Source organism: Perca fluviatilis, chromosome 11 (genome assembly GCF_010015445.1).
Source record: "Perca fluviatilis chromosome 11, GENO_Pfluv_1.0, whole genome shotgun sequence".
In the NCBI taxonomy this organism is placed as follows: Eukaryota; Metazoa; Chordata; class Actinopteri; order Perciformes; family Percidae; genus Perca; species Perca fluviatilis.
This window is the reverse complement of record NC_053122.1, coordinates 4398694-4470782: the sequence shown is the minus strand read 5'-3', so window position 1 is coordinate 4470782 and position 72089 is coordinate 4398694. Positions and strand designations below refer to the sequence as shown.

The 72089-nt window shown below is 40.7% G+C and overlaps 2 protein-coding genes, 1 long non-coding RNA gene and 1 pseudogene across 5 annotated transcripts in view; 1 reads left to right on the top strand and 3 right to left on the bottom strand.

Annotated features, from left to right (window-relative positions):
• Positions 1-11899, bottom strand: part of tmem71 (transmembrane protein 71) — a 15491-nt gene extending 3592 nt beyond the window's left edge. The window contains exons 1-7 of one of the 3 annotated variants that reach the window (XM_039814903.1): positions 11703-11899; positions 7838-7948; positions 6850-6924; positions 4900-4945; positions 3769-3978; positions 2049-2302; positions 1343-1534 (exon numbers count right to left, since the gene is read on the bottom strand). In XM_039814903.1, the coding sequence (XP_039670837.1) occupies positions 1343-1534; positions 2049-2302; positions 3769-3978; positions 4900-4945; positions 6850-6880 (733 nt within the window). In that variant the 5' untranslated portion in view covers positions 6881-6924; positions 7838-7948; positions 11703-11899. Of the gene's footprint in view, positions 1-1342; positions 1535-2048; positions 2303-3768; positions 3979-4899; positions 4946-6849; positions 6925-7837; positions 7949-9648; positions 9935-11702 lie in introns of those variants that run through there. The other 2 variants (XM_039814902.1, XM_039814904.1) reach the window with 2 other exon arrangements.
• A 9276-nt stretch (positions 11900-21175) lies between these two features.
• LOC120568275 lies at positions 21176-40040 on the bottom strand (annotated as a pseudogene).
• A 515-nt stretch (positions 40041-40555) lies between these two features.
• LOC120568277 lies at positions 40556-40956 on the top strand. The gene is made up of 2 exons (XR_005640694.1): positions 40556-40667; positions 40747-40956. It is a non-coding gene; the product is annotated as an uncharacterized LOC120568277 (long non-coding RNA).
• An 11241-nt stretch (positions 40957-52197) lies between these two features.
• LOC120568271 (tripartite motif-containing protein 16-like) lies at positions 52198-54162 on the bottom strand. Its single transcript, XM_039815666.1, has one exon. It carries the CDS (start codon positions 54057-54059, stop codon positions 52392-52394), a length of 1668 nt encoding a protein of 555 aa, XP_039671600.1. The 5' UTR covers positions 54060-54162; the 3' UTR covers positions 52198-52391.
• Positions 54163-72089: the final 17927 nt, after the last annotated feature.

The following is a 72089-nucleotide window of genomic DNA, read 5'->3' as shown; positions in this document are numbered from 1 at the left end:
CAGAAACACGTCAGAGGAAACGGACATTATAACCATTCAATCAAAACAAACAGTACTTCTTGGTGACACATCTCCATACCATTCCACTGCTCTCTACACTACTTCTCACTGCTCTCATACCACTACTACTGTTTCCACCACTACTACTGTCTCTCCACTACTACTGTCTCTACATACTCACTACTGTTGTCTCTCTACATACTACTCACTGTCTCTCTACTAGTTGTCTCTCTACACTACTGTCTCTCCTTCTACTGTTGTCTCTCATACCACTGTCTCTCTGCACTGTCTCTACATACTACTCTACTGTTGTCTCTACATACTACTGTCTCTACATATTACTCTCACTGTCTCTCACTACTACTGTTCTCTACTATTCTACTGTCTCTCTACTGCTGTCTCTCTACTGTCTCTCTCTACTGTTGTCTCTACTGTTGTCTCTCTACACTTCTCTCTACTGTTGTCTCTACACTGTCTCTCTCTACTGTTGTCTCACCACTGTCTCTCATATTATCTCACATACTACTGCTGTCTCTCTACTACTGTCTCTCTACATACTACTCTCTACTGTCTCTACATTACTCTCTACTGTCTCTCTACATACTACTCTCTACTGTTGCCTCTACATACTACTCACTGCTGTCTCTCTACATATTACTCTCTGCTGCTGTCTCTCTACATACTCTCTACTGTTGTCTCTCTACATACTACTCTCTACTGCTGTCTCTCTACATACTACTCTCTACTGTTGTCTCTCTACATACTACTCTCTACTGCTGTCTCTCTACATATTACTCTCTACATACTACTCTCTACTGTTGTCTCTATACATACTACTCTCTACATACTACTCTCTACTGCTGTCTCTCTACATATTACTCTCTACATACTACTCTCTACTGCTGTCTCTCTACATACTACTCTCTACTGCTGTCTCTCTACATACTACTCTCTACTGCTGTCTCTACATACTACTCTCTACTGCTGTCTCTCTACATACTACTCTCTACTGCTGTCTCTCTACATACTACTGTTGTCTCTCTACATACTACTCTCTACTGTTGTCTCTCTACATACTACTCTCTGCTGTCTCTCTATACTGACTCTCTACTGCTGTCTCTCTACATACTACTCTCTACTGTTGTCTCTCTACATACTACTCTCTACTGTTGTCTCTCTACATACTACTCTCTACTGCTGTCTCTCTACATACTACTCTCTACTGCTGTCTCTACATACTACTCTCTACTGTTGTCTCTCTACATACTACTCTCTACTGCTGTCTCTCTACATACTACTCTCTACTGCTGTCTCTCTACATACTACTCTCTACTGTTGTCACCTGCGGGCTCAGGCGAGGTCTGGCAGCAGCTGTTGGTGTAGAAGGGTGAGGGAGGCGGGACTTCAGAGAGGCCGCCCAGCGATTGGGTGAACCGCTCCGTCGACTGACAGATCTCAGAACAAATCTCCTCCTGGATGAGCAGCGTCGGGGGCGGGGCCTCTTTGTCGGGAGGGGGCGGGATCTCAGTGTGGTCTGAAAGAGAGAAACGTACATTTATATTTATGTACATTTATATTTATGTGTTTTTATATTTATGTGTTTTAACATGGAGTGTCGGCTGTGTTACACCTGCTGTGTGTGTACATCCTCTTACATACACAACCCTATAGGTCGATTTAAAACTCCCAGCTGTTTGATCATGTGACTGTTCTATTTAACGTAACAGACTATGTGTGTCTGTGTGTGAGTGTGTGACTATGTGTGTGTGTGTGTGTGTGTGTATCTGTGTGTGTGTGTGTGTGTGTGTGTGTATCTGTGTGTGTGTGTGTGTGTGTATGTGTGTATCTGTGTGTGTGTGTGTGTGTATCTGTGTTGTGTGTGTGTGTGTGTGTGTGTGTGTGTGTGTGTGTGTGTGTGTGTGTGTATCTGTGTGTGTGTGTGTGTGTGTGTGTGTGTGTGTGTATCTGTCTGTGTGTGTGTGTGTGTGTGTGTGTGTGTGTGTGTGTGTGTGTGTGTGTGTGTGTGTGTGTGTGTGTCCGTTACCCACCGTAAGTGAAGCCGCGGCTGTCGTCCAGCTCGGTGCTGTTGAACCAGGAAGACTCGTCCAGCGGGGCGGGGCTTTCCTGGCCCGTCCCGGTCCAATCCTGGTCCTGGTCCTGGTCCTGATCCCGGTTCTGTCCCGTCCTGAACACGCCTCCGAAGACCTTCTGGTCCAGCCAGGACTGGCAGCTCTCCGTCACGTCGCTCAGCAGGCGAGCCAGGGCGCCGCCAGGCCGCTGTCGCCGGCGCCGTCGGAAAACCCTGAGAGAAGAAGAACAAACAGGAAGTGATGAGTAATAAGATTATAATCTTTATTTCTCTTAACGAGGCTACGATTTTTTCAAGGTTTTTTGTCACTATTTCTGACATTTCTTTTTGATTTTTTTCCAGTGTTTTTTTTTGGGATGTTTTGTCGATTTCTTCCTGTTTTTTGTCACTATTTCTGACATTTTTTGTTGATTATTTGGATGTTTTGGTCGATTATTTTCTCACGCTTTTGAAGCTTTTTACAACATTTATTTTCAAATACAATAAAATTCAATGAAAGTAGTGAACTGATCATTTATATTACTTGTGAAGAGCGTTGTAGGGAACCATCCACGTTATTTCTTTGACAGTTAGGTTGAAAGAAAACCCAAATTTCAGAAATGGAACACACACACAAACACACACACACACACACACACACACACACACACAAGGTAGGATAGTCACACACACCGCCGCGCGACGCACACACACACAGTCACACACATACACACACACAGAGCCACAAACACAGAGACACACACACACACAGAGACACGCGCACACACACACACACACACACACACAGATGCACACAGACACACACACACACACACACACACACACACACACACACACACACACACACAAAGGAATACCTGGAATTGATGGTGGAGTTTGTGAACAACTACACACGTTACACACTGGACCTTTGATGTTGAATTCAGTGTTTTTCTCGTTTAACAGAAGATGAAAGTAATCTCCAGTGTGTGATCCTGCGGGATCGTCCGTTTTTATAACAGGACAAAGAAACTTCTTCTGATGTTGATGATGAAGCTTTCAATAACACGCGGGTCTCCTAGCAACCGTGACAGATGACATCACACCCTGGATCCCGAAACACGGCAGGCATCACACGGGAAGAATTTACAGCTTTAAACCTGCTCGACATCTGAAGATGACCTCATCGCTGTAAAGAGAGGGGTGTGTGTGTGTGAGACTATGTGTGTGTGTATGTATATATTTGTTGTGACTATTTATGTGTGTGTGTGTGTGCTATGTATATGTGTGTGTCTGTGTGTGCGTGTGACTATGTATGTGTTTGTGTGTGTGTGTGTGTGACTATTTATGTGTGTGTGTGTGTGTGTGTGACTATGTTTGACTCTATGTGTGTGGGACTCTCTGTGTGTGTATCTCTATGTGTGTGTGTGTCTCTGTGTGTGTATCTCTATGTGTGTGTGTGTCTCTGTGTGTGTATCTCTATGTGTGTGTGTGTCTCTGTGTGTGTGTTTCTAACAGTTGCCGAAGTTTACAGCACCATAAACTGAATAATTCCGATGATTCAAACTTTATTTAGTTTGGTGGTTCCCAAACTTTTTTCTGCAGCGCCGAGATAAAACGATAAAACAAACAGTCACACACACACAGAAGTGTGAAGTGTATGATGTGTGCATTGTGAGTCAGTTTGAAGCTGCTCTGACCTGACGAGGTTCTCCTTGTAGGACACGCTGGTTGTGCAGGGCGTGAGCGACACGTTGCCGTGGTCGTCCCAGGAGAAGCTGTCCTCGGTGACGTCGTAGTAACCGTTGGTAAGGAGACGCGGCGAGCGACGGCACGAGGCCGGGTCGCCGCCGTCGGCCGACGAGTAACAGACGTACGAGGAGTCGGGAGAGAGGAGAGACAGGTCCAGGCTGGGGGAGACACAGACAGGCATTAAAGCGCCCATATTCTGCTCATTTTCAGGTTCATAACTGTATTTTAAGGTTGTACCAGAATAGGTTTACATGGTTTAATTTTCTAAAAACACCATATTGTTGTTGTACTGCACAGCTCTCTCTCACTGCTGCAGATCCTCTTTTCACCCTGTGTTCAGGTCTCTGTTTTAGCTACAGAGTGAGACCTCTTTTCTTCTTCTTCTTCTTCTGTACTATCTTTGATTGCACTCGCACATGCTCAGTAGCTCAGATGTAGAGCATGTCAGCTAGCTCCATAGACAGTAAAAGAAAGGCTGTTTCTCCAACTTCAGTCAGTTACAAGGCAGGATCAGCTGGGAGACTTCTTCTAAACCAGGGAGCACATGGAAGTAGTTCTTTTGGTAGATTATGGTGATCTTGTGTGTGTTGTAGCAGCGCTTTGCTATCGAGAACGAGGTAGCATGCTAGCGTTAGCATTACGAGCTAACGGTTGCGGTTAGCCAGCTCGTTTCGGCTAGTGCCGTAGAAAGCCGTGCAGGTTTTGACCAGCTCACCAGGAGACTGAAGGTAGGACACATTCAGGAACCAGATCTCACTCAGAACACCATGGATGGATTTATTTCAAAGTTTGTATGTGTGTGGAAGCACCAGAGACACAAAATATTACCCCAAATCACCAGAAAAAAGTGTTTTTTTCATAATATGGGCACTTTAAGGAGGTCCAAACTTGAAACTTGAAAGTGTTAAATTTGAGAATGGAATTTGGATTTAGGGTTCCCCCACCTGCCAGATCTACCAGATATAATCAACAGGGTCTGTGGCAGCAGATAACATGCAGGAAAGTTAACAAAATATAATAATAATAATAATAATAATAATAATAATAATAATAATAATAATAATAATAGACATTCTTACCTCTGACAGGAGTCATTGGCCCGCAACCTTCGTTTTATTGGAGAACCTGAACAACAGATCATATAAGAAATCATCTTATTATTATTAGTCAGTGTCTGGTGTTAGGGTGAGGGAGGGTAGACAGATTAGTGAACAATATTTGAGAGAAATAAGCCTTTTGTGTACATAGAAAAAAGTCTTAGATCTTTGAGTTCAGCTCATGAATAATGGGGGCAATAACTAAAGTGTTGTGGTCATAATTTTGTTCAGTAGAATAGAATTTTTCTCAATGACATTGTGTTTGTGATCATTAGGAGCCCAAAATCTTGATAACATTTTGATTAATTGCACAGCCCTAACATAAGTTAAACTAATAAACAGATAACTCCACACACACACACACACACACACACACACACACACACACACACACACACACACACACACACACACACACACACACACACACACACACACACACACACACACACACACACACACACACACACACACACACACACACACACAGCGTTTTTCTATCTTTGTGGGGACCCATCATTGACATAATGCATTCCCTAGCCCCTTACCCTAACCTTAACCATCACCACTAAATGCCTAACCTTAACCCTTACCCTAACCTTAACCATCACAACTAAATGCCTAACCTTAACCCTTACCCTAACCTTAACCATCACAACTAAATGCCTAACCTTAACCCTTACCCTCACCTTAACCATCACAACTAAATGCCTAACCTTAACCCTTACCCTAACCCTAACCATAACCTAATTCTAACCCTAATCCTAAAACCAAGTCTTAACGCTCAAACAGCCCTTTAAACTTGTTGGGACCCCACAAGTATACTGGACTCCCGGTTTTTGGACCCCACGAATGTAGTTAAACAGGAACACACACACACACACACACACACTTATGAAACATGTCTGTTCTGTGCTTCTAAATAGAGACGACTTGGCTTTTATCAGCCTGAGGAGCCAGAGAGCATTCCTGAGCTCGGCCGGGGAAACCACTTGAGTAACCGTACGCTTCTGAGCCGCCGAGCTGACGTGACGCTGATTAAAAACTCTGCAGGAATGTGACAGACAGGACGCCGCACGTTTGATCAAATCCATCAAATGTTTGCAGGTCCAGAGCGTGCACAGCGACAAAGATAAACACGACTCACTACTTTGAGTGGACAGAAAAGTGTCTATTGATTTCAAAATACTTCTTTTGGTTTATAAAGCACTAAACGGTTTGGGGGAAAAAATACATTTCTGATCTGCTGCTACATTAGGAGCAGTGGTGTAGTCTACGTGATACGCAGGTATACACAGTATACCCACTAAGAAAGCTCCAGGATTTCCATATACCCACTTAAAGATGCTCATGTAACATACTTTCCATTATATTTTTGACATATTTAGAATTGTCATGTGTTTTTTTATCTTTGCATAGGCTACATAAAGGTATTTATACAGTAAATTGATTTATAAAAGTGTATCAGAATGCCCATATATATATATATATATACACACAGTATACCCACTGCAATACATTAGACTACACCACTGATTATGAACCACCCAGACCTCTCAGGTCTTCTGGGTTCAGGTCTGCTTTCTGTCCCCAGAGTCAGAACTAAACAGGGAGAAGCAGCGTTCAGTTTTTATGCTCTACATATCTGGAACAAACTCCCAGAAAACTGCAGGTTCGCTGCAACTCTCAGTTCTTTTAAATCAAGGGCGAAGACTCTTCTTTTTGATGCTGCCTTTCTTTAAATAATAGTTAATTTCTTATACTGAACTGTAATCATTATTCTCGTATTTTATATTTTGAACTACTCTTTAATGTTTTAATGTAAAGCACTTTGAATTGCCCTGTGCTATACGAATAAAGCTGCCTTGCCTTGCTCTGCCTTAACAGAAAAAGTGCCGATGCAGATGTGATGTGTGTGTAGGATGTACGTACTTGTAACGGCCCCGGAGAAGAACAGAGCCATGTTTGTGTGAAGCCGAGCTAAGTCTTCCTCCGATCTGTGAAAGACATCAGAAAGCCGACACCAGCAGTGAGAAACACACAGTCAACACATCCGGCGAGCACACACCAACCAACAATGTGTCAATGGGACAAAACTGTGGCCCATTGGTTCCTACAAAACTGTGGCCCATTGGGTTTTTTTTGAATGTTTTTTAGATTTCTTTATTTAAGAAGGGACAGCGCACATGAATCAACATGAGTACAGAGTCAAACATATAAATGTGCCAGATTTAGCCATGCAGGCTAATTTTCATCTGCAGTCCCTAAAGCAGGTTGATGGCTTAAAACAATAGATACGCTACAACTATACAACAAATACACATAAACAAGAAAGACATAAGCATAGACAAGTAGAATAACACGACCACAATTCCAGATCATGACCACTGGCAGGTTGATGGCGTGAGAAAAACATTACACAAGTATCATACACAGTAGCAATTGTATATGTACTGTATGATTAACCTTTGTGTTGGTATATATGTGCAGGACCCCCTTGAAAATGAGATGCTACATCTCAAGGGGTTATCCTGAAATAAATTCAATTCAGTTCAGTAGACAAAGGTGAAAGTGCATAGACACACATTAGGACCCATCAACAACACATAAGCACACACAGAGACACTGCTGTAGCGATAAGACTGTTAGGGTTAGGGTTAGGGTTCATGTGTTCATGTGTCATGATCAGTGTCATGTCACTCTTATGTAGTTACCTTCAAGTAAAGTGTTACCAAATGTTTTACTTTTTTTTTCATAAAAAATGCCTCAAACCGATGAATCCATTATCACAACAGTTGGAGATGAATTTAATAGTTGACAACTAATCAACCCTGTGTGTCTGAAATCAAGCTGAATTGATTGAAATCGGTTAATCTTTGCAGCTCTAGTCAGGATATTTCTAAAGTTTCTTAAGCCGTACCTTCAAACTCGTCCCTGCTCAGATGTCTTCGTGGCCTCTTCAGTTTTATTTCGGTTGGTTTCGTGTTGTGGTTCTCTCACATCCTGCAGCAGCAGCAGCAGCAGCAGCAGTCTGGGAAAATATGCAGAAGAAAGAAAGGAGAGCAAAACAGAGGGGCTGTGACTCTGAGCTCATGTTTCCTGTTAACTCTGTGTCTGCTGGGAGGAACTTGAACTCCGGCAGACTCTCTGAAGCCTCGGTGGGACTGATTGTAGAAGTAAAGTCACGTGTTGTTTTCCTGTGACTTCATGTGCACGAGAAACCAGATGACAGACTGCACCTCGAGGTGAGAGATGTGAGCTATGCAGCTATATTTGCGCTTTACTCAAGTTTTCCTGGTATCACAAAGCTGGATCACTTCTAACTTCTAACTTTTTTTTCCTTCAATTAATTTATTGAAAGCATTTGACATTGACATTAACATGTTTTAATTATGTAAAGACATGTTCAAGGAGTTCAGCTAGAGCCTGTATCAGGGCCATATTTAGTTCACTGTGTAATATGTCACTATTTTTGGTAGCCTACTGTACTTAAATGGCCAGTATGTACTTTATTTTCTTCATTTATAGAAGCCTCTATGTTTACAGGCTTGTGGTGATGCACGATTTGCTATAGGTGCCAAAAACAATCTATGTTTGGTACTGCCAATTTGTTTTGTTTTGTCATGGTTCATGTGTGCAATAAACACTTCAGAGAATCGTAATATCAATTCTAAGCTAAAAAAATCGTGATTCATATTTTTCCCTGAATCGTGCAGGCCTAATTCCCAAGGTGAAAAATAGGGATTAGAGCTGCACAATTAATAGCAATTTTATCGAAATCGCAACATGGACTAGAGCAGAATCCAAATCGCAGGGAGGCGCAATATTTGTTAAAGGCAAAATATGTGTCAAACCGTTCTGAAGGAAGTAGTGTGGTGCTGCAGAGACGTCCCGGCCTACAGATCCTGTCCTACAGACTACAGAAAACAATCTTTATGGGGCGACCTCTAGCTCACCCAGTAAGAGCGTGTGCCCTATGTAGGCTGAGTCCTTTGCAGCGGTCCAGGTTCGAATCCGACCTGCGGCCCTTTGCTGCGTGTCATCCCCTCTCTCTCTCGCTCTCTCTCCCTCCTTTCCTGTCTATCCACTGTCACGATCGAATAAAGGGAAAAGCCCCCATAAAAAGATCTTGAAAATGAAAATAAAAACAAAATATATTTTTGTTTGGTACAGATTCTCACAAAAATCACACTATAATCATTTTCATTTTAATATTTTTCAATGAAAATGAGAATAATGAGACAAAAATGATCATTCCCTCCAATAACGTGAATCAAATCGCAATATCAGTCAAAATAATCGCAATTAGATATTTTCTTCATATCGTGCAGCCCTAATAGGGATCGACCGGTACTGTTTTTTTGGGCCGATGAAAAAATGAATACAAACTTTGAACATAATGCCCAGTAACAGAGAAGCAGAGGGACAGACACAGAGCTGGAGCCGAGTCAAAGTAGAACACTTTTTAATTCATTAACTTTATCGGTTATCAGGCAAATAAAACGCAGATACAGATGATCTGCAAACTGCCAAAAAATGGCCCGAAAATGGGCCAGGGATGATAATCGGTCTATCCCTAGAAAAAAAGCAGATTATGCCAAAAACAAGAATATTTTGAACTAAATATAGTTTATAGTATTCATAAGTAAGTACAGTCAGCCTCATCAACAACCCCCACAGACACTGATGAAAAAAAGATGCTGTAAGTCATTATGAGAAACGCCCAAATACCTCAAAATAATGCCCATAACGTAAGATTGCAGCTTGTTTTGTCTTGCTCAATACTGGACCGATGTCAAAGAGTGTTGCTCCCATCAGTCACTAGTTAGACACAAACACATAGGAAACTAGGGTCCAGGTAGAAAAATACTGAAGTTATCTTCCAGTTTACCCAAGTTCCCAAAATTGCAGAAGCAAATAAGTATATTTTCTAAATCTGTTCAAAGGCTCAAATTCTGTCACATAAATAATTATTTTTCTGAAAATATTTGCACTCTTTTCTAAGCGTGTTCTCCTGCTGCAAGTCGGTGAAAGACCTGACACCGTTCTGTTGTTTTGTTGAATAAAAGATAAGTGGGTCAGCGGCTGTTAGGAGGCAGCAAACAGAGACTGTTTGTTACAGTGAATGGAGGGGGGGGCTTCCTCTCTTATAACTGTAGAAAAGCTCCTCGCAGTTTCAAACACCACTAACGGTCTGAAGCAGGGGTCTTCAACGTTTTTTAAGACGGATCAGGGACCTCCTACTATTGTATAAAATGAAGTTGCATATTATTCTGGTCCTACAATACCTTTTAGGGCAGCCTAAAGCATTTATAGATATTTTTTTTGCATAAAATACTAAGATATTCAAATAGCCTGATAATTGTTGCCATGATTTTATAAATCATGTTTTAATGTTAACCCTTAAATGGGAAACAAATGTGGAAAAAGTCAATCGTTTGGGATGAGTTGTATCTGTGGATATTTGCTAATAATATGTTGGAATCATGTTAAGACTTTTTAATTTTTGAAAAAACTTTCAAAAATTTACAATAATTTGAAGGCCCCCCCCTGGAGTGACTCTGAGGACCCCCTGGGGGTCCCGGACCCCATGTTGAAGATCCCTGGTCTGAAGCCCTGCTGGACAGAACCAACCACAGCCTGATGATTGAGCTATTAGTACATCGAAAAATGGGATGTTGGCCCTGGAGAAGTCATGGGCTCATTCAAATCTTAAGGGTTCAGTTAGTGTCCACTAGAAGTGCTGTTTTTTTTTTTGTATCCCCCCCCTCATATGTGTCACATTGGACCCTTCCCACTCCTCGTTTCCCAGCATCCCTTGCAGCAGCAGCAGCAGTCTGTTGGAGCTGCTGATGTTGGAGGAAAATGCGTAGCAGGAAACAGAAAGATGGATCAAACCATTTCACCATCAGCAGCTCACACACACACACACACACACACACACACACACACACACACACACACACACACACACACACACACACACACACACAGTCCTGGAGTGTCTCTACTGTACTTTTTTTTAATAATATTTGTATACGAGATTACAGTTAAATCACACATAATTTCATTTCAACACTTGTCATTTTAAAGCCTTTTTATTCATTTTTCCTCCCTGTAATGTTGCTTTAGTGCCACTTATGGTATGTGTGATGCTCTATTTTGTCACTTTTCTGTCAATATTACCTTGTATTTTTAAATAATATAGATTTATAATATCCCTACTATGTGTTTAAGCTGCTCTGAAGTGGATGCATTAAATATTCTACCCTTTTTAAAAGGTATTAAGTATAGGTATAAAGTAATATTTGCAAAGATTTGAATGCCTCATAGTGTGTTTATTGTCCTATTATTCCACTAAAACACTCCATCTTCTCTATATTCTTCATATCGTGTTTACATTGCGTCTATATCGCTTCAAGCTATTTTTAGTGACAACACTCCTCGAATATTTCCATGATAAAGTCTGTTGGCATCGTCCTGCAAGTATTACATTATTATCAGAGATTATAATATGTATTGCACCTCAGGAAATAATAATACTGAAGCCTGCATTTGTCATAATGCACAGTAAGGAAGGGAAATATTTAATTTTTAATTAAATAACTGCAAATAACTGAAAGAAAACGTTGTTTTAAAGATTTAAGTTACTTAAAAACGTCAAACAAATTAAAAAAACACTTTTTAGGCCTTTGTTTTCGTATTTTTGTTATGTTGATCTCAGCAGAATCTTGTGTAGAAATGCAGACAAAGAGAAGAAATAACGGGACTGGACCTGAACTCACCAGCGGGTTGTTTTTCCTCCAGGTTTCTCTGCCGGAAGTGAAGAAAAGAACAGCTCTTCTTCCCGCTGAGAGATTCAACTCTTCGCTTCTTCTCGTTTCTTTCTGGACTTTAGTTTTTAAAATCTTTAATTTGTGGTTCAAAGTGACGCTCCAAGCTCCGCAGCTGTCACTGAGCCTCGCCCAGCCCACACACAGGAAACACCCCCTGCAGCTGTCACATGAAAACACCAGACAGTACAGGTTCCGGTCAGGACCTTCAAAGTAAAAGCAGGAAGTTTTTTTTTTATTATTATTATTATTATTATTATTATTATTATTATTATTATTATTATTATTATTATTATTATTATTATTATTATTATTATTTTATTGTTCATTTATTCAGAACATAGATATACAAACAAACAAGGCACAATCACAAATCCATCTAAAAAAAACCGAGCTATTGCCTCGGGTCGAGCATATAAAACAAAACCTAGGAGCTTATAACTTACAAGACAACATAAGGAATGATATAAAAGAAAATTAATAAAAAATAAATAAAGAGAAGGGGCTATCTCAAATTAAATTAAGATTTTCAAATAAATAGATCAAGTCAAGGGCTTTTTTATCTTTAACTCGTTTCAATGACTTCAAAAGATTGAACTCATTCTTCCAATGGATCAGGGAGGGTTTGGTCTTAAAGTATCTACATTTATGTATAAAATGTTTTCCTAGCAGCACCAAGTTATTGAGAACAAAATCTACCTTCTTATCTTCAACAGAAAAACACCAAACTTTATATTCTTTACTGTCAGAGGTGGTATCTCCATTTCCTTGGTCTGGAAGCAGCTCTGCAGATCTCTCCAGAAGGATTGCACAGACTCGCACAGAAAAAATACATGATCTAAATTCTCAAATTCTTTTTCACAAAAAACACAGTAATTAGTATCAAAATTGAACCTCAGTCTTAAAAATTGGTTTGTTGGGTAGATTTCAGACCTCTTTTACCTTCGGGAGAAGAGGAAATGCGATATAACTTTTTCTTATTTTCTTAACCTCTCCATCCCCAAATTCTTTCAACATATATTGTCTTTTTACTGGATTGGGATAATATTCCTTCAATAGAATATTTCTAATAACTTTGGTGGTACATTTATAATCACAGAAATCAATTCCTTGGATACAGAGCTGCCTCAGACCAGGAGAAACCTTGGAGTACCTATCTTCTCTCACCATTGATTTCAGCGACATTGACATTGCATTGAAGTTGATATTTCTCACAAAACTCCTCGTGCTGTAGCAAGAGTCCATTACTGTCCATAAAAGGAGCAATTGCCCAGATTCCCTTGGATTTCCATTCCTCCATGTACACAGATTTTCTTAAAAGCAGGAAGGTGAGCAGTAGCATTTAAACGAGCATTTTTAACCCTTGTGTTTTCTTCCATTCGACCATGTACTTGCGTGGTTTAGATATTGTGGGTATTTTATGTTTCGCTGTTGTTGTTGTTTGTCTTGTCTTTATGTGTGTCTGCTGGCTGTACAAATAATTGCCCCTCGGGGATAATAAAGTTACCTTGACCTTGTCCTTGACCTTGTCCTGAAAATCAACACTTTTTTTTCTGACGTTTTCGTCTCTGATATTGTCACTTTTGTCTCTTTTTTCAATGTTTTTGACTCTTTTTTTTTTTTTTTACATTTAGCGCTTCTTTTCACCACCATGTATAAACACCACTAACACCAACTTATTACCAGTTTTACATTTAATACATTTTTGCAATTCATGGTCAATAAACATAATTTATAGGAAATTATACCTTATTCTTGATTTAAAGAAGCAGAAATTATGACTTATTTAGACTTATATTAAAGGAAGGATAATTACAGAAGGCTCTTTGCTCTTTATTTATTTATTTTATTTTAATCTTTATTTTTAATTTAATACATACTGTGTACATATACTTATACTTATATTGTTTATACCTATACTTATATTGTTTAATATTACATTTAGAGAATGTGTGATGTGCACCAACAACACCAAAACAAATTCCTTGTATGTGTTAAAAAACGTACTTGGCAATAAAAATCCTTCTGATTCTGATTCTGTATAAGATAACATTCAGTCTGGTTTTGAAACATTTTTTTTTCCAAATGCAATTTTTTTCTTTTTTATAAAACACCCAAAAGTCAATGAAAGTAGAGATCCTATCTTTAGTTGTACTTGCGAAGTGCGATGTGTGGAATCATCCATGTTATTTTTGGGTTATTAGATAGTTATTAGATAGTTAAAAGGAAACCCATATTTCTGATATAGACATTTAGAAAAACGGGTCAAGACAACACAAGGGTTAAGAGATCAAGGCAAGGCAGCTGTATTTGTAGAGCACATTTCAGCAACAAGGCAATTCTAAGAGCTTAACATAAAACATTAAAGAGCAGTTAAAACATTTGCTACAGAGAAAACATAAATGCAGCTAAACTAGAATAAAGTTACATCTACACTACTACATTTTCCTTTTTGAAGCAGCATGTTGAGACAAAAACGATCTCCATCCACACACGGACAAAATTAGTGAAACTGATAAAAAATATTAAATATATGACTCTAAAATACAAATAAAAGTCAAGGAAGATAAAATATATGTAGCCTAAAGGTATTATTATCCATCAGCAACTCTTTCATCTGGAAACTAGACACAAATCTAATGCTTTGTTGTGTTTTAACGGTTAATAAATCACCTTTTCTGCGAGTGAATCCCATGTTTATTTTGAAGGAGGAATAATACTTCCTGTAAATGCTAGACTTGCTTGGTGCAGCCAGAGCCCATCTACAGAGAGCCTGTTCACTCCCTATTCTGCCCCATTGTACCCAATTTGGTTGCAGTTCCACCAGAGTTCCACTGGGGGTGATCGCGAGTGCAGAATGAATGGGAGTCTATGGAGCTAGACGGCTAAATGTGTCTCTTTCGCCCGATTGTCGTTGAGAAATCTCAGATTTGATTGGAGTTTTTGCAAGTTCAACATGGGTTATAGGTCGAAAGTTGAATGAACGAGTACTTATGTCCTTTTGATTTCTTACAGGGTGAGTCGTTGTAGCCCATAACACGCTAGCATTCTGCTAATGGATGCTGATTGGTCAGTGAAGGACTAATTACGACCGGAGATCCCGCTTTACGGCATCCGAAGCAGAGCCTGAATGTCAGAGTGAATATTTCGGCGTGGTCTTTTTGACTTTCTAGCACGTGTATTAACAGGGAGAGTCTAACCTATCAGCTGTGTTGTATTAACAGAGACTAACCTATCAGCTGTGTTTTCGATGCCTCGAGAGAACAAAGGAAGCGACTCAGAGCTCACCGTAAAGCAGTATCTCTGACCGTATATGTGTATCACGTCATTCAGTCATTGACATTTTAAAAGGCTTTTTAGAACAAAAAAGCCACTTTAAAAAAAATCTAACATCCAGCAGTGTGTATTTTCTTAGCCTCCCCTTTCGAATGCAACATTCAAATTACTAGACCAAAAATGATATCCTGAGAAAAGTGGGTTTTGAGGGGTATAGCTCCATAGACCTCCATTCATTCTGCACTGGCCTGTGAGCGCCCCCTATATGGATCTCTGGTGGAACTGCAACCAGTTCAGAACCCGGAAGTAACGAGAGAATTAAACTTCTTCCCTTATTAGAAATTCTTTGGTCTGACAAAGATGGCGGAGGTTATCAGCGCCGTAGCATGAAAATTTTGATGTGATTAAAATGTTTCTACACGAACATTGGTACTTCTATCAACACGAATTGTGTTTTATATGACACATGAACTTAGTCAGGTCACATACACCACTAAATAGATCACTGTCACCGGAAGAGAAGCACGTCTACCTGTGGACATCTGTTTTGGAGTGTCGGAGGAAAGTGGAAAGAGTACAACGTACCAGCAGTATGTTACTAAGTTAAGAGCAGATCTTTACAAAGCTTATCAACTCGCTACTGAAGCTGCTGATAAGAGTCACCAGAGGAACAAAAGAGCCCATGACAAACTGGTGAAAGACCAAGTCTTGGAAGAAGGAGATCGAGTTCTGCTGAGGAACTTTGGCGTCAATGGAAAGCACAAGCTGAAGGACAAATGGAGGTCAATGCCATACATTGTTGTTGGGAAAATGCCCAATCTTCCAGTCTACCAAATAAAACCAGAAAGGGGAACCGGAGCTGTGAAAACTGTTCACCGCAATCATCTGTTACCTATTGGATATCTAGTGAGACTGCCTACCGAAAGTGATGAACCCCAGCTGCCCCACAGGCCTATAACAAGGACACAGCAGGGGCAAGTCCAAAGCCCAACACAGATTGTGGACAATGGGGATACTACATCCTCTTCAGAGTCTGATGATGAGGATGTGAACCCAACGCGACCACTCGCCATGAGCTGGGGAGACTTTTTGTCACAGCCAGAGTTTGCTTCAATACAACCGACTCAGACTCAAGTCCTTGATGAGGTCCCAGTTGCTCGACCAGTCGAAAACTTGGCAGAAGTTGATCTAAGTCTAGATATCGTCAACATTACAGACGCTGATCTACCTTCCATCCTTGATCCCGAAGGAGATAAAGAGTTAGGAGAGGGAGCAGATGTAACTGAGGATGAAGGAAATTACCCTATAGATCAGTGGTTCTCAAACTTTTTCGGTCATTCCCCACTTTGGACAAGGGGGAATTTTCAAGCCCCACCTGCCCCCATCGCCCCAACACAATGCTAATGAAATACGCAACAAGCTTAAAATGTTCCAATTTATTGAAGTAACAAGTTGTATCGAAATGCAACTATCTACATCAAATAACAGCAAGTTCAAAAATAAAGAAAATAAAAGTGCAGCTGTGTCAAAATTTGTATCAAGTTTCAAAGAAAAGAAATAAAAGTGCCACTTTGCAATCTGTTAAAAAAGGAACAGAAATCCATTTGGCAAGACAGGTCTATTCTCCCTGTATTAGTGGCTGCAATGAGCCTGTTTTGCATTGCACAATTTCGGGGGTGATCGGTCTAATAAGCTATAAGGACGGTTTGCTCTCACACGCGCTGCATTTATAGTCACACACACACACACACACACACACACACACACACACACACACACACACACACGTGCAGTCACTCTCTAGTCTAGTGGAGGCGGGTATGGCTGCAGCCTGGAGCGTCCTAAGCTGTCCCGTATCATGCCTAGGCTTATCCAACGGTAAATTCAGAGGGTCAAAAATACGAAATCGAATTATTTTCCAGATTGAGTCACGGGTAAATCCATGGGCGTCAGTTTGGTTTGAAATGTGCTAGGGACAGAGACGCATTTAGAAGTACATTTCCAGAAGTGCTGGGTACAATGATGCATTCATTATTTTTTTTTTCTCTTTTGCGCAGGTCATGTTTGAAAGACGCTGTCCTGTAGCTTACTAATGAATAAAAACGTGGTTTAATGTACGTAAACAATGATCAGTGATTACCAAATTTCTCTCTCATATTGCTCCTCATAACCACTGAAAACTTTCAGAAAATCGAACCCAAAGTCCAATTATTATGGACGTTATCTGACATCTAAGGCGTTTCTGCTTCACATTTTCAGCAGGGCAGTGGAGCGGCTGTGGGTTGACTCCCAACGGTTCTCATGGGCTTTATAACGTGGTTTAATGTACCAAAACAACATCAATCAGCACATTTCTGGTTAGATTTTTTTGACAGTTTTCAGTGGTTATGTAGCCTGAATGCCAGCCGAACTTAGCCCGGCCCACAAAATTCGAGGTCGGGAAGTTCGGTCTGGACTCGCTCCGTTGAGAAGCAATTATTGCCCGAACAGGATCTGTTCGGACCAATCAGATTTTCGGACAGATGATCAACAGTAACAGAATCAACCACGTCACCAAAGAACGCTTGGGTTGGATTTGTTTACATCAGGTGGCTGCCGCTGGAGAACTGAGATGTGTAGATTCCTCCATCGCGTCTGTTAGGCTACAGACGATATCGACAGCGCATTCATTTTAAAATCCTCATCGGAGAGACAACCGAGGTGCATAGTGGGATAAAAGAGACTGAAGAGAGAGAAGCGTATATGGTGGAGAGATAGAGAGAGACTGAAGAGAGAGAGAGCGTTATATGGTGGGAGATAGAGAGACTGAAGAGAGAGAGAAGCGTTATATGGTGGAGAGAGATAGAGAGACTGAAGAGAGAGAGAGCGTTATATGGTGGAGAGAATAAGAGAGACTGAAGAGAGAGAGCGTTATATGGTGGAGAGAATAGAGAGAGAGAGAGACTGAGAGAAGCGTTATATGGTGGAGAGATAGATAGAGACTGGAGAGAGAGAGCGTTATATGGTGGAGAGACATAGAGAGAGACTGGAGAGAGAGCGTTATATGGTGGAGAGACATAGAGAGTAAGAGAGAGAGAGCGTTATATGTGGAGAGACATAGAGAGACTGAGAGAGAGCGTTTGATGGAGAAGAGAGAGACTGGAGAGAGAGAGAGCGTTATATGGTTGAGAGAGATAGAGAGAGGCTAGGAGAGAGAGGCGTTATATGTTGGAGAGAGATAGAGAGAGACTGGAAGAGAGAAAGAGTTATATGGTGGAGAGAGATAGAGAGAGCTAATGAGCGGAGAGAGAAGGGCTGGAGAAGTTTATGGTGGAGAGACATAGAGAGAGACTGGAGAGAGAGAGCGTTATATGGTGGAGAGACATAGAGAGAGACTGGAGAGAGGGAGCGTTATATGGTGGAGAGAGATAGAGAGAGACTGGAGAGAGAGAGCGTTATATGGTGGAGAGAGATAGAGAGAGACTGGAGAGAGAGGCGTTATATGGTGGAGAGAGATAGAGAGAGACTGGAGAGAGAGAGGGGATATGGTGGAGAGACATAGAGAGAGACTGGAGAGAGAGAGCGTTATATGGTGGAGAGAGATAGAGAGAGACTGGAGAGAGGGAGCGTTATATGGTGGAGAGAGATAGAGAGAGACTGGAGAGAGGGAGCGTTATATGGTGGAGAGAGATAGAGAGAGACTGGAGAGAGGGAGAGCGCCCAGCGGTGCTAGAACAAAGCCGTGAATCAGAGAAATAAAAGGTGTTTTCGCCGATTCATCTGTAGAAACGTAACTGTAGCAAGCATGTCACTATCACTAACGTTATCCACATTTATATTTACACGCAACAAATGATATATCCAGCTTCTAAAAGTCGGAAGTTAGAACGAATGCATTGTGCAAAAAAAAAAAAAGGAAAATTTCCTCCCGTTTGGCGCGCCCCACCTGTCACGTCTCTTTTCCCCACCAGTGGGGCGCGCCCCACACTTTGAGAACCGCTGCTATAGATGAACGTTCAAAGAGGGTGAAGAAACCAGTGGTTCGTCTGAGTTATGATGAGCTTGGGAAACCCTCTGACCAACCTTTGACTGTTCTAAGCCATGGTGTGCTTGTGGGAAGCGGCACTTATAGAGATTCAAGATGTTATCCATGCCAAACAGTCTGGTGTCATGCTATGGCCTTATGTCCTGATTGTCATAGTTTAAACCCTGCTAGTCGGTGTAAACAGATTCAAGTTATCTAAAATGTAATTTGATGAGGACATCAAATCTTTTAGAAGGGGGAGGGTGTAGCCCTGGTCTAAATCTGAGGGATTCAAACCGGTTACTTTATGTATAAACTACGTTTAAGAAACAAAAATGTTATTAATGCAATTTAACTGAAAGTATTTTAGTTTTAAAAGAGAAATAAAAAGGTGTTAACTGAGAGCCTAAACACTTTAGTTTTGAATTATACATTACTTAGTAAGACTTTAAAAATTAGAAGTTAATATACACGTTCTAAATGGTTTTGAAACTTAACAGTGGTGTAAACTGAATAATATTTACATGTATTGTGCCTTTATTTTGAAGTGTTTTATTGATTAGTCAGTTTAGTTGTCAGTCAGTGTCATGTGTGGTGAATGGTTGAAAGTGAGGAAGTGAATGTGTGAGGGAGGGGTTCTTGGTTTTTTGTTGGGGGAAGAACAACCGGAGAACAAAGCGGAGAGGGGAGGAAGTAGCTGACGGAGAGAGAACGGCAAAAGTTGAGAGGAGTAAAAAGAAAAGACGGAGAGACATTGAGAATTATTGAGAGACACTAAGAGACACAAAAGTGGCGAGGACGGAGAGCTGGACACTACGGCACTACACTTGTTTGGCAGTCGTTTGTGCAGCAAACAAAGTGAACAAAGTGTTCATGGCTAACGCTGGAGCTAACGGCGGGGAGTGCTGATTCAGAGGACGACTGTGTGTTTCTGCTGAGGAGGACTCTGCTGCCGCTGGTGGATCGTTTTTTTTTCATTCTCGTTTTGGAACTGTGTTTCTTGGACTGGCCGCTGACTGTAAGTTGGATTTCTGTGTGCTTGTTCCACCGAAGATAACGTTCTGACTGACGCTACGCAAGCGAGCTACTATCAGGGCTCCCACGTTTTTCTTTTTCCTCTCCCTCTGTGTGGGCGTGTGTGTGTGTGCGTGTGCGCACGCAAGTGTGGTACCATTTTAATTAGTAGGGTTTGAGTAAGTTAGCCAGACCTTAACACTGCTGTAAGGGTGTGATTTGTGTTATATATGTATATTTTGTGTTTATTTAATATAACTGCTGACTATTATTTGTATGTTTAAGTTGTCTTCCAGTAATATATAATACAGTTTTTGTTTGTTAAAGAGTTGTCTGGGGTCAGTTATTTTAATATAGTACAAAAGACTGCATGGGTAACAGTAGTGTAGTGTATATACTAGCAACCCGAAATGGGTAAACCTTCATGGTAGCTACCTTCAGAAAACGAACCCAAACACCTCATCATTCCAGTCTAAAGTCAACTATTGCAGCTTAGGCATTATAGGGGGGTTGGGGTGTTACATATGAACAAAGTAAACTGGGTGCAATGAAAATATATTTAAACCTTTATCTGAACCTCCTTATATTTGAATTTGTATTTTACACAAACAATTGATTATGATTTAGTTTCTTTATGATTCAGTAGGACAGAACAACATGAACATGTATACACATTAATACAATAACTGATTAACTTTATTCAGTTTGTTTTTCAAATGTCACAGAAAATAAATTGAAGAGCAGATAAAAGAAACTTAAAAACATAACAAGAAGCTAATATTCCTGTTTAAAAACCTGTATTAAAACGATGTAAATATATCTAAACATTTTTATGAAGAAGTATTAGTTAAATGATCACAATAGAAAATAAAACTGAACATCACATTTTCAGTGTTCAGGTTTTTCAGAGTTAAAAGAGCTGCAGACTTTTACATTGGTGGTGATGGTGACAGGAAGTCAATGGTTCCAGCACACAATGTGGTCACACTTAAACATTTATCACCACATGTTAATCTGTGTGTTCATTTTTGGTAAACAGCACATGCAGATATATCAGGAATACATTTTCAGGAATAAGTTTTTACAAAAGAAACACCAGATTTTATCTTAGACAAATTTAAATTGAGATTTCTTTAGTCAAAGTCATTTTAATCTCAGGCTTAGTAACAAGACACATACTATGTCAATGTACTTTGGAAGAGTATTTGGCTTAATTTCTGGCTGAACAAGATCACATTTTACAACACATAAAAATCAACAATGAAATAACACATGCCTTTCCTTCAGTAGCTGTCTGATTAGAGCTGAAGCAATGTGATAGTAATTGGAAAGTGTAAAGATAGCACGATACACAGTATAAGCTTTTCACGTCATTTAACACCCCGTTCTCATTGCAAACTCGTCATATATGGACTCTTTCAGGAACTGTTGTCACTTTTATGCTTCAAACTATGCTGCTTCACTACAGCTGCAATTTTAAACAGAAAGAAGAAATTAAACCTTTTTGTGATTTAAAAAAAGTTAAACAATTACTTTGTGAGCACAAGAAAAAAACTCATCCCATGAGCATGGGTACTTTATATTGTCGTATCATGGTTTGTCTTGGATATAGCCATTAAAAAGTTTTGGTCCCGATGGGCTTTGATCAGTATCACTCACAATCCTGTCTTGTCCTCTATTTTCATATACATGTCAGAATGGGTCTTGTCTTGGTTTTGATGGGATGTGTTTAGGTCTTGGTTGGCACACATCCTGATTTTACCCTAGATTTTATATTATTGACGATGGAGGAGTTTCTCTCCTCTGGCTACTTTAGCCATTAACTCTGCTTTAGGTCTCATGTTTATCAAGGACTCAACTCTTTGCTTCCAGCCTGGCTTGGCCTCAGATTTCTCTCCCTCAATAAGCATGTCAATGTAGTCTGTAGTGGAGAGAGGATCTGGCTTCAGTGCTATCGCTTTAAGTCGGTTTAAACACTGAGAAGACCTCTCCATCAGTTTCATTACCGCAGCCTGCACTTTATCATAGTCAGCCTTCAGCTCATCAAGCAATTCCTCAACATGTATTTTAGCCCTTGTGGCATTCTGGTACTTTTCTTTCAGCTCTTGCACTGTTCGTTTTTCTCGAACATCCTCATAGTCCCATCTGTACTTCTGATTATAATGTACACTCCAATGACATTTATTTGGACACTCAGTACAGTGTCCATTACTTCCCATTACAGGACAGCCTGCTTTATCTGCATCATTTGGTATTCCACAGGGATAGTGACAGGTGACATGGCACTGCTGACAGTTGGTGCTGTAAATTCCAGTTCCAGAAATATCTATTTGAACAGGCTTTCTGACGTTGACATAAAACTCAAAGTTCTCATTTCTGCTGATTTCTCCCTCATGCTCTTTTAGTTTTCCAGTTGTCTCTTTTATCTCCTCAAGCTTGGCTAACCCAACTTTAACCTGCTTCTGCACATTTTCAACTGAATTCTCGAGCTGCTTTCTTTCTCTGAGGACCTCTTTCGTCATTTTTAAGCTTTTGGTTTCTATGATATTTAAAGCAGCAAAGAACCTCTTCATGCTTTTTGTTCCCATGCTCCAAAACATCTTATCAAAGCCTCCATCTTCATCTTCCTCATCCCCACTCATACTGTCTGCTGCAGATGATTTGTTGTCTGCAAACAACGCTGAATTATTGAATTTGAAGTGAACTGGCAGCCCACCTTTTGTTTTAGGACATGGGACACCTGAAGCATTGATTGCCTCTAGAACTGGTGGTTGCTGGCCGTCAGCGAATGTCACCAGAACCCAGATGTTTTCTGCCACATCTTTGCCAAAGATTGAGAGCACAGAATCAAACACATATTTCTGTGATGGTGTGAGTCGTGCTAAAGCAGCCTGAGCTACAAAACACACAGCGTCAATTTCAGTGACACCAAAATCAGCAGAGAAGAGATTACGTAGCTGTTCTGTGATCATCCGGTCTCGTTTTATGCCTCTTGTATCTCCAAAGCCTGGAGTGTCAACAATGGTCAGGGAGCAATCTATTTCAAAGCCTTCCTGGTGGTAGATTTTGTACACAGTGACTTCAGAAGTCTGACTTTCAGATTGTGATTTCAACTGAACCTCATCAACTAACTGAAACCGATATGAATCCTCCCATTTGACACCTAGAATGTAATTGATCATCCCATTGATGAGAGTTGACTTCCCAGCACCAGTTGCTCCGAGAACCATTATGGTGCGATTAGGTTTAAGATTTGACTCTTTACCCAAACTGAATTGCTTGCACCCATCAACATTGATTTGTTCGTCACTCAGGGGAACTTTATAAACAGGGAGAGGCCCTGTCTGGGGTTTTAGCAATGTGCTGTTTTCTTTATAAGCATCAGCAAGCCGTTTGTGGCTTTTTTGGACTTTGGCGACATGCGTTATTTTAGTTGTGCAGACATTAACAGGGATGCTTTCTTTGCTTCTTCCAGCTTCACCACAATCACATCTGACCCTGACAACATATTCTGTCTCTGACTGAAGCTCTGATATTATCGCCTTTTCAGCTCCTGCCATCATTTCGTTCCATTGGAGATCTTCCTCTTTCATCCTGTTGTCTGTTTTGGTGTACTCCACAATGTAGCTCAAACTGTGGACATCTTGTCCAAGCTCAGCAGGTTTCTCCCAGCTAACTGATATCCCTCTTGAGTTTGGTTCAACTTCAGGTTTTCCAGGAGGGCTGCAAGGTAACGTTTTAGTGGAACCAGTGACTTCATTGGCTGGTCCAACACCTACTGAGGTCACTGCTCTGCATCTGAACATATACTCTGTGTTAGGACTCAGATCGCTCACTGAGACTTCTTCAGCTTTTGATGCTGTCTTCTGTTTCCATTCATCCTCTCCACTGACACAGTACTCAACAGAGTAGGAGGTGATGTCCTCTGCTCCAAATCTGGGTGGAGAAACCTTCAGTGTCACACTGTTGTGGTTTATATCACTTACTGTCACTGTTTCAGGCTTTGAAGGTGGCTCAAAGTTCTCACTGACAGAAAAGCCTTCTTCATAAAGGTAGATGCTTGAACCTTTCTGTGTCTCATTTGTTGAACCCACTGTCAGGAACTTAATCTTCTTGTTCTCCTTGTTGGCCTCGGCAAAGTCTCTGAAGAGATTTGCTTTATGCCTCATTTCTTGTGCTACTTCTCTTGAGGCGTACCATTGTTCCTTCTCTACATCATGACTATGTGCATTTTGAAGGTCTTCCGGTGTTGGTTTTAAGTAGTTTGATAAAGCTGAGAGGTACGGTTCAGCACTTCCTAGTGAGGTGAAGACAAAACACACAGCATGTTTAGCACTGAGACTTTCTTTGTACACGTCTGTTTGAGATGAGACGATCTTGGTGTTTTTCATCATGTTGGTGAAAGTCATTAAGGTGTAGATTTCTCTCTCTTTACAATCCATCCACTCATTCAGGTTTTTGCTGTTGAAAGGAGAAGAATGTCTCTTCTTCAGGATCTCTGCGAGCCCAGCCTCCTCTTCTCCTCCTCCTCGGATTGACCGAAGTTTCTTTGCCAAGGTTTGTTGGAATTCCAGCTTGAACTCAGAGCACATTTCTTTAAAACCTTTAATCTTTTGCCAATCTGTGGGAACTGCTGTGCAGTGGTGGTTCTCAGTGCATCATTGCACCTCATTTCTAGCTCACCGAAGTCCTCCAGGACTCTCTGTGATTCTTGAACTAATCTTGTACTTATCTGACGGACGAGTTTAGCAGCTTTAGAATCTAAATTTGTCAGTGGCAACAACCAGACCTTCATTGGTACGGCATTTTCTCCGTTGGCTCCCAACAGTTTTGGGAGGCTTTGGTAGACTTCTACAGCATCCTGAAAGGATGTAGGAGATTTCTGAAGTGAAAAGTCTCCAAAGAATCTGCAGGAGAATTTGTCAACATTTTCTCTGTCCTTGTCTTCCATTTTCAGCGAACCTTCACCCTCTATCGCCAAGCAGGGAATCTTCTTGATCATCACCTTCAAGTTGCCCTGAATGTCTTGATGATCTTCCTTTTCGGACACCTCACGATCAAAGACAAAGAAGGCTTGTGCCCCATAAAGAATAGCTGTGACTACATGAGTTGCTAATCCTTGATCAAAGACATACGGATGCTTCACATTGCCTCTTCCAAGATGATCCATTGACAGTTCCTTGACCTTTGTGGTAGCTTTGTATTTCAGAGTTACTCTGGCCTGATTTTTGGAAGTCTTACTGTTATTCAGGTATTTGGCCGATCCTCCAACCTCTACCAGTCCCCCCAAAAACTTGCCTTCAGCGATGCTTCAACATTTAGTGCTGAAGATTTATCTGCAATTGATTCAGATGCAACTATCTCAAAATCATTGTAGTTTTGCGGTCTTTCTCCAATATTACTCATCAGGTTATCACGGTCCCACAGCGTCATTCCTGCAAAACAAAAAATCAAGTTAAGCTTTCAGAAACCGGCCAGACAGAAGAATGGGTTGTTATGTCCTAAAAGACAGACTGATCTGCTAAACTGATCAAAAGATCTGAGATGAAAACATGGTTAAATATGACTTTAAATACTTAAAGCTGTGGTAGGCAATTTATTTTTGGCATTGTTGGGTAAAAATACGACCATCATTTCTCATTTTCTCAGCATATTGTAACTCAAGTTGTCTAGACTAGAACTAGACTTCCAACCACTGTATTTGGCTCGGTTTTTAGGCTTTACAACGTCTAGTGAGAGACAGACAGAGAGGGAAGAATGAGAGCTGCAGGAAGAGGTCTCACTCTACTTCAAATTCTTTCTTTTTTTTGCAGTCTAACCACTGCAGCTTTAATGTGTGGTTGTGATGCATTGCATTAAGTATCTTTACCGGGGACGAGTGAGTCTTGGCGGCAGTCGTACAGCATCCCGAGGGCGAAAGGCCGGCCGAGTGCCGCCACCTCAATCGTCCTGTTGGCTTCAGAGTCCATCGCTCAGTTTGAACTGGACAAAATGGACAACAAGTTGTTAATTCACTTCTCTTATAATATCCAACCACTCTCAAATCTTCACAGCAAACAGACACAAACTTGCTGCTAATTCAAAAAAGTTTAGTTTAAATGTACTGTACAGGTACAATGTCAGTAAACAGCAGAGCATGTGAGCGGAGTAGAGCGGGAGCGAGCGGGGAGCGCGAGCGGGCGGGTCTTAGACAGAGCGCTGAGCGGCATTTTTAAAAGGACGGAGCGTCGCTCCAATTTCGCTCTGCTCACGCCACGAGTCTGAAGCATGCTCAGTCAAGCCTGACCCAGAATCCATCTGTCTTGCACTGTCATCAACAGACTATTTACATTCAAAACTCGGCTCAATAATGGAGTTCAAAAAGTACAACAAATCATACAGGTGTACTATTAAAAAAACTAACTAACAGTGATAATGTGGTACAAGAAAACAAATTGAGACGAGCGCGAAGCAAACTGCGTTGAGCGCTGAGCGATAATGAGCGGAGCGGCCTGATGGAGCTTGGAGCGGGGGAGCGGAGGGGTGAACAGTCCTGTGAGCGATGAGCTGAGATTCTCACCGCTCCACTCCGCTCATATGCTCTGGTAAACAGACTTATTTATATCAAGAAATAAAAACAAATAGGAAGGGAAAACACAAAATAAATGCACATCCCCCTCTTTAAATCTCCATTGTGCCAAATGTTCTTCCACAAAGATGATTCGTTTGCATCATAACACCTGGAGCTCATAATACTGAGACCTCTTCACATGGTAAACATGGTGGAGCATTTAGCAGCTAAAGAGACATATTTCACTTAGACGTTGGTGGAGACCACAAACTGCTAAAAGACATTCATCAGGTGGACACAAACACAAAGACTCCTGATGAATAATTATGAGCAGGTTTGGATTTTATAGATCAAACACATTAACAACCTCCTGACAAATAATATATATTATTATTATTATTATTATTAATACTATCTGTTCACATAACTAGCAGCAACAAGTGTTTGTAATTAATCCTGTTAATTAAGTTATTCCTGTTTAATTCAGAAAGCTCACCTGTTTTAAATGTTTGGTTTCAGAACATTTTGTGCAGGAAGAAGTTGTTTCTGTAGTTGAAGAGGGAGGTCACAACAATGGACTCTGATTCACATTATCCGTAGAGTTATATCAGCAGCAGGAAAGGGATTCTACTGATTGACAAAGAGAAAAGGCTTTTAGTTTCAGTACTAACTGATGTGTTTGGCACATAACATCATTGCACTGTAAAAAAGTACAGACCCATTTAGTTATGTCCACTTATTTCTTATTTTTAACTGAACACGCTTATACAAGTTTTGGATTTTGAACTCAACTTTATGAGTTTTTGAAAGTTAAACTTGCATTTATTCATTGGGTCCACTATTTAAATTTTTTATCAGATATGTATGTGTTGATTGAACTTGGGTATGTAAGTTATCAGTTGAAAAAAAAGTGTGTGTGTTGCAACAAAAAATGGTTGCCTTTCGATTTTAAAATAACCTGTCTTCACAGCATAGTTAAAGCATGGACAGAATAAATTGATTATACACCGCAGATAAGTGATGTAGCCTATGCAAATTTCTACTAAAATATAACAAGTGTTGTGGCAAACAACAAAGCACTAGTGGGAGGAGGGAGTACCTGTCAAAGGCTTGTGAATTGTGAATTTGGCATTTCACTCTTCTCATATTGAAATGTACTTGAAAAGTACTTTTCAAAAGTCAAACAGCTCCGCCCACATTTAGCCCAACCCCAATCTACATACTGCAGTCAGGTGCAATTGGTTCATTGGCTGGTCAATTCCCATGATGCAAGGCGGTAAATAGAGTTGTGTTAAAATTTGCTGAAAAGTTTGCAATTTGTTCGGAATTGTTTGTTTGAATTCCGTTTATTAAACGTGTGCTTGAATGTAGTGTTTTGTTGCCTGGTAATTGTCATTGTTGTGCTGGTTTACATTTGTAACCATGAGTTAAGTGACTGTTATGTTTGATAAGAAGAGCTGGAGTATTGCAGCATTAGACTTTGAGCAGTAATAGGCTTCCTTCAGCTATTAATCTGCAGTGTGTCACTTCATTAGCACAAGTGATGCAAGATCAGAGGCTTTAGAGGGACCCCTATTTTGCATGGGGCCCTGGGGCGGCTGCACCCAAGCACCCACACTATCTCCACTATAAATGTGGTTATGTTATTGTAACTTTAAACCGTGAGTTGTAATAAAGCAGAAAAGTATGTCTGTTATACTAGGCAAGGAAGGTTTCTTGCATTATTAAAGAAAGTAATTTATTTGTTTTAACTTAAAGTATGAAGTTAAACTAAGTAATTAAAAGTTAAATCAACTAAAATAACAACTTTAACAAAACTAGAACACTGTAGTTACATCACCCTCATTAACTTTAATTTCTAAGTTGAAACAAAAGCAGTCTTCAAGTTGAGTGAACTTCGATTTTCAAGGCTGAAGGTGAACTTTCATTTCCAAGTTAAACTACCATGAAATTTATTACAGTGTGTGATCTTTTAGTAAAAACATTAGTCTGCTTAAGTTGAAAGTATAAGTTCAATTGCTGCCTTAAAAACATGAGTACACCTAACTTGAAAAGACAATTGGTATGAATACAGTTAGTTGAAATTAAATGTAAAATTGTATGTTTGTTTAACAAAAGGAAGCAAGTTTCCTTGAATATACAATGTAAGATAGATGGTTGTTTTAACTCACAGTATCAAGTTCTAACAATAAATTATTATTAATTAAACATCTTCTCTAACTTACCTTCGTGAGTTGAAATAGCATACAATTGTATTTTTGCTTGACAAGAGGAAGCAAGTTTCCTTGAGTGGACAATGTAGTATTGATAGTTGTTTTAAATCACAGTATCAAGTTCAAACAATAAATGATCATTAATTAAACATATTCTATAATCTAACTTTGTGGGTTGAAATAACACTATTCTTAATGTTGGCTTTACTCACATTTTTAAGGCAGCAATTGAACTTAAATCTTTAAGTAGAACCACCCTGATAATTTTTACAGTGTGTGGCTGAGGATACTGCTAACATTAGCCTAAACTCTAACAGCAATATTAGAATATTTTAAGTTATTTACTTGACAATCATTTATTACATGAATAAACAGTAATTGTGGATGGTTTATTTTTGCTGAGAACCTGGACTTTAACTTTTGAGTTGTAAAATATTCCCCAATTTAAAAGTTTCCAAACCTGCGCCTGATTTGGCAAGTGTTTTAACCATAGACCATAGATAGTATAAGGTTGTGACTTGTTACAGTTGCTGAGCTATGATTGGATAATGTTTGCAGGAGGGGTTTAGCAAACATCAAGTGTGAAGTGAAGCAGAGAACAGTGGTGCCAGATGGTGACAGTTTCCACCGGTTTAATTCAGTTGCATACCCTTGTGTTGTCCTTCGGGTCCCAGTGACCCAAAGGACAACACAAGGGTTAAGAAAAGCATTCATATACTGTACATGAGAAGGTTGTATATTTAAAGTGCAGCATTGTCAAGTTCTCAGGGGACTTTACTTTACTTCTGCCCAAACTTGAAAAAGGCCTTGACCATCAACAGGGTTGGAATCAACTCAAACGGCTTCTTCTTTAATCTTTCTTCTTTGCTTTATTTAGTTAGTTTTCCATGTTCAGTTAGGATTTGTTGTTAGTTAGATTTCATTACAGTTAGCCAAATAATCAGAAGTTATACATTCGGTCAGGTTGAAAACCTTTACAAGAGAAAACAAAACACAAAATACAGAAATTACTTAAAACTGCCTACCATCAAATATACAAACGAATATAAAGTTCTGCTTAACCTTCCATAAATTTCAATAAGAAACATTACTTAAAAAAACAGTCATTACACATTACACTGTTACATGACCTAACATGAGTGCAAGGCAGTTAGAAATTAACTACATTACCTTTAGCACTTTTACCATCAACATTTGCATTTAACATTAAACTATTGACAAATATCAACATCAAACTATTATCTCACCAGTAGCATCCCTGGAAATGCCCAGCAAGTAAAGTCCTTCCCCTTTTCACCATCTATTTTCAACAGCAGCTGTGCTTCACAGCCTCTCACTATATATGCTTGAAGATTAGTGATGGGTGGTTCGCGAATGAGTCGGCTCTAAGAGCCAGCTCTTGTAGGTGAACGATGGGAGCTGGCTCGCATATCCGAAGAGCAGACTCTATTTTTAAAAATATAGCCTATAGAAATTAAATCATTATGTTATAATGAAATAATGAGTGAATTTTATTTTATTTTAAATAATTGACTAATTCAAAGAACAAAAAGATAATTATATAGGCACACATTAGTTTCGACTGTCTGATCAGCCTCACATTCTGTTCCTGTCAATCATACACAAGGTGTCAACCAATTATACGACATGAGGGAGGGGCCGAGCCATCACACACACACACACACACACACACACACACACACACACACACACACACACACACACACACACACACACACACACAGTCAAACTCTGAGGAGAGGACAGAGGAGAGGAAAAACAGCTCTGAAAACAAAACAAAAGCAGGAAAATGATTCGGTAGCACAGCAGCATTTGGAATCATATAATGATGTAGACAATGTTAAAGCACAGTGTAGAATTTGCCAAAACAAAATCTCATATAAAGCCGGTTCTACGCACAACCTACACCGGCATATGCAAACTGTGCACCCAACTGTGAAGCTAGCGGAGCTTCGAGAAACTAGCGATCCCGCTAGTGATGGTGGTGGAGCGACTGGAGCCAGCACCTCACGTGGAGATGTATCCACTCAGTCAAGTAGGCCTAATCCTAATTTTTTTAAAGAGCAGTTTGTGAGCCAAAAGACGTCAGTGAGCTGAGTCAAACGAGCCGGCTCACGAAAAAGAGCCGGAATGCCCATCACTATTGAAGATGACTCTGCACTTCCTGATTTCTGGCATGAGGACTGGAAAGTCTCAACTTCCTATTTCAAAATAAAGGAAGTCACAACCTTCTACAGTCTATGGTCACAACACTTGCCAATGACAGGCGAAGGTTTAATAACTTTCAAATGGGGGAACATTTTAGGACTCAAATTTAAAATTGCCAAATAACCAACTTTAAATATTCTAAAACTAAATAATATGAATAAATATCTGCTATTATAACTGGAAATATCCTCCAGCCATGGAGAGATTATGAGACAACAGGCCCCTGGACAAACTTGTAAAACATCCCCTACTCCTTTCATTTTGTCTTTGTGGTCATTTTGCTCTTCTTTTCACCATTGTGGTGCTTCAGAGGGCCAGAACTGACAACACTGCTTGCAGCCTATACTGCCATCTTGTGTATGAAGAGGGTAACTGTGATCATGTGCAGTGGCTGCATTATCAGAATTATTTGGGCCATTTGTCACTCATATCTGCAGCCTTCGAACAAGGTGTGGAGCTGCATGTTTTCTTCCATCTTCTTGTGCTCTTAGGTCATTCAGGGTAATAACCTTTAATAATTAACTAGATAAGGAATACTGTCTGCAGGAACATAGATATGAGGGGTGTGGAGGTTATAAATCTGATACAGGCACTGATTCTTTCTGGCCCTGTTTTTCATGCTCCCCCTTAGTCACATGATTAGAAGACATTTTATGCAGATTATAGATTTATAATTTCTTCTTGTATTCTTGAACCTTCTTGTCAACTATACGATTTTAAGTTAGGTTCCTTAAAATGCTGTGATGATATTAAAGGGTAACTGACATTTTTTTCAACCTGGTTCAACCTTTTTGTGTCTAAGTGACTGATGGGAACAACAATCTTTGACATTGGTCCAGTATTAAGCGAGATCGCTGCAGTCTGCATCGGCGAAACAAGCTATAATGTAAGTTAATAGGGAAAAAGCTTTACTATTTATCTTCACAAAAGTGCCCGTTTTGCCGCTGACAGACTCAGATTATTATTCTGTGTGTCTGACAACATTATGGAAAGGATCCCTTCAGAGATAGACCTTTAAAACTTCTTTGAGACCTTTCTGTTTAACCAGAAACCGCTCTGAAGTCGCTAGCGCTAAACCCACCAGACTCCATTTAAAAAAACAATACTTTTAGAGTGTATAGAGCCAACATATTTTCACATGTAAATCAGTAAACTATGTGTTTATTTCAACCAAAACTAGAGTTGTGATGGTTGGAAAAGTGGAAAGACGACCAAAAATTACTTTTCATAGTTTTATTGTTTCTTTCGACTTTGAATTAAGTGTATTTTCGATGCTAAGTTTATTTACATGGAGTCTGGTGGGTTTAGTATTAATTTTTTATTACCTACTATTATAACATCCAACAACTAAAGAACATTTGCTCCTCACCATAAGCCAAACCTTTTGGGCCATAAGGGCAAATATGATTTAAAAGGTCCCATGACATGGTGCTCTTTTGATGCTTTTATATAGACCTTAGTGGTCCCCTAATACTGTATCTGAAGTCTCTTTTATATAGACCTTAGTGGTCCCCTAATACTGTATCTGAAGTCTCTTTTATATAGACCTTAAGGGTCCCCTAATACTGTATCTGAAGTCTTTTATATAGGCCTTAGTGGTCCCCTAATACTGTATCTGAAGTCTTTTATATAGGCCTTAGTGGTCCCCTAATACTGTATCTGAAGTCTCTTATATAGGCCTTAGTGGTCCCCTAATACTGTATCTGAAGTCTTTTATATAGGCCTTAGTGGTCCCCTAATACTGTATCTGAAGTCTCTTATATAGGCCTTAGTGGTCCCCTAATACTGTATCTGAAGTCTCTTTTATATAGACCTTAGTGGTCCCCTAATACTGTATCTAAAGTCTCTTTTATATAGGCCTTAGTGGTCCCCTAATACTGTATCTGAAGTCTCTTTTATATAGACCTTAGTGGTCCCCTAATACTGTATCTGAAGTCTCTTTTATATAGGCCTTAGTGGTCCCCTAATACTGTATCTGAAGTCTCTTTTATATAGACCTTAGTGGTCTCCTAATACTGTATCTGAAGTCTCTTTTATGTAGACCTTAGTGGTCCCCTAATCCTGTATCTGAAGTCTCTTTCCCGAAATTCAGCCTTGGTGCAGAATTACAGCCACTAGAGCCAGTCCCACAATGAGCTTTCCTTAGGATGTGCCATTCCTGTGTCTGTAGCTATTGAGGAGGAGAGAGGGGGGGGCAAGGTGGAGGGTGGGTGTGTGGCCTTGACCAACTGCCACATTGCTCGTTTGAAAGCCATGATGTCTCTCTCTCGTGGGTGGGCCAAATTCTCTGGGCGGGCAAAGCAGAGAAAGGGGAGGTAACCTTGCTCCTTATGACCTCATAAGGAGAAGATTCCTGATTGGCCCATCTGAGCTTTCATTTTCTCAAAGCCAGAGCAGGATACCCAGGGCTCGGTTTACACCTATCACCATTTCTAGCCACTGGGGGACCATAGGCAGGCTGGGGGAACGCATATTAATGTTAAAATACCTCATAAAGTGAAATTTTCATGCCACGGGACCTTTTAAGTAAATAGAAAACAAAAGGGAAACACTGACTGTACACTAATGAGTCCAATGGGCCTCATTCACCAATATCTTCCTAAGTTTTCTCTTAAATATGTTCTTAAGAAAGTTTCTAAGAAAAGTCTACATCGGATTCATGACGTGTTCTTAAACAGCAGCATTGTTCGCACCTGTGTTCTTAGGATTGATGAATCCCACGTCTTCCTAACTCAAAGCACGTGCCCGTTGTTTCTAATTAGCATAAGAAAACGCCCCGCAAATTCCCATATAAGGACATGACACTTCCTGTGCACCTCCTGGGAGACAGGTTTTCGGAGATTGTCGGATGATGAGATGGAGGAAGTACTGAATCTCAGTACTTAAATAAAAGTACAAATAACCAGAGACATATTTACTTTAGTAAAAGTAGAAGGTGTCCACTACCACAAACAAGGCCTGGCTTTTAAAAGAAGTTCCTATCCTAACCAGCATAAAACGGAAATATGTTGTTAGAATCGGAATGCGGTTGGTTTTATTCACGGATGTATTTCATTTTCTTTAACCATGCAAGTCAGCAAATAAAGTGTGTGAAGCAGCGCAAATGGGGATGTGAAGAGGTCCAGCCAAATAAATAAGATATGAACACGTCTTACGCAGCCTGGCGGAGGAGTAAACGACGCTGTGGGGAGAAATAGATATAGCAACTTTGATTTAAAAACGGGAATAATAAAAAACAAATGTTTTCCTTTTCACTTTTACCGGAGGCTGTATTACCGAGGGTCAGCGGCGCTGCGCCCGGGCTCTGCAGCACCAGAGCCGGCTTGGATCAGCGGTGCCCCATATATACAGTATCTATGGCAACCAAACTTCACTGATGGTCAGGAAGACGTTTTGGCAGGGGGGAAACTGATCAGAAAATGTAACGGAATATTGTAGAAATGTAGTGGAGTAGAAAGTATAGATAATTGCTGCAAAATGTAACAAAGTAAAAGTCAAAAGTAGGCTATGCACTATTGAGTCTACTTAAGTAAAGTACAGATACGTGAAAAGTGTACTTAAGTACAGTTACGAAGAATTTGTACTTTGTTACATTCTACCACTGCATTTCGGCTCTATAAATAGCGATCAATCACCAAATAACGCAGGATTTAATCAGTTTAATTGCTGATGTAAATTGCAGTGTTAGTGTTTTTTTTTTGCATAATATGATTTCTTTTTCAACAAATGATCAGAAATACATGACAGTACAATACTATCATTGTAAATGACTGTAGAAATAAATAAAATGCAGTAACCAATCATTTGGAGCAAAATGTCATCACTCAAATGTGCGTAAGAGTGCTTTTCAGTGTTCGTAGATTTTGTTCTTAGCTATGAACAAATTCAAAATCTTCGTAAAAAGTGCGTAAGAAGGGTTTAAGAACACATTTCTTCGTAAGAACGGTTGGTGAATGAGGCCCAATATTCCTGTGAGGGTCAGTGGTGCTGCAGATTAAATTACAAATGTCAGAATGCTCACAATAAAAATGTTGCAGCTAATGTTCAGCAGCTTTCACCATTATAATTTAGCATGTTAGCATTTGCAATCACAAACACACAAAGTACAGCTAGGACTGTTGGGAATATCATTAGTTTTACGGTCATTTGACCTGATGATGGTGCTAGGGTTGGGTACCGAACCCGTTACTTTTACCGGTACCGACCGAATCACGTCGGCACTACCGAGTATTGGTTCACGTAAAATCAAACTGTGCCAAATTTCGGTACCTGAGAGTAAGCTCAAAGTTATCTGTCTTCTCTGCATGTTGACAGAGAGCAGAGGTCCGACACACACTCACATGCAGAGGTGCGGACGGAGTAAACTCGAGTAAACTAGTGGGCTCTGCAGTTTTGTTGAAGTCACAGTGAGTCGCGGCGATGCTGATAAAGTGGTTTCAAGTGTGGTTACAGTTTTTCAAAACTTCACACACTTTCACCGTGATAGGATATTGATGGCGAGCCGAAAGCGGTCGCGGTGCTGTTGACGTTACACTTCCTCTGACACGAGCAGACACCAGTGTTGGGAGTAACGCGTTACAAAAGTAACGCAATTACAGTAATGTATTCCTTTTTGCTGTAACGCAGTAATATAACGCATTACTAATTAAATTTCGGTAATATTATTACCCGTTACAATCTCAGTAACGCGAGTTACAACGCATTTTAACGCAACATTTTTTAAGAATTTCCCAACACCGCGAAGCATTTGTTCACAGGAAAAAAAAGCTGTGAGTATTATTTCATAACATCTATGTCCCAACAGGTGACGGTACGTCAGCGCTGACAGCACTGTGTCCGAGCCGCTGACATATTTAAACATGTCGGGAATTAATGTTTAGGCTTGCTTACACGTAAATCATTGCAGTTTATCAGCCGTGCAGATAACTCTGTAGTGGAATGGCTTGGCGACCAAAAACGCTTGTCTTTTACTGTGACCATTTACTGTTCAATAGCCTATGTTTCTGTCATGAACGGTAATAATTCTCCGTTACAGTTACAGTTTTACAAACAAGAAAGTGAGCAACTTAGCTTGACGGACATGTTGCATCCATAGACAGTATTTGTTGCAACAACATTGTCACTACCCAAAATGAGTAGAGTGCAGCTTTGAGTTGCGCATGCTCAGATTTAAACTGTTTACGGCATAACGTGTCTTACTGAAATTTGTGAAATCTGTAAAATAATAAACTTTTCTCTTTACATACAATAACAGAAGATGGAAATCATTTCTAAAACGTTTTAGCTATCTATGATTGTTTGGTTGCTAACGTTAGCTCAAAACGCCATTAAAGTGACAGCCGATGTTGTGTTTGATTGCTAACTTGTAGCTAGCAGTCATTTCAAAAACGTTTTAGCTCTCTATGATTGTTAGATTGCTAACGTTAGCTCAAAACGCCATTCAAGTGACAGCCGATGTTGTGTTTGATTGCTAACTTGTAGCTAGCAGTCATTTCAAAAACGTTTTAGCTATTTATGATTGTTTGACTGCTAACGTTAGCTAAAAACGCCATTAGCATCTAGTAGGCTAGCTACTTGATTGCTAACGTTAGCTAAAAACGCCGTTAGCATCTAGTAGGCTACTTGATTGCTAACGTTAGCTCAAACCGCCGTTAGCATCTTGTAGGCTACTTGTCGCAAAGTGACGCATGCGCAACTCACATCTGCACTCGTCGCAAAGTGACGCATGCGCAACTCAAAGCTGCACTCTACTCATTTTGGGTAGTGAAACATGCATAACAGTTACATCTCAGTAAGCTAGCAAGAGTACACAAGGTACACAACCGACAACTTCCGTGTAGGCTACTTCAAAATAAAAGCACTTCCTGTGACGGTTCGCAGTAAAACTAAATTACTGTTAAACAAATAAGGTTGTGTACCTTTTCACATATCAGCTGTATATCAAGTACTGTAAATAATGTAACTAGTGAGTTTTAATCACACTATAATTGACAATTTCCTTTAGACTGTTTTAAACTAAACAACATGAATTTCCTATTCAAGTGCTTTAAACAAACATTTTCATTTATATCCATAAAAACGGCCATGATTAAAATAAAACAAGCTAAAATATAATAATACAAATACAAGAATAAAAATTACATTGAGTAAGAAATTTATAATTATTCAATTTAATAGGTTGTAGGGACGGGTTTGGGAGGAGAGAGGGAGGGGTTTTATTTTTGTTTTTGTTTAAATAACAATGTTCTAAGTAGGCTAAATAGGTTTGGAATTATATATAAAAAAAAATATATATATATATATATGTAAGGGCTGTCAAAATTAACGCGTTAATTTTTGCGTTAATTTTTTAATATTTAAATCGTTAAAAAAAATTAACGAAATTAACGCAGCTGTGTTTGTTTACTTCATGTGGCGGCTGAGAAACATAATACATCTACATAACAGCAGGCGGCGCTACTCTGTATTGTTGCTGTCACTACCCAAAGTGAGTAGAGTGCAGATTTGAGTAGCGCATGCTCAGATTTAAACAGTTTACGGCATAACGTGTCTTAGTGAAATTTGTGAAATCTGTAAAATAATAAACTTTTCTCTTTACATACAGTAACACAAGATGGAAATCATTTCAAAAACGTTTTAGCTATCTATGATTGTTTGATTGTTAACGTTAGCTAAAAACGCCATTAGCATCTAGTAGGTTACTTGATTGCTAACGTTAGCTCAAAACGCCGTTCGCATCTAGTAGGTTACTTGATTGCTAACGTTAGCTCAAAACGCCGTTAGCATCTTGTAGGCTACTTGATTGCTAACGTTAGCTCAAACCGCCGTTAGCATCTTGTAGGCTACTTGATTGCTAACGTTAACTCAAAACGCCGTTCGCATCTAGTAGGTTACTTGATTGCTAACGTATTCAAAAACGCCGCTTCGCATCTAGTAGATACTTGATTGCTAACGAGAAATCGGTATGCATCTTTTAGGCTATAGCATATTGCTAACGTAGGTTACTTGATTGCTAACGTTAGCTCAAAACGCCGTTAGCATCTTGTAGGCTACTTGATTGCTAACGTTAGCTCAAACCGCCGTTAGCATCTTGTAGGCTACTTGATTGCTAACGTTAACTCAAAACGCCGTTCGCATCTAGTAGGTTACTTGATTGCTAACGTTAGCTCAAACCGCCGTTAGCATCTTGTAGGCTACTTGTCGCAAAGTGACGCATGCGCAACTCACATCTGCACTCTACTCACTTTGGGTAGTGTCAGTTGCCCAAGTAATGAAAACCGGCAGCTGATTGGACGAACGCGTCACATGGGTTTGTTTTCTCCGGAAATTCAAAGCCAGACTGTCATGGCGGCCGTTGAGAATACGATCTCATATTGGACTAAAATAGTTCACCAAAACATGTTTCTGAAAACATTTTAAGCGAGAAATAGGCCGTGCAGTTGCTGAATCTGTCTTCATGTCAGATCGACAAAGGTCAGTTTAGACGATTTTCCTCAGATTTTGAGAGACTAGTCACCTCATTCCGCTCGCCATTTCCGGGTGAGTCCCGACTGCCCTGCCGCCGACTGAACATAGGCTTGTTGGAGATGAACTGCGCCTCGCCTGTAAAGTAGACGAGAGCAGGCGACAGCAGCCGGGGGCGGGGACAAAAATCTGCTCTCAAGTTGGACAGTTTCTAGCCGTTTCCAGCAGCCTTCAGCAGGACTAAGCCAAATTGTTGCTGCTGTTGTTCTGAAAGATATTAAACATTCTGAACTTAGCAGAACCTTTCCTTGTTTGTTTTTTCTTCATATTTGCAAAGTTAAGTGATTTAGCATTTAAATATCCATTATTATAAGCTTCAGTCTCAATTTAAAAAGCGATTAATCGCGATTAATTACAGCAAATTGTGCAATTAATTAGTTAATTTTTTTAATCGATTGACAGCCCTAATATATATATATATATATATATATATATATATATATATATAAATATTTATTTTGTAATTACAGAGGGAAAGTACTGAAAAAAGTACCGTTGGGTACCGGAACCAAATTCCAGGTACCGGTATCGGTAGTGGTATTGGTTCAGATGCGAAAGGTACCCAACCCTAGATGGTGCTAGATTAAAGGATAACCAAAGTTAATACAATTCATTCTGAAGTGAACATTTGAGGTGAACATGCATGTCTGAATTAGTTGGAGCATAGTTATACACACATAACATGTAGGTGCAAGGCTATTGTAAATAAACTTCAATGACACAGGCTCCAAACCACAAATTAACTAAATATACATTGAAAAGTTTACTTATGGTACTGCTTTTTCTTTAAACACAAGGGTCAGATTTTTCAGCAATCCATGCAATATGTGTATTGATAGATCAGTCTGTACCAAAGTGGTACACTAACATTGCTAACCTTAGAGGGCAATGTCTGCTAATATGGGTAAAGGCTTATTTTACTCCCAATACACTTTGCAAACTTCTATCAATAGTCAAATGCTTAAAAAAAAGCAAAAAGTAAAAGGTGGACTTCAAAACTTGTTGTAAATCTGCTACATTCCATTCTATAAAAACTCTGAAACAAAGCCTCTCTCATCTGTTTTAATAGGTATCATAAATTGTTAGACTGTTTTCCTTCCTGCAGATGTATTTGCATAAACCTACCTTGAACAATTTCTCCTTTTCTATGGAGCCTCTTTTTATCTATCTACTTCAGAATCAGATTATTATTATTGATCCCCCAGGGAAATTGTTATGACATAGTATCTATTACTGCATTGCTTTTACATCATATAAAAACATATCCACAGTCATTGGTTAAGCAACTAGAAACTGCAGGACTCTTACTCCACAGCAGAACTGGGGCATACAAGAGCACATTAACAAAACAGAATGAATGTACTTACAGTGAAGATGGGTGTGATCCTCTGAGGCACAGTTGTAGTTTCAGATATTATATTTTCTCTGAAAGAGAAACGCCCCTAGATCTTTAGTCATCAATAGGAGGCGGCAGAGAGGAGAATCAGGCTGATTTCCCAGAAATGGCATGACCTGCAGAGTGGAGAGGGAGGAGAAAAGTCAGTCCAAGTATATAATCTTGTAACAAGGAAGCATTAATAGATTAATATTGATGTATAACAGTCATGTTGATGACAGTTCTATGACAGTGAATGAGTAGAAAATCATGGAATTTTTCTGTCACTTTCAGGTTTACACAGTGGGTTTCTGGGAAATGGTCTTACTTGTTGTCAAGTCGGTTTATGTCCCTGTTCATCTCAGACCTCTGGTAATAAGATTAACTCATTTAAATATTGTAGTGGGAAATGTCTGAAAAGGCCCTAAGGCTGGACTAATCTGACTTCTGTTATTTCATTCCTGCGCCTTCTTTTATTGGACTTATGTCACAAGGATCAATCACAGACGATGAGTGCAGTAAGCCAAGTTTTGTTAGGCCTGCTGCTGCTGTGGCTGCTGCTGCTGGTAGCTCTCGGTCTCTGCTCTCCCCCTCCCCTCTGTCCTTAATTGCAGGAGTGAAGTCTGGTGTGTGGGAGTCAGGGTTCCAGCTGCAGCTCATCTACACTAATCACCTCTGCTACAAATATCTGGTCAACCTACCACTCCTCGTTGGATCATAGTCAAGACAACACGTTAGTCTTGCTGCTGACTCTACCTGGGTTTTTCCTCTTGTGTTTTTGCTTGCCCTGATTTGTTCTCTTTCTGTCACAGTTCTTGGAACCTGACTCCTGCTGCCACTTCACTCCTGCCATCCACCATTCCTGCTCTCTACACTGGATCTCAGGACTATTGGACATGGACACTTGGACATTACGGTACCACTCCCGCTCTGTACCCTGGATCTGGAATCCATTGGACTTTGCTTTTTCCTGGTTCCATTCCTGAACTTGAACATTTGCAAATAAACCTGTTAAACTTTCATTTGACTCTGCGTTGTCTGCATTTGGGTTCAACTTTAGTTTCACACATAACAAGCTTGAGTCCAGCCAGTGGTGGCTTGTTAATAAAGGGTGCTAAGGTGTAGTCCCCATCGAATTCCAGAAATGTAAATGTATAAACACAAAAATGAAAAATAAAATAGTTTACTCATACGATGTGCGTATGTAAGGGCCTCAATCTTAACTATTTTGCAGTTTCATGGGCAGGGACGCTGGACAAATTTATGTCTATGTAAGTCCTTAAACTTTCGGCAAGCATGTGACCTGAAGCTGGTCTCTAATTGGTTTCTTAAAGATTCTCCTCCGGGCGCAGCTGGCTGCGTCCCTGGCGAATCAGAATTGGGTACATGTTATTTTATCCAATCTGATTGGTTCTCGACATCTGTCATTCAACTCTACAGGCGATACCGTCACTCTGCCAAAACCTTACAAGCTGCCATCACACTAATCGCTTTCATTCAGGGTATATGTCAGAAAGCATGGCAATATCTAAAAAACTTCTCATTTAAAGCTTGCTTGTCAGGTGACTGTCACGAAGGTTGTGTAGAGGAATAGAAACCAGTCTCTCCAGGCAAGCACAAAGAATACGGTCTGATCTATCTTTATTCTCCATGCCAAGTATGAGCTCTTATCCTCTTGCAGAAGTTATAGGGTACCCCGATGTAAAGTAAATATTTCTAAACTATACGCCTAATTTGGACCTACCTCAATTAAAACTTTAATGTTGCTTGAGGCTGCAGCAGTTGTACAATAGTTTCATGATATGCATATAGGGTTGTGTGTAGGTTGCTCTTGTCACTGTTTGTGAAAGATGAGCAATAGATTGTGGCTGTGTGATGTGCTTCAGTCTGACTACATATCACTTTGTTCATGTGTTTTTTTTTATTGTAAGTATAAAGTGGTCTCCATGATGTGTAAAAATTAAAACCTTGTCGTAGGACTACAGAAAACACATCGTTGGAAAGGTCTCAATCTGGAGAGTAACATATGTCAGTCTGAAGAAAATACATCACTCCTGCTTTGAAATATTGACCTCTGAACCTTGAACCCAGCACATTATTGAAGGCTTGTCATTTAGCAACAGAAGGTGCTACACACATAAGACCAGCTGTTCATATGATGAATAGATTAAATTATGTGACCATATCACAAACTGCCGTGAGACTGGGTTGTATCTTCTCTCTCACACACACACACACACACACACACACACACACACACACACACACACACACACACACACACACACACACACACACACACACACACACACACACACACACACACACACCGGGGTTGGGGCCTGTGTGGTGCAACTTCCTCTTCCGTATGTTGTATGTTGTTCCTGTTATTCTGCTTGTCTGTCTGGTGCGCAATGTACTGCCATACAAGGCTTAGCTAAACCATCTATGCATCAAATACATTTCTGCTTGTCTCTTTCACATCACAGAATACATCATCAGCTGCTGTAGTTCTACTATCAGTCCACTATATGGAGCCAGGAGAGAGAGACAGAGAGAGAGAGAGAGAGAGAGAGAGAGAGAGAGAGAGAGACGCACGCGCACACACACAAAATGGACCCGCTTTTAGAAATGAGTTCAAACACTTCCATTATGTTAGACTTTCTCTGAAACAAAACGGAATTTAAACGGTGCTAGATGATGTTTAAAGAGTTTAATTTATAAAGTCATTTTTTTAATACCCCACACACACTCGCGGTACAAACGGAGAAACGAAGCGCTTCTCTCCTGAAGTGTTTCTGCTGCTAAACGCCGCTGGAAATGTCCGACGTGTTTATTATAAGAAATAATTACCTATAAGACAGAAATAAAAGGATCTCTAAGACAGTAACACGGATAAATAACTCGTTACACTGCCAGATACTCAGACAACATTGTGAAGACGCCAGTTTTAATGAATCATAAATCCCGTTGTGTTAGTTGTTGTGTTGGTTTCTCTGCAGCTCTCTGCTCTTAAACTAAACTAACCACAGCTTGAGTTCACGAGTCAAACGTTACAGACAGACGAGTTTAATTACCTTCAGCTGGAGTTCCACACGGAGAGAAGAAAACTGACATAGCCTACTCTGGAAAGTGAAAGTAAACTTTAAACAGGAAACGAGACGAAACACCCAGAGAGGTGCAACATTACCAAATCTAGTAAATAATAAATGGAACTTCTGACAGTTAACATGAAATAACATGTTTAATAGAGTTGTTTTTAAATCTAAAGTAGCTATGTTTTGATTATAACAGAGGACGGCGTGTTGAGAGTACTGTTCTAGAGGAATCTCTAAAAGACGTGATCGTTTGATTTCTGAGGAGGAAGGAGAGGCTGGGGTCGAATTGAAAGTTAAGCAAAAGGTTTAATAAAACAACACGATGAAAACGACAGTCAAAGCACAATCAAACATAAAACACTGCCAGCCGCAGACTGCAAACACGCTTCCTCTGTCGGGTCACAGTTAGCAGCCATGCGACATGACAAAACCATACACTGTAAACAGCGGTCTTCAAAATGCTTCCCCTTGCGGGGTCACAGATTGATGCCCCGAATCTTTCTCAGATCACACATTTTCCCTACACCTGGGTGTTTCCTCAAATGAAATCTTCCCCTATTGGTCAGATGTCTCTCAGGTTTAGGACACACCTCTGATTTCCAGTTTGCTCCAGGTCACAGACAAAGGTCATTTATCATGGTAGTGCTGATTATATTCAAGTTTACAGAGATAAACATTTTCTTTGTTCTAAACAAGTCTGGCCCAACAGGGGGTGGCTCCCCAAAAACAGATACAATAGATCTCCATGTGTGGAGACAAGGAGCTTTCTCCTGTATGCTAAATGACTGATATGACCTGATTAATTCTTTAGAAGCTTGGGTTTGGGGTGGGGTAGTCAAATGCTGATTAGGTGTGGTGTGATGCAATCGGTTGATTCAGTGCTTCCTCCAGCTACAGTGTTCATTCAACTAAAAGTACATTTTTATCAGACATCACCAATGGTTTAACTTTTTACAACCTAACAGTACACACAGCCTCAGGGTGTTTAAGATGAGATAAAGATCTTTGTCATCATTAAAAACGATGAGACCGTTACCTGGTTGTTTTACATTCATTCAGACAGCTCAATGCACTAGTTGGAACAATATACAATACTTAATATGATCTAGGCCTAATATAATACTAAATCACAATAACAGTAACGTTATCTCCAAATAATATTTCCGTCCGTTATTATTCAGTGGAAAGTTTAAATGTTCACTATACCAACGGATCATCCCGCGCCTTTATACTATAACACATTTATGGGGGTATCTGTCATTTTTACAAATATAGGCTACTAAAGTAAATAATACATTGTGTTAAAAAAGTGTTTATTGATTAAGTATTACAAAATAAATACATGAAATATTATTCAAAAAGTGTGGTGAGTGTGTAAAATAAAAACATAGAAATGAAACTAATAAAAGCTGTAAACATGTTTTAATGTGTGAATATGTTTGGTGGCGCTCTGCTCGTAGTTCCTGCTGATGTCCAGCAGAGGGCGACATGACGTCACCACCTGAGGGCTAGTTCACAAAACCAGGATATAGCCTTCATTCCTTTTCATATTGCCTTTTGTATTGTATTTTATGTATTTTTTTGTTTTCTACCTAATTTTTTTCTAATTATGTATTAAATTCCCATTTTAAATTATATATATATATAATAAAATAACAAAATAAAATAACAATAAAATTAAATATATATATATTTATATATATATAAATATATATATGTATATATATATTTATATATATATAAATATATATAAATATATATATATATATATATATATATAAAATAACAAAATAAAATAACAATAAAATTAAATATATATATATATTTTAATTTTATTGTTATTTTATTTTTTTACTTTATCAAGTAAGGTTGTGATGTTCCCTGGATGGAAATTAATATCTTTGTGTATGATGCCGAATTGTTCAGACACTGTATTGTTTGTAAAATTTTGCAAATAAACAAAAAAAAAAAAACAAGATAAGGGATTAAGCCGGGATTTCCCAGTTATCCTGGACGAATTTAGCCTTGACTCGGTTTCACGAAATCAGAGGCACATAAATCACCATGGAGATTTATTCTATGCAGCTAGCCTGCTCCTGACCAGGCTAACAGCCAGGATTTATTTAATCCTGGAGCCTTTTATGATCACCCAGCAGAGGTTTTACCCTGTTGTTATCAGCCTGGATTAAAATACAACAGGTGCATATTGCTGTTCATTTAAGTACTGTTATTATTTAAAGTTGTGACCATTATTTATTTATTTATAATTATTCATGTGACAGTCATTGTTACTGTTATATTGCTGTATGAAGACTGATGTTCATATTGTTGTTAGAAGTTTGATGAATATATTATATCAGTTGTTGAGATAATTAGAAAAGGCTGATAACATTTCAAATGTGTTTTAAATGAAGTCTGTTACTAAGGGCAATACATACAGTGCTGTACATTTCTATAGTTGACCAATGCACCTTAAATTATTTTATTTGATTAATTTTTTTTTATTCTTTAACAACTATAATTTGGGAGGATTGTACAATTTTAAGAACATATCCTAATTGTACAATCCTCCCAAATTAAAGTCTTAGTTCACTGAACCATTCATGTAACAACAGGGAGAGGACACCTCAATGGTTTTTGACCTTATATTTTGCTCGGGAGAAATAACTGATGAATATACTCTGTTCCATTCATGTTTACAGTGTGCATGGAATTTATCCCTTAATTATCTTTATAGTTTCTAGATTTTAGAGTCCAATTTCTTCAGTGTCTTTATTTTCTATGTCCATATATACCAGGGAGCAAGGCATATAATATGTAGAGAAGGAAATTTGGCCTCTATAAAAAGAAAAAGTGTGACAGATAATAGTGGACCGACTGAATGATAGTATAAAAATATACATTTATGAACTACTGCTCTTAACTGAAAGCATTCAATGAGTCACTGTCATTTGCAAAAACAAACAGTTGTACACTTTGCATTAAAAGCGAGCAGTGGAAGTTAATATGACTTAGGAAATTTATATGTAAGATCATGAGAGAGAGAAGGAGAAACTTCCTGAGTAACATTATCTTCTGCTTACTTTTAAGGCAAAGAATCAGAATTCAGAGCAGAGGTCAGTTAATGTATATGTTTAGGCTACTTACGCATTCAGTCGGTCCGTGATCGTCTGCCTCGCTTTCTCTCGCTGTTTCGTTACAGCGGCCGTGTTTCTTTTTTTACAAATAATGTGTATCACGTCATCATACTTCCACAAGAAGCTGCTGCTCACTCTGTATAAAGTATGTACAACGCGTGTTCTCCATTTTGGCATCAGTAAATCTGTGATCGACCTTGCGGTCTTTGAGGAAAGCCGTGGACGCGCATCTATCTGAATGACTTCAGCCTGGCTCGACCTAGTCGCTCCTCCTCAGCCTGGCTCGACCTAGTCGCTCCTCCTCAGCCTGGCTCGACCTAGTCGCTCCTCCTCAGCCTGGCTCGACCTAGTCGCTCCTCCTCAGCCTGGCTCGACCTAGTCGCTCCTCCTCAGCCTGGCTCGACCTAGTCGCTCCTCCTCAGCCTGGCTCGACCTAGTCGCTCCTCCTCAGCCTGGCTCGACCTAGTCGCTCCTCCTCAGCCTGGCTCGACCTAGTCGCTCCTCCTCAGCCTGGCTCGGCCTTCGTGAAACGCACCAAGCCAGGCTGCACAGATTAGACCAGGTCAAGCCTCGCTTTATCAGTTATCCTGGATTTATGAATTCTGCTTTTCTGAAACACCCCCCAGCTCAGAGCTGTTTCTGAATGTAGTTCAGTGAAACTTTGACACAAATCTCACCTCTCAATTTTATTTAATCAACCTGATTTTAATTTTGACCGAATTTTACATCCATAAGTCCAAATTCCAAAATAAAACACCTAACTTTATAGAGCTGTCCATTCATATTAAACACTATATATCTACTATATCCTGTTGCAGTAATAATAAGGCTGTTAGAACACACACACACTATTTGTACTTTTCAGATGCTTTATGTAAATGCACAAAAGTAGAATGAAGAAATCCAGGATAAATGAAAAAGCGCAGCTTGACTTAGTGTGATCCGCTCATCGCGGCTTAATCGGTTTGCCGAGCCAGGATAAGTAGGTGAAGCTACGTCAAGCTAGGTGTAGATAGCTGGGATAAGTGCACGTTCACGGATTTCTTAAATAGACCACGGTATCGATCACAGATTTGCTGATGCAGAAATGGAGAAGACCATGTTCACCCGTTGAGCAGCAGCTTCTAATGGAAAATTACGAGGAGTTGAAGCATATAATATGCAAAAAGGGAAATACAGCTGTTGTTATCAGACAGAGAGAAAAAGCCCGACAGACAATAGCTGATGGACTGAATGCGTATGGATTTAAAAAGATCTACTTACTAGTCACTCCACATTTTTACAAAGTTGTACACTCTGTTTTAATTGCTTTTAATATGCTTGTTTTATGTGTTGGTTTTATTGTTGTATCTGTTTTTATGTGTACAGTGTCTTTGAGTAGCCTGGAAAGCACTATATCAATAACATGTTTTATTATTTAGACTACTTTGCCTTAAAAGTGAGCAGAGGGAATTAATGTTCCTCGGGAAATTTACCCTATGGACTAGGCTTAATTTCAAACCCTTATTCATAATGCGAGAATATGTTTTACAAGCACATGCACCAATCTCTATAAACTATGTCTAATTCTAAATATCTTTCTACAAATAATGTTCATACAGAACAATCATGACTGGACAAAAACTAGAAAAATAAGTAGCCTAAGTGGCAGCACCAAAATAAAAAGATTAAGAAGCTTTGTGGCATTCCAACACATTCCCACTCCCATCTCGTAAAATATGGACATTTGGTCAGGTGCCATTGTCGTCGTTATTGACGCTAACGTCTGACCAGAATTTTTCTGTGTAGGAACATTTCCAAAATAAATGGGAAATATCTTCATCTGACCTTTTACAGAAAGAACATTCAGATTAAATATCTGGTTTATACCGCTTAAGCACACACTTTGCTGGGTAGAATCTGTGAATTAATTTAAACGTAACTTCTCTCACTTTATTAGTAAAGATTCCAGAGGGAATTGCATCAAAGACAATTGCATATTCCTTGACCGAAACAGGAATTTGAAATTTCCGCAAAAAATCTGAATAACTGTACAGTCTGCCATTCAGGTCAAAGAGTTGGCCAACAAGTAAAATATTATTCCTGTACCAGTTTTAAAAAAAAATAAAGATTTGTTTTTGAAGAGAAAGTCCTTATTATGCCAAATGTAATACGGATGAGGTGAGAAGTTATGTTTAAATAAGAGAGACCAAGCCAAAAGCATGTGTTTATGAAAACTGGACAGTTTGATTGGGAGTTTTCTATTATAATTGCATAATAACAGAAAATTCAGGCCACCAATTGTAGAGAAAATATAGTTGAGAATAAAATTCCATAGTGATGTTGGATTATTAAAGAATTGTCTGAGCCAGTTGATTTTGAAGGTGTTGCTTAAGGTTGTGAAGTCCAAAAAATTTAAGCCCCCACATTGATTTGTGTTCATTATTACAGACTTTTTTGACTACAAATAACATATTATTGACATTGAACACAAAGTTGCATCATAAAGAAGCAACGCTAGTTCCTTTTTTTTTCTCCTGTTGGAGTTATGCCAGCTTTAGTGACGCAGTTACATATTTGTTGGTTTAGTTAGAAAATAAAAGAGCGGAGTCTTGTTTGCCTCCACATCAGTCCTGTCAGTGGACCGACACTAACTGCTGCAGACAGCTTCTGATCTTAAACACAACACACCTTAACACTTTCTCAGGAAATAAGAAGTGAAGTAGAAACATTATATTTAACATTACAGAGCCAGAAACTAACCCTGAAGAGACTAAAGACTAACGTGTTGCTAAAGTATCAAACAGCAACTTACTAGGCTCGTTGGAGATGAACTGCGCCTCGCCTGTAAAGTAGACGAGAGCAGGCAGCAGCAGCCGGGGCCGGTGACAAAAATCTATTCTCAAGTCAGACAGTTTCTAGCAGATTTCAGCCTATATATATACTGTCTATGATTCCAGCAGCCTTTAGGCTGAACAGGAAGTCACACAAACACTGTGGTCCAATTCCGATTTAATAAAATGTTATCAGACCCATATATCAGCTCCTACACAGTCTCCAGTTGGTTTTATTATGACAGAGTAGCTCTCAAATGCTCTACATGCGATCTGTTGCTGATTTTAATGAACAACACTGTAGATGATCCATAATTTGAACAGATTTAGTCTCTCTGACTTCTAAACATCACTATAAACCACATAACTTGTGTTCTGTACAGAATAAACTTTTAAATCAGAAAAATAGCAGTTAAAATCCCTCCAATTCAAAATCAATAAAAAGTTTATATAAAACGTCATCATGTTGAGTCGATTCTGAACCAATCAGCTGTTGGATCAGCTGAGAGGCCGGCGTTTCCCAGCATGCCCCTGGGTCCGCCTGGGTCTTGCAGTCAGTGGAAAGCAACTGTGGCGACTGGCTCTAAAAACTGCGGCCGCCTTGATGTCGTTAGATTATCGTTGCCCACGTGTGCATGACATCAGATCAAGTCGGACACAAATCTAACCGGCATGCATTGGGCGCCGATCACCGGTGATCGATTCTGCGCAGACCTGGCTCATCTCGAACGAGCCTAATCCAAGGGGGTAAGCTTCGCTTCAGAACTCGACCCTCCTATGGCTATAACTTTACATCTGAAGCGTTTAAAGACTCTATTTGTCCGTTGTTTATTTCTAAAGAAACACGACAATGTATAAAAGGCTCCATTACCGTGTACCTCACGTTATGGCTCCGTAGCAGACGCTTTTATAACAATAGGCTAACGATTGTTTCATAACCACGAGACTTACTGTCTCACAGTAGAGGAATTACCGTATAGTACAGGAGAAGCTCACAGGCAGTTTGGACTTCCATTATCTGTTTAGGTTTAATTACTAATGTTAACTAGCATGTTAGTGATCAGTAATTAGCCTGTGCCTATGTTATCTCCTTACATATACCTACGCTCTCCGTCTCTGTAAGATTGGGAATGATTGAGATTTCTCTCGGCACAGCTACCAGAAGACTTCACACTTTCAGACAGGTTGCTCACCTCACATCTACGTCTTCAAGCTCAGTTGGAGGCTGCTCAGTAACGCTCAGCCAGCACCGGGAAAGAGACTTCTAACATCCTTCACTGGTCTCGTACAGAGACACGGGGTCTGTTGGTCCATAATATATAATGTCTATGGCCTAATCACAGCTCCAACTGTCAGGAAGCCTGCAGGAAGGGCTGCAACAGGAGCTGATTTTCACAATAAAATGACATTTGGACTAATGGAGCCAAGACTGAGAATCAATCTCACTTTTCTGTCCTGTCAGAGTTTGTTCTAGGTTTGTGGAAGGCTGAGGTGAAAATATTCAGTGGCGGAGTTTAGGGTTCGTCCTTATAGAAAAGGTTACGTTTTCTAACTTTTTCAATAAATAATTTGAAATTTTGCATAATGTTGGACCATTATTATCCCCATATGTGTGTCTTAAACTTTGGAAAAGCTAGATCAGATAATAAACAACACTCAGAAAGAATAAAGACAAAACTTAAAGCTAAAGAAGTCCGACTACAATCATTACATGTGAGAAAAGTTATTAAGTTAGTTTTGATGCTCACATTGACTTCACATTAATTCAGTTAGGTAGTACCTAATATAATAATTAGAATAAAGAATATGTGTGTGTGTGTGTGTGTGTGTGTGTGTGTGTGTGTGTGTGTGTTGTGTGCGTGTGCGTGTGTGTTGTGTGTACCTAAAACGGCCCGGGTGCTGCACCTAAATCTTACCATGGTAGAGAAACCCTGGCTGTGTAAAAATAATGACATGAAGACACTCCTCTGCCTCCTCAACACAACACTACAACAGTAACAGAGGCATTTACGTCACTACATTTTATTCTGAAAGGTTCCAGAGGAAACAGTAGAGTCCTGTTGTCTCTGACTCTTCTCTGGTGGAGACGACGGTTTGTTTTCTCAGGGTATTGCACAAAAGTAGAATGTATAATCTATTATCCAGGATAACCGATAAAGCGAAGTGTTGTGGCGAAACAATAACGTCTTGACTTATTCACTTTACTTTATTCCAACCAACGTGAACAGGTAGTGTGCCAGCACACGTGTCTATCTGAACCACGACTCTTCTTCTCCTCTCTTCTTCTACATTCACTTCTTCTACTCTAAACTGGATTCATTACGCATAGTACCACCTAGCGCTAAGGTTGAAACACCACATATCCCCCTTCATAAGAGAACACATATAGCACTAAGCAGTGTATGTCTAGTCTTCTTAAAGTGTTACTTAAGTAGAACTTATAGTGTTTTCTACTGTTATCTTTTAGGAGAACATTACAAAGACAAAGAGAACATGAATTCACCCTTATTTAGTTTTTCTGAAGAGTAACCTTTGGATTAATTTATCTGAATGATTAATTAGCTTAAATCTCAGAGGTATTACAACAAACAGTGGATATGGAATATAGCAAGTTCAGCCCCTACATTTGTGGTTATTGGGGTTATCACAACACAAAGTCCTTAGTCCATTGTGGAAAGAAGTGGAAGAAGTGTAACAAAAAAAAAACTCAAACATTTACACACCAACAAATTACAAGATGTCAAAGTACCGCCCATAATGTTTGATTGACAGCTGATCTCTGTGCTGTGAAGAAACGCCACAACAATCAACTCTTAGCATCAAACATGGAAACTAAAACAGAGTTAAAAAAACAGTCCAACCTGTACACACATAAACACACACATACACACACACACACACACACACACACACACACACACACACACACACAGTAAATGCAGAGAGAAACCGGAGAAACCGGAGATGAGACGCTAATTACACAATGACCTAAATTGAGGACAGCTACGCTCATTATTTAATAAAAAGTTAAAAAGGCCAATAAGTACTTTATCAAACCTTAAATAAATTAACTTTTTACAATGTGAACATCAACAAGCCACTGACAGATATGTTTAAACTTCATTCAATATATATATATATATATATATATATATATATATATATATATATATATATATATATATATATATATATATATATTCTTTTGTCTTAAATCCACCGGCCGTTTTCATATTATATCCCGCAATTTCATTGCAACAAAAATACAGCAGACGTTGCAGCTTTTATCAAAATGTTCCCAAAAAAATGCAACAAAATCAGGCATTTTGGACCGCGATAAACAAAAACAAGAAGCTGCAAATCCTGGAGGAACTGAAACACAGACTTAAACCCCCGTTGTGTAAACGGTTTATTTCAGTTTACACAACTCAGCAGTGTCTCTAATAGAGAAAAATCGAAGTCCAGCATAGAGCGGCTGAGTGAATGTGGTCTGGACTCTGTGGAGGAGAGTCATGGTTTCAGAGATGCTGTAGAAGGACAGAATACCTGCACTGTGATCCAGGTACACTCCTACTCTGGAGGACACAGGACCTGGGATGGGAGTTTTCAAATTGTTGTACCAAAATTTATAACCGCATATGTCACAATCTAACGCCCAAGATTTGTCATTTTGTCCAAATCCACATTTATTTAAATCCCCTTTTCTGCCGATATTCTTGTATGCGACTGCTACATAATCTCCTCTCCCTCTCCACTCCACCTCCCAGTAACAACGTCCAGTCAGACTCTCTCGACTCAGGACCTGAAGCTTTTTAGTGAATCTGTCTGGGTGACTAGGATAAGACTGATCTTCACTCATTAATCTTGCTTTTCTGTTCCCTTTAGACAATAACAGATGTGTGTATGCTATGTTTGGATCCAGTGTGATTTCACGTGAATATTTTAAGAAGTCAGCTCTGGTCTTGGGCTCTGGTTGTGGCAGTAAAACCTCCACTTCAGTCCCTGTCAGTGGGACTTTTGTCCTCTTCTCTCTCAGAACGTCCTGTAGTTTATCTCTGACTTCTGACACGGCTGCCATCACGTCCTCAAAGTAGCGCCGAGGACGGAGATCGATGCTGGATGCTGATTGGCTGAGTGGTGACAGTGAAGGGTAGTTGTGTAGAAACTTGGTGTGATCCTCTGTGTGTGAGAGCTTCTCCAGCTCAGCGTCTTTCCTCTTCAGGTCAGTGATCTCCTGCTCCAGCTTCTCCTGAACCTCTTTGACTCGACTCACTTCACTTTTCTGCTGCGATCTGACCTGCTGCTTCACATTAGAACGTCTTTTCTCCAGGAGACGGATCAGCTCGGTGAAGACCTTCCCACCGTCCTTTACTGCTTTATTAGCAGAGCGATTGATAACCTCCACTTCCCATTTAAGCAGCTTCACATCTTTCTCTTTCTCCTGGATTCTCTGCTGGATGTTTTGTTGACTCACCTTGAGCTTTTTCTGCCTCTCAGTCCTTTCTGCTGCAGCTGAGACTGTGTCGTGGCCTTTATGTTCCTCCACAGAGCAGAGAGAACAGATGCACTGTTGATCAGTACAGCAGAACATCTTCATTACCTCATTATGACGAGAGCAGATGTTCTCCTGGAGATTCTTGGAGGGCTCCACCAGCTTGTGTTTCTTTAACGGAACTGCGTCATAATGAGGCTGAAGGTGTTTCTCGCAGAAAGAAGCCAGACACACCAGACAGGACTTGAGGGCTTTCAGTTTTCTCCCAGTGCAGACATCACAGGCCACATCTTCAGCTCCAGCATAGCAGTGATCAGCAGGAGCAGCTTGGAGTCCAGTCTTCTTCAGTTCCTCCACTATATCTGATAACATGGTGTTTTTCAGCAGGACAGGCCTCGGTGTGAAGATCTGCCTGCACTGACGACAGCTGTAGATTTTCTTACAATCCTCTCCATCCCAGAGGCTTTTTATACAGTTCATGCAGTAGCTGTGTCCACAAGAAGTAGTCACCGGATCCTTCAGTAGATCCAGACAGATGGAACAAGAGAAGGTTTCCCGGTCCAGCTGAACTCCTTTTTGCGCCATTTCACCTCTCAGTGACAACCACCGTCTGATTCTCACTTCCTGAGAAGGGAAACTAGTTTGAGCTCTGATCTGAACAACATGTGTCTCAGCTCCTGCACTACACCGCCATGTTGGTTACACCCATCTTCAAACTGGAGATCTATCTGAAGGGGAGGGAACAGGGACATGTAAACAGAGTAGAGCTCGCTGTGTGTGAGAGAGCGAGAGGAGGAGGGAGGGAGGGGCTATCAAGCTTTTCTACACTCCAAGAAGAGGAGCAGCATTTTGACTTTGTTTTACTCATTTAAAATCAAGCATCATTTAAAATCTGCTCAACATGTGTGAACAAAGAAAATGTTCAAATTTCAAAAAGACAACGGCTCGTTTCTCTGGGACGAAGCTGTTTTAGTGAGGAAAGTAGAAAGGACCGAGACTGATTGACTCTAAACATGAACTATATATGTTGTGGTGTTTCAGCAGGAAAAGAGCCTCAGTTATAATCTCATATCAGTTTCACATTTTCTCCATCAGCTTTGTATGAAACCCTGGAATGAAGACAAGAAGAAAATACTTTGTTCATGTTAGTTTATTCATCATCATGTAAACTTTCAGTTTGTTCCCACATCCCGTCGGTAAAGTGTAAAATGGTTTCACGTACAGATTCACGTCCTCCACACAATCAGTTTGTTTGAATCTCAGCTACGTAAAAGAGAATAATGAATGATCTCTTTGATTATGATCAGGATAAACAGATAAATGTGATTATAGATTTCTTTACAAACGTCCACAAAGAGAACAAAGTTTGCGTGTCCGGGTTGGCTCAGTGGGTAGAGCCGGCGCACATATACTGAGAGGTTTATGCCTCGACGCAGAGTTCCAGGGTTTGAGTCCGACCTGTGACGATTAGCTGTCCTGTCCATTAAAGGTGGAAAAGCCCAAAAAATATATATAGTAGGTAGTTTGGAGGACAAAGGAGGACTGGAGCTTGTTCATAAAATATTTAGAGAGCAGAGAAGTTTACATTTTCAGTTCATGGCTAAACAGACACAGGAATGAGCGCCACCTAAAGAAACTTAAACATTTACACTACAACTAATTACAAGACATCAATGTACTGTGCATCCCATAATGATTGATTGACAGCTGATCTCTTTGCAGTGAATACTCAGGTCTCAGCAACAAACTTGGAGACAAAATAATAGCAATAATACATTTATTTTTTATAGCGCTTTTCTAGACACTCAAAGATGTTTTGGTTACATAGATACAACAAACAGACAAGGTACATAGACAAGATTACATTACAGACAAAAGAAAAGAGAACATATAGGTGCATGGACAAGCAGAGGCAGGCAAGAGAGGTGGGCAATGAAAAGGAGGGAAAAACTGGGAAAGACTGTTCGAAGAGGTGAGTTTTGAGGGCCTGTTTGAAGGATGGTAGGGTGCTTGACTGTTTGATGTGGTCGGGGAGGGCCTTCCAGAGGGTGGGTGCAGCAGCTGAAAAGGCTCTGTCGCCCCAGGTCCGGAGCTTAGTCCTGATGGTCTTGAGTGTGTTAGCATCGACGGACCTGAGGAGGCAGGCGGGAGTGTGGCGGGTGAGGAGGTCGGAGAGGTATGGAAGGGCAAGGTTATTAAGTGCTTTGTAGTGCAAAGTATTTTGATGTCGATCCTGTGTTTGACTGGGAGCCAGTGGAGGTTGTGGAGGACAAGGATGATGTGGTCTCGGCGGCAAGTGGAGGTGAGAAGGCGGGCAGCTGAGTTCTGGACGTGTTGGAGTTTGTTGGTGATTTCTTTTGGTAGTCCGTAAAGAATGCTGTTGCAGTAGTCCAGTCGGGAGGTGATGAGGGCATGGATGAGTGTTTCAGCTGCAGTGGTGGACAGAGAGGGGCGTGAGGAGGCGTCCAATGTTACGAAGGTGAAAGAAGGCGGTTTTGGTGACGTGGTTGACATGCAGTACAAAGGAGAGGGTGGGATCGAAGATGGTTCCAAGGTTGCGGATGCAGGTGGAGGGGGGTGATGTTGGAGCCATCAATGTCGGGTGAGGGAGTTTGGACCAATTAGGAGAATCTGTGATTTGTTGCAGTTGAGTTGGAGAAAGTTTTCTTGCATCCATGATTTAATGTCAGTGAGGCAGGTTGTAAGGGTGGGATGGGTAGAGGCTGTGATGGTCTGAGTTAAAACACCAAATTTAACCCTTAAATTACTTCTGTCTATTTCAGTTCACATAACTCAGCAGTGTCTTTGTAATGATTGAACCAAAGTCCAGCGTAGAGCGGCTGAGTGAATCTGGTCTGGACTCTGTGGAGGAGAGTCGTCGTTTCAGAGACTCTGTAGAAGGACAGAATACCTGCACTGTGATCCAGGTACACTCCTACTCTGGAGGACGGAGGACCTGAGACGGGAGTTTGGACATCGTTATACAAAAAGTAATAACTCATGCTGCCGTAATATAATGCCCAAGATTTATCATTTCCCCCAAATACACATTCACTCGACCTCCCTGCTCTGCTGATCTCCTTGTATGCGACTGCCACATTAACTTCTCTCCTTCTACTCTCCACCTCCCAGTAACAACGTCCAGTCAGACTCTCTCTACTCAGGACCTGCCACAAATCAGTGAATCTGTCTGGGTGACTAGAATAAGGCTGCTGTTCAACCGTTACTGTAGCTTTTCTGTTCCTCCCATATATTAACAGATATTTGTTTGCCGTGTTTGGATCCAGTGTGATATCACGTGAATATTTTAAGAATTCAGCTCTGGTCTTGGGCTCTGGTTGTGGCAGTGAAACATCTTTCTCTCCGTCCTGGATTCTCTGCGGGATGTTTTTTTGTCTCCTCTTGAACTGCTGATCAGTACGGCAGAACATCTTCATCAGCTCATTATGATGCGAGAAGATGCTCTCATGGAGATTCTTGGAGGGCTCCACCAGCTTGTGTGTCTTTAATGGAGCTGCGTCATAATGAGGCTGAATGTGTTTCTCGCAGAAAGAAGCCTGACAATGCAGACAGGACTTGTGTGCTTTCAGTTTTCTCCCAGTGCAGACATCACAGGCCACATCTTCAGCTCCAGCATAGCAGTGATCAGCAGGACCAGCTTGGAGTTGAGTCTTCTTCAGCTCCTCCACTAAATCTGTTTTTTACCAGGACAGGCCTCGGTGTGAATGTCTGCCTGCACTGAGGACAGCTGTAGATTTTCTTATAATCCTCTACATCCCAGTGGCTTTTAATACAGTTCATGCAGTAGTTGTGTCCACAGCTAGTAGTCACCGGATCCTTCAGTGGATCCAGACAGATTGAACAAGAAATTTTTTCCTGGTCCAGCTGAATGCTTCTCTGCGCCATTTCACCTCTCTGTGATGCCTGTCTGACTGTGAGTTATCTGTGACTGTTTTAACAGAGGTTTGTGTTTAAGGTTTGGCTAGATTGTCGTCACACAACACAGGGAGGGGTTATCAAGCTTTTCTACATTCCAGGACAAGGAGCAGTACCTTGAGTTTAAACTTTAGGCCCCAAATTGTTTATCCTTTACTTAAATGACATTTGTAAATTTGTAAAGTTTTTGCAGATGACACAGACAAGACAAGATCCACAAAACAAATGTAGACTGGATGGGCATACTCCTAGGCTCCCTCCAGGATCCTTGTGAGAGTGAAGATCTGGTCCATTGTTCCACAACCAGGACGGAATCCACATTGTTCCTCCTCAACCTGAGGTTCGACTATCAGCCGAACCCTCCTTTCCAGAGGCACTGTCCCAAACTTCCACGCAATGTTGAAGAGGCGTGTCAACCAGGACAGCCCCTCCACACCAAGAGCTTTTAGCATTTCTGGACGGATCTCATCAATCCCCGGGGCTTTCCACCACGGAAATTGACGACAATTCCCCATCATCCTCCAGCTCTGCCTCTAACATAGTACTAGCTGGATTTAGGAGTTCCTCAAAGTGCTCCTTCCACCACCCTATTACCTCCTCAGTTGAGGTCCTTACTGTACACAGCTTGGATGGTTCCCCGCTTCCCCCTCCTGAGGTGGTGAACGGTTTTCCAGAAGCACTTTGGTGCCGACCGAAAGTCCTTCTCCATGTCTTCTCCAAACTTCTCCCACACCCGCTGCTTTGCCTCTTTCACGGCAGAGGCTGCAGCCCTTCCGTGCCCTGCAACTGCCTCCGGAGTCCTCTGGGATAACATATCCCGGAAAGACTCTTCTCTGTCGGACAGCTTCCCTGACCACGGTGTTCGTGGGTTACCGCCCCTTGATGCACCTAAGAGCCTAAGAACACAGCTCCCCGCCGCAGCTTCAGCAATGGAAACTTTGAACATTGTCCACTCGGGTTCAATGCCCCCAGCCTCCACAGGGATGCACGAAAAGCTCCACCTGGCGGTGTGAGTTGAAAGTCTGTTGGACAGGGGCCTCATCCAGACTTTCCCAATTTACCCGCACTACCCGTTTGGGCTTACCAGGCTTACCTGTCAAGAGTCTTCCCCCACCCCCTGACCCAACTCACCACCAGATGGTGATCGATTGACAGCTCCGCCCCTCTCTTCACCCGAGTGTCCAAAACATACGGCCTCAGATCAGATGAAACGATTTGGTGTTTGTTATAGACAATCCATGACTGGCACAGAAGAAGTAACTCTACCATCATAAGGTTTTTTGAACCATTCTTTATCTGGCCCCTCACCTGAGATCACTTTGCCATGGGAGACCCTACCATGAGCACCAAGCCCCAGACAACACAGCCCTCAGGTTCATAAGGACACACAAACCTCTCCACCACGATAAGGTGATGGTTCCTGGAGAAGATCTTTTTTAAGATCAATACATTTTGACTTACAGATGTTTGGAACTACTGACCATATGTGAAACAATTGGACAGTTTCTAATCACAACAAATGTGCAAAGTGTTTGTACAGTGAATGGGGCCTGTCAGCTATTGCACTTCATGACATGTTGGTTTACACCCATCACCACACTGTTTGATATGAAGGGGAAGGAACGAGGAAATACAGAAATTACTGTAAACAGAGTGGAGCGTGATGTGTTTGACAGCAGGAGGAGGAGGAGGAGGGAGAGTTGTCAAGCTTTTCTACATTCCAGTAAAAGGAGTTTCCTCATTTAAAATGAAGCCTTAGGTAAAACCTGCTCCATATCTGAATATCACATTGGACAGTTTTTAGTTGTAAAATTCTTCTTGTATCTATAGCTTTTGATGGCTCCACGTCTGTTTTTCTTTTACTGGTCGAAGACAGATGAATGACAACAGTGTGTTAAGGCCCAGGCACACCAACCAGACGGCCGACCCTCGGCAGAAAAGGCAGTTGGGCTGATCAGTCTCCCCAAATTGGTCAAAAAAGTTCCTCAGAACACACCGATGAGACGTAATACGTCTCCATAACAGCAGGCAGCGCTAATCTGTATTGTCGCCCAAAAATGAAAACTGGCAGCTGATTGGACGAAAGCATCATGTGGGTCTTGTTTCTCTGGAAATTCAAAGCCAGACTGTCATGGCGGCTCGTTCAGAATACGATCTCATATTGGACTAAAATAGTTCACTAAATGGTGAAACGAGCTCCCCATTGGCATCAGGACAGCTAAAAGTCTACACATCTTCCGCCGCAGGCTAAAAACACATCTCTTGGCTAAGTAGATTAACGTTATAAAAACAGTAGTTTGGCTTATTTGAAGCTAAGGTACTTCTAAGTGATTCTTGCCGTTCTGAGTTTCTACCTTTATGGTTCAATGCATATACTGGAAGTTGCTTTGAAGAAAAGTGTCAGCTAAATTAAATGAAATATCAGTAAAGGATTTAAGTTTTGTTGATCAGTGTCGACACCAAAAGCATTGATATAACAGACTGATCTCAAGAAACAGGCCACAGGAATAAGGAAATACAGAAATGACTGTAAACAGAGTGGAGCGTGATGTGTTTGACAGCAGGAGAAGGAGGAGGAAGAGTTATCAAGCTTTTCTACATTCCAGTACGAAGAGTTTCCACATTTAAAATGAAGCCTTAGGCCTCCTGCACACTGCCTGCATGACACGCACGTCTCAGTGCCGGAAACGCGTGCATGCTAGAAATAGGACAGAACCGACGCCTATTTTTCACGCGACACGCAAGCGTGTTGGAAGCGTTTCCAGGCAAAATAGAATAGGAAAAGATGTTTATATGTCATTTAGACACAAACACATATACACACATACATAATAAATGACATGTTGATGTTTGAAAGTCTCGAGGTTTGGACATAAATGCAGATATATAAATGTAATTTAAAAAAATAATAATAGTAATTATCCATTTTCAAACATGCACCTGTCAACACAGAAGGAAATATTCTGGAGCCTATTTTGCCGTCAATACTGCCAACGTTGTCTTTGCTGTAATCAGAAAAATATTGAAAAATAAAGTTGAAGAAACATCTATGTGTACAGACGAGGCTAGCAGCAGCCGCGCCGCGTCAGACACGTTTTTGGCGTGTAAAGACGTAGAAAACGCCACGTAACAGAAACGCCACGCTCACACCACGCAGCCAGTGTGCAGGAGGCCTTAGTTAAAACTGCTCTATATCTTTTTTGTAAAATACTTCTTGTAACCATAGCAGTTGATGGCTCCATGTTTCCCTAACCAGACTGATGTCATGAAGTGGCGTATGTACGACACGCCAATTCGTATGCCATTTTGACGTGTTATCAATCGCTTTTTAGCGTGTTTATCACCGCAAACCGCCCACCATTGACCTACATTGAGTGAATTTTCGCCATAGCGAGTAGTATAAAGGGACGTAGGTCCGCTTAAGGAGCTTGGTTGTGGTGGCGGATGGGTAAAACAGGACTTTCACCCAGGAGAGCCGGAATCGCGTCCCGCGTTTTCCTAAGCGTGTTTTTGTCGTTATTTTCCGTGGTTTTTGTCGCCTTTTTGTGTTACTAAAGCCTTTCCCTTTCCCTGTGTTCTTTTCCTAAACCCAACCTTTTTTTTTTTTTACACGCGGGTGTGTTATGTTTACATCCGCTGTATACAGCGTAGACATACACGTGGATAGCTCAAAATGCGTACAGATAACACGCCACTTGGCTTTAGGAAAGTGGCGTGTATGTTTACGCAAATTCATGATGTCATGTTGCTCTAACACTTCCTCAAACTATGTTAAGTTTTCTTTTACTGGTTTAAGACAACAGTGCGTTGTACTGTCGTTTACCGTGATGTTTGACACAATGCATGTTTATTATTCAAGGTTTTTATCAGCCTAAAAACCTGCAGATAAAGTGAGCTGAGATGTTGTTACTACTTATGAAGCCAGAAATTATCTTTATACAAATTTATTTTATGTTCATATACACAAAAAAAGATACACAATATGGGAAATTCAGGACAAAGAGCCAAATGGATTAACTGTTCAACTCCAAATGTTTTCATGACTTAATGCTGCTGCAAATACAAAAAACAATGTTTTTGAAGTATAAATAAATAAAGTTTTTTTCAAAATGAAACTCCAAGCGCCTCAGCCCTTTGAGTTCACGTGAGATTTGGGTTCCTGTTTCAGGTGCCCAGTCGCGCGGAGGTGGACCTAAAGCGAAGGCGCCGGCGCACCGGAGATGTTGTTGGCGTGCATGTCGCGTGTCATGTTGGACTTCTCTTTGAGTTTGGCCCGCAGCAGCGTGTGCACCGACCGCTGAACGATCTCCTGCTTCAACTTGGTCAGACTCTGCTTGATCTTCACCACCGGAGCTGAGGGAACAAACGCAGACAGACGCTCAGTACTAAATACAGATACAGTTCATTTATTTATATTCACGCTAAACGTAGACTAGGGCTGCACCGAATCCAGGATTCGGCTGAATATTGGGCTTTTGACGGGTTCGGTTTCTGCCGAACCTTAGAATTTTTCCACCAAACCGAACCCTAACCTCCGCTACGCTACCCGTTGATTACAGGAAGGTGTTTACGTGGGTGGAGCGTTCAATGCAGCAGGCTGTGAGAAAGTGGACATGGAACTGGTGAGCAGAAAAAGTTGTTGTTTGGCAGAACTTTCAGTCAAAAGAAGGCCATTCAAGTCCAGCTACATGTTCAATCTGTTCAATGCTGATTGGTCTGGTGGTGGCGAGGACCTTAAACTATACACAACATGGCCGCTGTTACAACATCTCGGTACGAAACATGTGAAAGAATACGAGTTGTGCATGAAGGAATCTCCAGACAGCAGCCAGAATGCAGCAACTTCAGGTACAGCAAAGGAAGGACAGTCTCTGTTTACTTCATTCATGTGTTTACTGGGTTCATGGACTGAGGATGGGAGGACGAGTCAGTAGAATCTTAACCTGTGGATTCGGTATTTGGCCCGTACAAAAATCCCAAAATCGGAATTCAGTGCATCCCTAACGTAGACAGAGTCATCAGTGTTGATTTGTGTCTATCCTACTGTCTACTTTATTCCCTTCTAATGCCCATATTTAATGCTGTCTTTTTTAAACTTTATCCTTTCACTGCTATAGTTTTTACATTACTATGTCTAAATTATTCTCTTATATTGTCCATATTTAATGCTGGCACTATTGGACTTATTTGCACTACCACCATGACACCCCTCACCATGCTTATACATCCCTCAGTATATTCATATATGGGTTTTTATTATTTAAAACGGATCGGCCCGTGAATCTGTTCATTTTTCCCATCCCAGATCCAGCTATTTTGTCAATATCGGGACCGATATCCGATATTAATATCGCAGTTGGTGCACCCCTACCAAAAACATGTTAAAATGTCTCTGACTTGTCGAATTCTGATGGAAATACTTGTAACCAAATGTAAAGAATCAACTACACAATATCTATTACCTCTTAACGCGCGTCAGGACTTCTATGTCTGGGTAATAAATCTTTATTGACTCTGTGAACAAAGAAAACGTTAGTTTACAAGCAACAAGTGAAAGACAACTCTGGAACGGCGGTTTTAGTGAGGAAAGTAGAAAGGACCGAGACTGACTGACTCTAAACATGCAACATGAACTACATACGTTGTGGTGTTTCAGGAGGAACAGGGCCTCAGTTATACTCTCAAATCAGTTTCCCATTTTCTCCATCAGCTTTGTATGAAACCCTGAAATGAAGACAAGAAGAAAATACTTTGTTCATGTTGGTTTATTCGTCATCATGTAAACCTTCAGTTTGTTCACACATCCCGTCAGTAAAGTGTAAAATGGTTTCCCGCACAGATGACGTCCTCCACACAATCAGTTTGTTTGAGTCTCATCTACGTAAAAGAGAATAATAAATGATCTCCTGATTGATTATGAACAGGATGAACAGATGCATGTGATTATGGATTTCTTTACAAATTTCTACAAAGAGAACAAATTTTGGTGGATAAAGGAGATCTGGAGCTTTCTATATTCAGACCCATGACGTGGAAGGTCAACAACATACAAATACATCGATACAAATGTTCATCAAATATTAAGAGAGCAGAGAGAAGTTTACATTTTCAGTTCATGGCTAAACAGACACAGAAATGAGCGCCACCTAAAAAACTTAAACATTTACAGTGAATACTCAGGTCTCAGCAACAAACTTGTAGACAAAATAATAATACTAATACATTTATTTTTTTATGGCGCTTTTCTAGACACTCAAAGACGTTTTGGTTACATAGATACAACTAACAGACAAGGTACATAGACAAGATTACATAACAGACAAAAGAAAAGAGAACATATAGGTGCATGGACAAGCAGAGGCAGGGAAAAACTGGGAAAGACTGTTCGAAGAGGTGAGTTTTGAGGGCCTGTTTGAAGGATGGTAGGGTGCTTGACTGTTTGATGTGGTCGGGGAGGGCCTTCCAGAGGGTGGGTGCAGCAGCTGAGAAGGCTCTGTCGCCTCAGGTCCGAGCGTTTAGTCCTGATGGTCTTGAGTGTGTTAGCATCGACGGACCTGAGGAGGCAGGCGTGTGGCGGGCGGGGTGAGGAGCGCCAAAACTCTTGTTTCCCCGGGTTTCTCCCGTTTTTTAGCCCTTTCTCCCGGACCTCTCCAGGTTTGTTATTTCTCCCGGGAAACTCCCTTAATTTGCATGGCCCAAACTCCTTTATAAATAATCAGACCAATGTAGCCACACGCGGGGTAAAATGACATCACCCAGCACATTAAAACACAGCGGCACCATCGCGCAGAAGAAGTGGTCGCCATGCCCCCAAACTCCCCGTATTTTGAAAACCAAATGTTGGCAGGTATGGTGAGGAGGTCAAGAGGTATGGAGGGGCAAGGTTATTAAGTGCTTTGTATGTGAGGAGAAGTATTTTGATGTCGATCCTGTGTTTGACTGGGAGCCAGTGGAAGTTGTGGAGGACAGGGGTGATGTGGTCTCTGGCGGCAGGTGGAGGTGAGAAGGCGGGCAGCTGAGTTCTGGACGTGTTGGAGTTTGTTGGTGATTTCGTTTGGTAGTCCGTAAAGAATGCTGTTGCAGTAGTCCAGTCGGGAGGTGATGAGGGCATGGATGAGTGTTTCAGCTGCAGCGGTGGACAGAGAGGGGTGTGAGGAGGCGTCCAATGTTACGAAGGTGAAAGAAGGCGGTTTTGGTGACGTGGTTGACATGCAGTACAAAGGAGAGGGTGGGATCGAAGATGGTTCCAAGGTTGCGGATGCAGGTGGAGGGGGGTGACATTGGAGCCATCGATGTTGAGGGAAAAGGCCTGGGCATGTCGGGTGAGGGAGTTTGGACCAATTAGGAGAATCTCTGATTTGTTGCAGTTGAGTTGGAGAAAGTTTTCTTGCATCCATGATTTAATGTCAGTGAGGCAGGTTGTAAGGGTGGGATGGGTGGAGAAAAGTTATAACTGATGTTGGCGCAATCTAACTCCCAAGATTTCTCCCGAATAAACATTCACTGGACCTCCCTGCTCTGTTGTTCTCTGCTGTGGCTGTGCGCTTTCGCTGTGCTGATTGACATTAATACTTTATCTGATAAACATGTAACCTCAATTACTAACGTGAGCGTGTTCACTCTCTGTTAATAATTACTGTAACTGTAATCACCAGTTTAACATATTGTGTCGGTGACGGGAGTGTCCTTGCTCCCCTCTCGCTTTACCATTTTATGTCGGCCTGCAGGTAGTGGTGTGCTCTCGTTCAGGCTAACTTGGTGGGGCGCTGTCAAGCATGTGGGGACGGATATTGACAGCTATTGTGCTAGGGAAGAAAGAGTTCTCGTTTCCCTCTCATGGCATGTACTGTTTATTTATTGTGGATGCTGCTCCACCCACCCAATCCACCTGCAGCTGAGCTTGTGGCTGAGGAGGATATGGTTTCCATGGCGGCTTCAGTCACTCTCTTTAATGAGTATGCTGAGGGGCCCTCCATTGCTTCAGGGCCTGGCTCTCATTCCTTGGCTCATAGCTCATTAGATGGGGCCTATGCCAGCTCCATGGGGTCCATCATTCGCGCGGCGCTGGCTTGCTTGCTGCTGGATGGGAGGCACCCAGAACCAGTGCAGGCTAATGCTTTCTTCAGGCGCATCCAGCCCCTGCGACCTTTACCGTTCCTCCCTCTAAAGAATATCTTAAGGAGCTACATGCGTGTTTGAGGGATACTAAAGCTCTTTCCCTTCCTACATCTAATGCCAGAACTCTGGCAGCCATGCAGGATGTGGCAAAATTTGGCCTGGATCGCATGCCAGCTATTGAGCTAACTATTGCTTCCCTTATAGTTTCCCCTGACGAGGCACTGAGGCCAGATGCCAGGTGCCCTCGACCCCAGTATCGGGTCACAGACAACCTTCTGTGTAAGGCATATGATTCCCTAAAATAAAACAAGCACGCCTGCCTTGTTGCACGATCCAAATGTTCTTTAAAATTTGACATTTTTAGCGTGTAGCTTGCTAGCTTGAAGTTTGTTGTTGTTTCCTGAAGAGACCGGCAACACACAGAGGGTGGAAGATGACGGACATCTGTCCGTCATACGGTGCTGCTGATTATCCAGATCGGACATTTAACGTTACAAAAAACTTATGGTCACTCTGGGACGGGAGTCTAATGCTGGGAGGGAATTACAGTATACTCACTACCAAAAAACTAGACTACACCACTGAGTGTATTTCGTATTGTTTTATAAGTAATAGTACTGCGGTATCAGTAGCGGAGATAGCATGGGTGCGGTCGCCCCAGGGCCCCATGCTAATAAGGGGCCCTTCAATCACCGCCGATCTTCTGTCACTTGACGAAAACAGGGCCCCGCGAAGTGACACATTACAGATCGTTAGCTGAAAGAAGTTACTGCACGTGAACTAGTGTTTAGATAAACCAGCTGTTCTTATCAAAAGGTAACAGTCACTTAACTCATGGTTACAATGGTAAACCAGCACAACAACGACAATTACCAGGCAACAAAACACTACATTCTAAGCAGAAACATTAAAAAACGAAATTTATGAAGTTACATTTTGTATTTTACGGCAAACTTATCAGCAAATTTTAACACAACTCTATTTACCGCCTTGCATCATGGGAATTAGCAAGCCAAAGAGCCATGGTCTCTTTATTTAGTCATTATTTCCTTCTGAGTCAGTTTGACAGTACAACCTTCAAATGCATAATGCAACTCCTGTCTGCTTCTTTGTCAAATAGCTTTTCGTTTTTTTCCAAAAAGTAGACAGTATTTATCCAGGGAGTACATTTAGACAGTGGCAGCGGCATGCCGCTCCCTTTTTTTGTAGGAGGAACAGGAAATCATGCAAATGGAAAGAACCGTTCTTACGCTGAAAAGGCTTTCTGACACAAGGTGGGCCTCCAGGAAGCAGGCCACAGAAGCGGTGATCCAGAGCCTCCCAGCCATTCTCAAAGCCCTGAGCCGTATCCAACACCACCACAACAGCACACCCAAGGCGGCCTCTGAAGCTGAAGGCCTGCTGTCAAAACTCAGCACATTTGAATTCATGTTGATGTTGGTGTTTTGGAACGATTTGTTGAAGAGGACATACATCCTGTCGAATTACCTAAACAAAAGAGTCACTGGATGTCAGTCAACACTGCTGTGGATCTTATTGACAGTACTGTGGCTCAGATCAGAGAGTTACGCACAGAAGAAGCCTTTGACAGCATGGAGGACACAGCAACAAGTATGGCCAGAGAAAGCGACGCAGCCACCGAGTTTGCGGAGCAGAGGATTCCCAAGAGAAGAAGGCATTTTGACGAGGACGCAGAGGATGACCAGATCGAGGACAGCAGACGCCGCTTCAAAGTGGACATTTATTTTTACATTCTGTATGTTTTTGTGGGGCACTTTGAAAGTCGATTTTCAGACTTCAAAAAAATGGCCAAACTGTTCGCAGTACTCTGCCCAAAGCGGTTTGAGCACCCTGATGCTGAGGAGAAAATGCTTGAGCTGGCCCGTTTCTACTCAGAAGACATGCCCAAGCCAGAAGATGCAGTGGAGGAGTTTTGCTCTTTTCGTGCATTGTATTCTGAGTTAAACATGAATCTCACCACCGACACCGTCCTGCCATTCCTCATTGCCAACGACATGGATAGAGCCTATACCCACACCTGACCATTCTCCACAGGATTTATAAAACCCTTCTTATCAGCAGCGCCAGCGCCGAACGAAGTTTCAGCCGTCTGCGGCTCATTTACCCCAAACATACTTGAGTTCGTGCATGGATGAGGCCAGACTGTCCCATCTCACCTTGCTGTGTGTGGAGCAGGACATACATATCGACAAGGGCAAAGTGGTTGGCAGATTTACCACCATGAAGGAGAGGAGGATGAAGATTTAATAAGAGACCATGATTTGTATATAGTTTTGTTAGATGTATTTGTTCTGGAGGCTCGTTAAGCAGACAACAAAATGCTAAGAAAAAATATTGTCTAAGAACTAATATTTTAGTTATGAATAAATCACTCAGATGTTATAAATCAGTTTTACTCAAAGTTTTCATCCCAGTTGAGTTATCATGTAACACGTTTCGCCTACCTATGGAGTTGTAAACAAACGTGTTCAATACAGTATACTAGTGCCGTGTCAGTTAGCCTATATAGTGTGGCACTGATTGAGCGCACTTGGCCTGTTCAGCACCATCACTGTCCATCGGCTGTTGCTGTCTGTGGTGCTGAAACATTTCTTGCTTTCTTTGTTTGTTTGTCAATACAAACTTGTCAAAAGATGTGGCTTTTCTTTGTGTTTTATTTGACATATAGGCTTACTTGGCTCAACAAGTGACACATCATAACGTATGCATTCATCAGATAATTTACTGTTTTTATTTAACGGTTTTAATTTTAAAATGTCTTGGTAGCAGAGGGCCCCATGATGAAGCTCCGCCCCCACTGTACTGAAAGTCTAGCTCCGCCCCTGTGCAGTATCTTGCTGTATCTGTTGTGTATGAAGTAAAGGAGGAGTCACACAGCAGAGGCTCGTTGTAGTGAAGGTAAATATTAAAAAGGGTGCAGACGGTGTTGGATGTAGATTGTCAGTAATTAAATAAAGAGACAGCAGGTGGAGCCAGACTCACACAGACAGACTTCAGTTAAGGATAGACTGCAGGTAAACAGGGACATTTTTTAGCTAATAGATATCAGCATTACATTTTTGTAAATGTTATTTTGAAATATGCAAATGGTGCATTATCTTATTAAATATGTGCTAATATATTTATATATAATATGTGCATAAAACTTCCAGAACAGAAATGTAAACATTGGATAAAGCCAGGTTCAAGAATCAAAGGTTTTTACAGAGGGGATTTTGGATATCTCCATGAACCATGAAAATCAAATATTTTCTTCAAGTTTTTATGATTAAAATGTATAAATCAGGCTGTGAGTAATATCTGAACTAACCCCTGTATGAAAAGCTTCAGAACATAGATAGGAATGAAAGTGGAAAGTTTGGTGTGTGTATGTTTTACTGAAGTTGAGATTTCTGGCTCAGAGTCTGAGAACAAAACCTTTAAAGGGGTGATAGAATGATTATATAGGGTATTTCACACTGTTCCTTATGGTCTCCTAATGGGGTATGTAACATTGGTTGGGCTGAAAATGGCCTGGTTGATATATTATTGGCCCTTATGCATCCCTGTGTTTTGGCCCTATTTGTAACAAGAGCTTTTCTTCCAAATATGGTATGGTCATGAATATTTAGATGAGCTGCGCGCTGCTTGGTTGAGCGACTCGCCATACACACGCATTAGAGGTCGTGTGCTGATTGGTTGAGCGAATCCCCAATACACAGACATTAGAAACGCGACAGAATCTCATATTCCAGACACTGCAATGTTTCCTTACCAAATTCACTTCTGAGACTTTTTTATGCGAGAAATCAACTATATAAAGCTCAAATATGGGCCGTTTTACGAAAATGGATGGCTAATTGCAAATTTGGTAAAACTGTGTGTCGGAGTTCAGCTGCTCTGTGTTGCTGCGCAGCGCGCGCCTGGCCTGCCTTCTCCACAGACCCGGCTTGCTGTGAGCTCGATTGAGCTCCGGCACGGCTGCTGCAGCCCACAGCACCTCATACCGCGCAAAGTCACCGTTTGGGCTGGTGGACACTACCAAACGCCGCTGCCCTGACAGAGCTCCAGGGCCTGCATCTCCTCTCTTCCTGCTAGCTAAATGCCCGGTGTATGTGAGTGATAGCGCGGTGAGCGACTTGTTACACCAGCAATCTCTTACCACATGTTACACACAATGTCACGCCACTTATACAACATCTAACTATATGTTTTATAAAGCTAACAACGGTGTCCGATTTCAAGTTAATGAATATTTGTGAGCTGTAAGGGTGTCGTTAGCTGCGCCTGTCCCTGCAATCCTATGTGTACAGATTGCGGCTAGTTAGCTTCATTTTTGGTCGTAATTCGAGTATATTTACAGTTTGAATTTCTCACGCCACTTATACAACATCTAACTATATGTTTTATAAAGCTAACAACGGTTCCGATTTCAAGTTAATGAATATTTGTGAATTCCAGAGGAATTCTAAGAGGAGGCTAGCTAGCTCTCATTGATAGAGCTCCATCCAGCCGCAGGCTCTATCAATGAGACTCACGGACAAGCGCGGTTTATTTTCCCAATCGTTTGTTTAAATAACTCAACACATTATAATTACACACATTAAAAGATTAACTGGAACCTGTGGTAAGATAATGCTGGCGTAACAAGCTCGCTGACCGCGCTTTCACTCACATACACCGGGCATTTAGCTAGCTAGCAGGAAGAGGGGAGCTGCAGGCCCTAGAGCTCTGTCAGAGCACCGGTGTTTGGTAGTAGTCCACCAGCCCAAACGGTGACTTTGCGCGGGTATGAGGTGCTGTGGGCTGCCGGAGCTCAATCGAGCTCACAGCAGGCCGGGGTCTGTGGAGGAAGGCAGGCCGGGCGGCGAGGCAGCAACACAGGCAGCACCGGCCTCTGAACTCCGACACACAGTCGGACAAAATTTGCAATTAGACATCAATTTTCGTAAAACGGCCCATATTTGACCTCTAAGTAGTTGATTTCTCGCATAAAAAAGTCTCAGAAGTGAATTTAATGGTAAAATAGCATATGAACAATGTATACATTTTCTGAGATCTGCACGACCTAGATTCAGAAGACTAACTGATCTCAGGTCAGTTGTGTAGCCTATGCAAATGTTGGGGCCTGACCGTTCTCTTAATACACCCATGGCTGTGACAAAGGTTCCGGTTTTTGAGATGCTTACGTAAGCAACTCAGCTTTGTTGAGATTCGCCCGTTTTCAGCGGCAGTTTCAAAATATGAAATTTTCATAGTAAAGGGGTGTCAATGGGATTTTGAGCTTCTATGTATGTCCTATTTACCCACCGAACTGTCGTTATTCAACTATGACAGGGTAAAATCGGTTTTGCATTCTATCACCCCTTTAAAGATGTGGATTGTAAAATTCGAACATTTTAAAGACTCTACAGGTGAATAAGGTAAACATTTAAATAACAGATATCATCCCGGTTGATTACAGACATTAAGACAATTATTTTTTGCATTAAAAGTTTTCCAAAATGTTTCATGTTTAAATATGCAAATGAAGCATCACCTACTGCCTCGCCCAGCCCACACACAGGAAACACCCCCAGCACTTGTCACAGGAAACAGTACAGGTTCCGGTCAGGACTTTCAAAATAAAAGCAGGAAGGTGAGCAGTAGCATTTAAATGAGCAGTTTTAAGAGATCAAGGCAAGGCAGCTATATTTGTATAGCACATTTCAGCAACAAGGCAATTCAAAGATCGTTTCATAAAACATTAAAGAGCAGTTAAAACATTTAAAAACATTTGTTTCAGAGAAAACATAATAGCAGCGTAACTAGAATAAAGTTACATCTACTCTACACTACTACTATTTTCCTTTTTGAAGCGACATGTTCAGACAAAAATTATCATCTCCATCCACACACGGACAAAATTTGTGAAACTGATAAAAAATATTAAATATATTACTCACAAATACAAATAAAAGTCAAGGAAGATAAAATATATGTAGCTTAAATGTATTATTATCCATCGGTAAATGGCCCAGCAGCTCTTTATCTGGAAACTAGATACACATCGAATGCTTTGTTGTGTTTTAATGGTTAATAACTCACCTTTTCTGCAAGTGAATCCCATTTTTATTTTGAAGGAGGAATAACAACACTTCCTGTAAATGCTAGACTTGCATAAATGCTAAGCCTAACCAGCCCCTCAGTAAAGTGTCCAATGGTTTCACGTACAGATTCACGTCCTCCACACAATCAGTTTGTTTGAATTTCAGCTACTTAAAAGAGAATAATGAATGATCTCCTTATTGATTATGAATAGGATCAACAAATTAATGTGATATTATAAATTTCTTTACAAATTTCTACAAAGAGAACAAAGTTTGGAGGATAAAGGAGGACTGGAGCTTTCTCTCTTCAGACCCATGCAGTGGAAGAGAAACAACAACAACATACAAATACATTGATACAAATTTTCATCAAATATTTAGAGAGCAGAGAAGTTTACATTTTAAAATGGCTAAACAGACACAGGAATAGGCACCACCTAAAGAAACAAACATTTACTCTACTAATTACCAA

Bases quoted from the DNA above. Each gene is read 5' to 3' on its own strand.
- LOC120568271 (XM_039815666.1), bottom strand. From the start codon at position 54,059: ATGGCGCAAAAAGGAGTTCAGCTGGACCGGGAAACCTTCTCTTGTTCC.